Source organism: Arachis stenosperma, chromosome 2, assembly GCF_014773155.1.
Source record: "Arachis stenosperma cultivar V10309 chromosome 2, arast.V10309.gnm1.PFL2, whole genome shotgun sequence".
Classification (NCBI taxonomy): Eukaryota; Viridiplantae; Streptophyta; class Magnoliopsida; order Fabales; family Fabaceae; genus Arachis; species Arachis stenosperma.
The window spans coordinates 104,814,759-104,886,847 of NC_080378.1; the positions used below are offsets into that span (position 1 = coordinate 104,814,759).

Below are 72,089 nucleotides of genomic sequence, written 5' to 3' on the forward strand. Positions count from 1 at the left end.
TTAAACACAAGGTAGTCCCCATTCAATTGAAGGACTAATTCACCTCTGTTGACATCTATCACAGCTCCTGCTGTGGCTAGGAAAGGTCTTCCAAGGATGATGCAATCATCCTCTTCCTTCCTAGTGTCTAAGATTATGAAATCAGCAGGGATGTAAAGGCCTTCAACCTTTACTAGCACGTCCTCTACTATTCCATAGGCTTGTCTCAATGACTTGTCTGCCAGTTGTAATGAGAACAAGGCAGGTTGTACCTCAATGATCCCCAGCTTCTCTATTACAGAGAGTGGCATTAGATTTATCCCTGACCCCAGATCACACAGAGCTTTTTCAAAGATCATGGTGCCTATGGTACAAGGTATTAAGAACTTGCCAGGTTCTTGTTTCTTTTGAGGTAGAATTTTCTGAATCCAATTATCCAGTTCATTAATGAGCAAGGGAGGTTCACTTTCCCAAGTCTCATTACCAAACAATTTGGCATTCAGCTTCATGATAGCTCCTAAATATTGAGCAACTTGCTCTCCAGTTACATCTTCATCCTCTTCAGAGGAAGAATAGTCTTCAGAGCTCATGAATGGCAGAAGGAGATTTAATGGAATCTCTATGGTCTCTATATGAGCCTCAGATTCCTTTGGATCCTTAATAGGAAACTCCTTCTTACTTGAGGGACGTCCCAGGAGGTCTTCCTCACTAGGATTTTCGTCCTCCTCCTCCCTTGTGCATTCGGCCATATTGACTATGTCAATGGCCTTGCACTCTCCTTTTGGATTTTCTTCTGTATTGCTTGGGAGAATACTGGGAGGGGTTTCAATGACTTTCTTACTCAGCTGGCCCACTTGTGCCTCCAGATTTCTAATGGAGGATCTTGTTTCACTCATGAAACTGAAAGTGGCCTTTGACAGATCAGAGACTACATTGGCTAAATTAGAAGTGTTTTGTTCAGAATTCTCTGTCTGTTGCTGAGAAGATGATGGGTATGGCTTGCTATTGCCCAGCCTATTACGTCCACCATTGTTAAAGCCTTGTTGAGGCTTTTGTTGATCCTTCCATGAGAAATTTGGATGATTTCTCCATGATGAATTATAGGTGTTTCCATAAGGTTCACCCATGTAATTAACCTCTGCCATGGCAGGGTTCTCAGGATCATAAGCTTCTTCAGAAGCTGCCTCTCTAGTACTGTTGGATGCATGTTGCTATCCATTCAGATTTTGAGAGATCATGTTGACCTGTTGAGTCAACACTTTGTTCTAAGCCAATATGGCATTCAGAGTATCAATTTCAAGAACTCCTTTCTTCTGAGGTATCCCATTGTTCACGAAATTCCTCTCAGAAGTGTACATGAATTGGTTGTTTGCAACCATGTCAATGAGTTCTTGAGCCTCTTCAGGCGTTTTCTTCAGGTGAATGGATCCACCTGCAGAATGGTCCAATGACATTTCGAAAATTCAGAGAGACCATAATAGAATATATCTAAAATGGTCCATTCTGAAAACATGTTAGATGGACATCTTTTGGTCAGCTGCTTGTATCTTTCCCAAGCTTCATAGAGGGATTCACCATCTTTTTGTTTGAAGGTTTGAACATCCACTCTCAGCTTGCTCAGCTTTTGAGGAGGAAAGAATTTATCCAAGAAGGCAGTGACCAGCTTATCCCATGAGTCCAGGCTATCCTTGGGTTGTGAATCCAACCATATTCTAGCTCTGTCTCTTACAGCAAAAGGGAAAAGCATGAGTCTGTAGACTTCAGGATCAACTCCATTTGTCTTTACAGTCTCACAGATCTGCAAGAACTCAGTTAAAAACTGATAAGGATCTTCAGATGGAAGTCCATAAAACTTGCAGTTTTGTTGCATTAAGGCAACTAGTTGAGGCTTAAGCTCAAAGTTGTTGGCTCCAATGGCAGGAATGGAGATGCTTCTTCCATCAAATTTGGACGTTGGCTTTGTGAAGTCACCAAGCATTCTCCTTGCATTATTATTATTTTCGGCTGCCATCTCCTTCTCTTGTTCGAAAATTTCTGAAAGGTTGCTTCTGGATTGTTGTAATTTAGCTTCTCTTAATTTTCTCTTCAGAGTCCTTTCAGGTTCTGGATCAATTTCAACAAGAGTGCCTTTATCCCTGTTCTTGCTCATATGAAAGAGAAGAAAACAAGAAAAGAAAGAGGAATCCTCTATGTCACAGTATAGAGATTCCTTTATGTTAGTAGAAAAAGAAGGGGTAGAAGAATGAAGAATGGTTCGGATTTTGGATGAAGAGAGGTGGAGAGAAGTGTTAGTAATTAAATAATTAAATAGAAGAAGAAAAGAGAAAGAGAATTTCGAAAATAATTTTAAAAAGGGGTTAGTGATTTTCGAAAATTAGAGATAAATGTAATTAAAATTTAAAACATGAAACAATTAATTAATTAAAAAGAACTTTTGAAAAAGGGGTGAGATATTTTCGAAAATTAGAGAGGGAAAAGTAGTTAGGTGGTTTTGAAAAAGATAAGAAACAAACAAAAAGTTAGTTAGTTGATTGAAAAAGATTTGAAATCAAATTTGAAAAAGATAAAAAGATAATAAGTTAGATAAGATTTTTTTTGAAATCAAATTTTGAAAAAGATAAAATTTTTGAAAAAGATCAAAATAAAAGATAAAAAGTTTTAATTCAAAAATTTTGAAATTAGTTACTTCACTAACAAGAAACTACAAGATAAGATTCTAGAACTTAAAGATTGAACCTTTCTTAACAAGAAAGTAACAAACTTCAAATTTTTGAACCAATCACATTAATTATTAGTGAATTTTCGAAAATATGATGTAAAGATAAGGAAAAGATTTTGAAAATAATTTGAAAAATGTTTTTGAAATTTTTGAAAAATAGAAAAAATGAAAAAGATATGATTTTTGAAAAAGATTTTAAAAAGATAAGATTTTTAAAATTGAAATTTTGACTTGACTCGTAAGAAACAACTAATTTTTTAAAAATTTTTGACCAAGTCAACCCAAAATTTCGAAAATTTGGAGGGAAATAAGGAAAAGATGTTTTTTTTTTATTTTTGAATTTTTAATTATGAGAGAGAAAAACAACAAAAATACTCAATGCATGAAATTTTTAGATCAAAACAATGAATGCATGCAAGAATGCTATGAATGTCAAGATGAACACCAAGAACACTTTGAAGATCATGATGAACATCAAGAACATAATTTTGAAAAATTTTTGATGCAAAGAAAATATGCAAGACACCAAACTTAGAAATCTTTAATGTATGGAAAATATGAATGCCAAGATGCACATGAAAAACAACAAACAATACAAAACAAGAAATCATCAAGATCAAACAAGAAGACTTGTCAAGAACAACTTGAAGATCATGAAGAACACTATGAATGCATGAATTTTCAAAAAATGCAAGAAAAAATTTTTAAAGCATGCGATTGACACCAAACTTAAAAATTGACTCAAGATTCAAACAAGAACACAAAATATTTTTGGTTTTTATGATTTTATGATTTTTTTGTATTTTTATAAAAATTTTTTCGAAAATAAAGTTTAGAAAAATGAAAAATAAAAAGAAAAATTTTGAAAAAGATTTTTGAAAAGAAAATTACCTAATCTGAGCAACAAGATGAACCGTCAGTTGTCCATACTCGAACAATCCCCGGCAATGGCGCCAAAAACTTGGTGGACGAAATTGTGATCCATATTCTTTAAGTTGCACTCCTTGTAAAATTATGGAATTTAAAATTGGCACGAGTGAACACAACTCCGTTCAACTAACCAGCAAGTGTACTGGGTCGTCCAAGTAATAAACCTTACGTGAGTAAGGGTCGATCCCACAGAAATTGTTGGTATGAAGCAAGCTATGGTCACCTTGTAAATCTCAGTTAGGCAGATTAAATTGGGTTATGGTTTCGAAAATTAATAAAAAGAAGAAATAATAAAAGGGATAGAATACTTATGCAGATTCATTGGTGGGAATTTCAGATAAGCGAATGGAGAGACTGTATGGCTCAAGGACGCCTACTTTCCTACTGCTTCAACTCAATCCTTCTTACTCCTTTCCATGGCAAGCTGTGTATAGGGGTTCACCGTTCGACGATGGCTACTTTGAATCCTCTCGGGAAAATGGTCCTCTGCGGCTGTCACTCGCATGGCTAATCGTCTGGAGGCATCACCTGGCCGAAGGCTACATCCCATCCTCGCAGTGAAAACTACGCTCACGCGCTCTGTCACAGCACGGCTAATCACTGGTTGGTTCCCGCTCCTACTGGAATAGAATCCTTTGATTCTTTTGCGTCTGTCACTAACGCCCAGCACTTGCGAGTCTGAAGCACGTCACAGTCATTCATTACCGGAATCCTACTCGGAATACCACAGACAAGGTGAGACTTTCCGGATTCCCAGGATCCTTGATGAGCGGATAATTTATACGCTTTTTGGCATTGTTTTTAGGTAGTTTTTAGTAAGTTTAAGCTACTTTTAGGGATGTTTTCATTAGTTTTTATGTTAAATTCACATTTCTGGACTTTTCTATGAGTTTGTGTGTTTTTCTGTGATTTCAGGTAATTTCTGGTTGAAATTGAGGGACTTGAGCAAAACTCTGAAAAAGGCTGACAAAAGGACTGCTGATGCTGTTGGAATCTGACCTCCCTGCACTCAAAATGGATTTTCTGGAGCTACAGAACTCCAATTGGCACGCTCTCAACGGAGTTGGAAAATAGACATCCAGGGCTTTCCAGCAATATATAATAGTCCATACTTTATTCGGAAATTGACGACGTAACTTGGCGTTGAACGCCAAGTACATGCTGCTATCTGGAGTTAAACGCCAGAAAAACGTCATGATCCGGAGTTGAACGCCCAAAACACGTCATAACTCGGAGTTCAACTCCAAGAGAAGCCTCAGCTCGTGGATAGATCAAGCTCAGCCCAAGCATACACCAAGTGGGCCCCGGAAGTGGATTTATGCATCAATTACTTACTCATGTAAACCCTAGTAGCTAGTCTAGTATATATAGGACCTCTTACTATTGTATTAGACATCTTTGGTCTCAGTTTTGTTTTATTCTTCATCCTAAGAGGCTATTGATCACGTTTAAGGGGGCTAGCCATTCGGCCATGCCTGAACCTTTCACTTATGTATTTTCAACGGTGGAGTTTCTGCACACCATAGATTAAGGGTGTGGAGCTCTGCTGTACCTCAAGTATTAATGCAATTCTATTTTCTTTTATTCAAATCTCTCTTATTCTTATTCCAAGATATTCATTCGTACCCAAGAACATGATGAATGTGATGATTATATGACCCTCATTATCATTCTCACTTATGAACGCACGTGATTGACAACCACTTCCGTTCTACATGCAACCGAGCTTGAATGTGTATCTCTTAGATTCCCCAACAGAATCTTCGTGGTATAAGCTAGATAGATGGCGGCATTTATGAGGATCCGGAAAGTCTCACCTTGTCTGTGGTATTCCGAGTAGGATCCTGGGAATCCGGAAAGTCTCACCTTGTCTGTGGTATTCCGAGTAGGATTCCGGTAATGAATGACTGTGACGTACTTCAAACTTGCAAGTGCTGGGCGTTAGTGACAAACGCAAAAGAATCAAGGGATTCTACTCCAGTAGGCGCGGGAACCAACCAGTGATTAGCCGTGCTGTGACAGAGCGCGTGAGCGTAGTTTTCACTGCGAGGATGGGATGTAGCCTTCGGCCAGGTGATGCCTCCAGACGATTAGCCATGCGTGTGACAGCCGCAGAGGACCATTTTCCCGAGAGGATCAAAAGTAGCCATCGTCGAACGGTGAACCCCTATAAACAACTTGCCATGGAAAGGATTAAGAAGGATTGAGTTGAAGCAGGAGAATAACAGGCGTCCTTGAGCATGCAGTATCTCCATTCGCTTGTCTGAAATTCCCACCAATGAATCTGCATAAGTATTCTATCCCTTTTTATTTTCTGTTTATTATTAATTTTCGAACCCATAAACAATTTAATCTGCCTAACTGAGATTTACAAGGTGACCATAGCTTGCTTCATACCAACAATCTCTGTGGGATCGACCCTTACTCACGTAAGGTTTATTACTTGGACGACCCAGTACACTTGCTGGTTAGTTGAACGGAGTTGTGGATTCAACCAGTGCCATAATAATGACTTCATTCAAAATAGTTAGAACATGGATCACAATTTCATCCACCAAGTTTTTGGCGCCGTTGCCGGGGATTGTTCGAGTATGGACAACTGACGGTTCATCTTGTTGCTCAGATTAGGTAATTTTCTTTTCAAAAATCTTTTTCAAAAATTTTTCTTTTATTTTTCGTTTTTCCAAAAATATTTTCGAAAAAAAAAAATAAAAATACAAAAAAATTTTTCATAAAATCATAAAAATAAAAAATTTTTTTTTTGTGTTTCTTGTTTGAGTCTTGAGTCAATTTTTAAGTTTGGTGTCAATTGCATGCTTTAAAAATTTTTCTTGCATTTTTTCGAAAATCCATGCATTCATAGTGTTCTTCATGATCTTCAAGTTGTTCTTGATAAGTCTTCTTGTTTGATCTTGATGTTTTCTTGTTTTGTGTTGTTTGTTGTTTTTCATATGCATTTTTTGTTTGTTAGAGTCCATGCATTAAAGATTTCTAAGTTTGGTGTCTTGCATGTTTTCTTTGCATCAAAAATTTTTCAAAATTATGTTCTTGATGTTCATCATGATCTTCAAAGTGTTCTTGGTGTTCATCTTGACATTCATAGCATTCTTGCATGCATTCATTGTTTTGATCTAAAAATTTCATGCATTGAGTATTTTTGTTGTTTTTCTCTCTCATAATTAAAAATTCAAAAATAAAAAAAAAACATCTTTTCCTTATTTCCCTCCAAATTTTCGAAATTTTGGGTTGACTTGGTCAAAAATTTTTTAAAATTAGTTGTTTCTTACAAGTCAAGTCAAAATTTCAATTTTAAAAATCTTATCTTTTTAAAATCTTTTTTTAAAAAAAAAATCATATCTTTTTCATTTTTTTTATAATTTTCGAAAATTTCAAATTATTTTCAAAATCTTTTTTTTATCTTTACATCTTAATTTTCGAAATTTCACTAATAATTAATGTGATTGGTTCAAAAATTTGAAGTTTGTTATTTTCTTGTTAAGAAAGGTTCAATCTTTAAATTCTAGAATCTTATCTTGTAATTTCTTGTTAGTGAAGTAAATAATTTTGAAATTTTTGAATTAAATCTTTTTATCTTTTATTTTATCTTTTTCAAAAATTTTATCTTTTTCAAAATTTGATTTCAAAATATCTTATCTAACTTTTATATTCTTATCTTTTTCAATTTTGATTTCAAATCTTTTTCAATCAACTAACTAACTTCTTGTTTGTTTCTTATCTTTTTCAAAACCACCTAACTACTTTTCCCTCTCTAATTTTCGAAAATATCTCATCCCTTTTTCAAAAATTCTTTTTAATTAACTAATTGTTTCATGTTTTAATTACATTTTATCTCTAATTTTCGAAAATCACTAACCCCTTTTCAAAAATTATTTTCGAAATCTCCCTCCTCTTTTCTTCTTCTATTTAATTATTTAATTACTAACACTTCTCTCCACCTCTCTTCATCCAAAAACCCGAATCTCCTTCTTCATTCTTCTACCCCCTTCTTCTTCTACTAACATAAAGGAATCTCTATACTGTGACATAGAGGATTCCTCTTCTTTTCTTGTTTTCTTCTCTTTCATATGAGCAGGAACAAGGATAAAGGCATTCTTGTTGAAATTGATCCAGAACCTGAAAGGACTCTGAAGAGAAAATTAAGAGAAGCTAAATTACAACAATCCAGAAGCAACCTTTTAGAAATTTTCGAACAAGAGAAGGAGATGGCAGCCAAAAATAATAATAATGTAAGGAGAATGCTTGGTGACTTCACAAAGCCAACGTCCAAGTTTGATGGAAGAAGCATCTCCATTCCTGCCATTGGAGCCAATAACTTTGAGCTGAAACCTCAGCTAGTTGCATTAATGCAACAAAACTGCAAGTTTTATGGACTTCCATCTGAAGATCCTTATCAGTTTTTAACTGAGTTCTTGCAGATCTGTGAGACTGTAAAGACGAATGGAGTTGATCCTGAAGTCTACAGATTCATGCTTTTCCCTTTTGCTGTAAGAGACAGAGCTAGAATATGGTTGGATTCACAACCCAAGGATAGCCTGGACTCATGGGATAAGCTGGTCACTGCCTTCTTGGATAAGTTCTTTCCCCCTCAAAAGCTGAGCAAGCTGAGAGTGGATGTTCAAACCTTCAAACAAAAAGATGGTGAATCCCTCTATGAAGCTTGGGAAAGATACAAGCAGCTGACCAAAAGATGTCCATCTGACATATTTTCAGAATGGACCATATTAGATATATTCTATTATGGTCTCTCTGAATTTTCGAAAATGTCATTGGACCATTCTGCAGGTGGATCTATTCACCTGAAGAAAACGCCTGAAGAGGCTCAAGAACTCATGACATGGTTGCAAATAACCAGTTCATGTACACTTCTGAGAGGAATTCTGTGAACAATGGGATACCTCAAAAGAAAGGAGTTCTTGAAATTGATACTCTGAATGCCATATTGGCTCAGAACAAAGTGTTGACTCAACAGGTCAACATGATCTCTCAAAATCTGAATGGATTGCAACATGCATCCAACAGTACTAGAGAGGCAGCTTCTGAAGAAGCTTATGATCCTGAGAACCCTGCCATGGCAGAGGTTAATTACATGGGTGAACCTTATGGAAACACCTATAACTCATCATGGAGAAATCATCCAAATTTCTCATGGAAGGATCAACAAAAACCTCAACAAGGTTTTAACAATGGTGGACGAAACAGGCTGGGCAATAGCAAGCCATATCCATTATCTTCTCAGCAACAGACAGAGAATTCTGAACAAAACACTTCTAATTTAGCCAATGTAGTCTCTGATCTGTCAAAAGCCACTTTCAGTTTTATGAATGAAACAAGATCCTCCATTAGAAATTTGGAGGCACAAGTGGGCCAGCTGAGTAAGAAAGTCATTGAAACTCCTCCCAGTATTCTCCCAAGCAATACAGAAGAGAATCCAAAAGGAGAGTGCAAGGCCATTGACATAGTCAATATGGCCGAATGCACAAGGGAGGAGGAGGACGAAAATCCTAGTGGGAAAGACCTCCTGGGACGTCCCTCAAGCAAGAAGGAGTTTCCTATTGAGGATCCAAAGGAATCTGAGGCTCATACAGAGACCATAGAGATTCCATTAAATCTCCTTCTGCCATTCATGAGCTCTGAAGACTATTCTTCCTCAGAAGAGGATGAAGATGTAACTGGAGAGCAAGTTGCTCAATATTTAGGAGCTATCATGAAGCTGAATGCCAAGTTGTTTGGTAATGAGACTTGGGAAAGTGAACCTCCCTTACTCATTAATGAACTGGATACTTGGATTCAGAAAATTCTACCTCAAAAGAAACAAGATCCTGACAAGTTCTTAATACCTTGTACCATAGGCACCATGATCTTTGAAAAAGCTTTGTGTGACCTGGGGTCAGGGATAAATCTAATGCCACTCTCTGTAATGGAGAAGCTGGGGATCATTGAGATATAACCTGCCTTGTTCTCATTACAACTGGCAGACAAGTCATTGAGACAAGCCTATGGAATAGTAGAGGACGTGCTAGTAAAGGTTGAAGGCCTTTACATCCCTGCTGATTTCATAATCTTAGACACTAGGAAGGAAGAGGATGATTGCATCATCCTTGGAAGACCTTTCCTAGCCACAGCAGGAGCTGTGATAGATGTCAACAGAGGTGAACTAGTCCTTCAATTGAATGGGGAATACCTTGTGTTTAAGGTACATGGCCATCCCTCTGTGACAAAAGAGAGTAAGCATGAAGAGCTTCTCTCAGTTCAGAGTCAAGAAGAGCCCACACAGTCAAACTCTAAGTTTGGTGTTGTGAGGCCACAACCAAACTCTAAGTTTGGTGTTAAGATCCCATATCCAAACTCTAAGTTTGGTGTGGACAACTATACAACATTGACCTGATCACCTTGTGGCTCCATGAGAGCCACTGTCAAGCTATTGACATTAAAGAAGCGCTTGTTGGGAGGCAACCCAATTTTATTTATCTAATTTCTATTTTATACTATTTTATTGTTATTTTGTGTTTTATTAGGTACATGATCATGAGGAGTCACGAAAAAATCAAAAAAATTAAAAACAGAGTCAAAAAACAGAAGAAAAAAATTTTTCACCCTGGAGGACGCACAGGCTGGCGTTCAATGCCAGTAAGATGCATCTGGCTGGCGTTCAACGCCAGAACAGAGCACCATTCTGGCGCTGAATGCCAGAAACAAGCAACATTCTGGCGCTGAACGCCAAGAATGTGCCCAGAGAGGAAAAACTGGCGCTGAACGCCAGTAACAAGCATGAAACTGGCGTTCAACGCCAGAAACATGCTTTACATGGGCGTTGAACGCCCAGAATGTGCACCAATGGGCGTTTAAACGCCAGAATGATGCACGAAGGCATTTTACATGCCTAATTTGGTGCAGGGATGGAATTCCTTGACACCTCAGGATCTGTGGACCCCACAGGATCACCTCAGGATCTGTGGACCCCACAGGATCCCCACCTAACATATTCCCACCTTACCTTTTAATCCTAATCACACTCTCCTAATCCAAAATCACTCTTTCCCATGTCACACTTCCCAAAACCTTTCACCAATCACCTCAACTCCTCTTCCCAACTACCCCATTCACCACTCACATCCATCCACTCTTCCCCATAAACCCCACCTACCTTCAAAATTCAAACCAATTTCCCTCCCATTCCCACCCAAATGGCCGAACATACCTTCCCCCCTTTCCCTATAAATACCCTTCCATTCTACTTCATTTTCACACAACACAACCCCTCCTTCTTCACCTAAAGCCGAAACTACCTCTCTCCCTCTCTACCACATTTTCTTCTTCTTCTTCTTCTCTTCTTTTTTTATTGCTCGAGGGCGAGCAATATTTTAAGTTTAGTGTGGTAAAAGCATAAGCTTTTTTTGTTTTTTCATTACCAATGGCACCTAAGGCCGGAGTATCCTCTAGAAAAGGAAAAGGGAAGACAAAAGCTTCCACCTCCGAGTCATGGGAGATGGAAAGATTCATCTCCAAGAGCCATCAAGACCACTTCTATGATGTTGTAGCAAAGAAGAAGGTAATCCCTGAGGTCCCTTTCAAGCTCAAGAAGAATGAGTATCCGGAGATCCGACATGAAGTTCAAAGAAGAGGTTGGGAAGTCTTAACCAACCCCATGCAACAAGTCGGAATCTTAATGGTTCAAGAGTTCTATGCCAATGCATGGATCACTAGGAACCATGACCAAGGTATGAACCCAAGTCCAAAGAATTATCTCACAATGGTTAGGGGAAATACTTGGATTTTAGTCCGGAAAATGTGAGGTTGGCATTTCACTTGCCTATGATGCAAGGTGATGAACGCCCCTACACTAGAAGGGTCAACTTTGATCAAAGGTTGGACCAAGTCCTTATGGACATTTGTGTGGAAGGAGCTCAATGGAAGAAAGACTCCAAAGGCAAGCCAGTCCAACTAAGAAGACTGGACCTCAAGCCTATAGCTAGAGGATGGTTGGAGTTCATTCAACGCTCCATCATCCCTACTAGCAACCGATCTGAAGTTACTGTGGATCGGGCCATCATGATTCATAGCATCATGATTGGAGAGGAAGTAGAAGTTCATGAGGTCATCTCCAATGAAATCTACAAAATAGCCGACAAGCCCTCACCTATGGCACGGCTAGCTTTTCCTCACCTTATTTGCCATCTATGTTACTCAGCTGGAGTTATCATAGAAGGAGATCTCCATTGAAGAAGACAAGCCCATCACCAAGAAAAGGATGGAGCAAGCAAGAGAAGCCCCACGGTCCTCAAGAAGTGCATCATCAAGAAATCCCTGAGATGCCTCAAGGGATGCACTTTCCTCCAAACAACTATTGGGAGCAACTCAACACCTCCTTAGAAGATTTAAGCCACAATGTGGAACAATTAAGGGTGGAACATCATGAGCACTCTATCATTCTCCAAGAAATAAGAGAAGATCAAAGAGTAATGAGGGAGGAGCAACAAAGGTAAGGAAGGGACATAGAAGAGCTAAAGAACATCATTGGTCCTTCAAGAAGAAGACACCACTAGAGGTGGATTCATTCCTTGTTCCTTATTCCTTTCTGTTTTCGGTTTTTAGTATTATGTTTATCTATGTTTTGTGTCTTTATTTCATGATCATTAGTATGTAACCATGCCTTAAAGCTATGAATAAAATCCATTAATCCTTCACTTCTCTTAAAAGAAAAATGTTTTAATTCAAAAGAACAAGAAGTACAAAAATTTCGAAAATAGCTCTTGAATTTAGTTTAATTATATTGATGTGGTGACAATACTTTTTGTTTTCTGAATGAATGCTTGAACAGTGCATATGTCTTTTGATCTTGTTGTTTATGAATGTTAAAATTGTTGGCTCTTGAAAGAATGATGAACAAAGAGAAATGTTATGATAATCTGAAAAATCATGAAATTGATTCTTGAAGTAAGAAAAGCAGCGAAAAAGAAGAAGCATTCGAAAAAAAGAGTATATAGAAAAAGAAGGAGCAGTAGAAAAAGCCAATAGCCCTTAAAACCAAAAGGCAAGGGTTAAAAAGGATCCAAGGCTTTGAGCATCAATGGATAGGAGGGCCCAAGGAAATAAAATCCAGGCCTAAGCGGCTAAATCAAGCTGTCCCTAACCATGTGCTTGTGTCATGAAGGTCCAAGTAAAAAGCTTGAGACTAAGTGGTTAAAGTCGTGATCCAAGGCAAAAGAGTGTGCTTAAGAGCTCTGGACACCACTAATTGGGACTTTAGCAAAGCTAAGTCACAATCTGAAAAGGTTCACCCAGTTATGTGTCTGTGGCATTTATGTATCCGGTGGTAATACTGGAAAACAAAGTGCTTAGGGCCACGGCCAAGACTCATAAGTAGCTGTGTTCAAGAATCAACATGCTTAACTAGGAAAGTCAATAACACTATCCGAAATTCTAAGTTCCTAGAGAAGCCAATCATTCTAAACTTCAAAGGAAAGTGAGATGCCAAAACTGTTCAGAAGCAAAAAGCTACAAGTCCGCTCATCTAATTATAATTAATATTCATTGATATTCTGGAATTTATAGTATATTCTCTTCTTTTTATCCTATTTGATTTTCAGTTGCTTGGGGACAAGCAACAATTTAAGTTTGGTGTTGTGATGAGCGGATAATTTATACGCTTTTTGGCATTGTTTTTAGGTAGTTTAGTAAGTTTAAGCTACTTTTAGGGATGTTTTCATTAGTTTTTATGTTAAATTCACATTTCTAGACTTTACTACGAGTTTGTGTGTTTTTCTGTGATTTCAGGTAATTTCTGGCTGAAATTGAGGGACTTGAGCAAAACTCTGAAAAAGGCTGACAAAAGGACTGCTGATGCTGTTCGAATCTGACCTCCCTGCACTCAAAATGGATTTTCTGGAGCTACAGAACTCTAATTGGCGCGCTCTCAACGGCGTTGGAAAGTAGACATCCAGGGCTTTCCAGCAATATATAATAGTCCATACTTTATTCGGAAATTGACGACGTAACTTGGCGTTGAACGCCAAGTACATGCTGCTGTCTGGAGTTAAACGCCAGAAAAACGTCATGATCCGGAGTTGAACGCCCAAAACACGTCATAACTCGGAGTTCAACTCCAAGAGAAGCCTCAGCTCGTGGATAGATCAAGCTCAGCCCAAGCATACACCAAGTGGGCCCCGGAAGTGGATTTATGCATCAATTACTTACTCATGTAAACCCTAGTAGCTAGTCTAGTATATATAGGACCTCTTACTATTGTATTAGACATCTTTGGTCTCAGTTTTGTTTTATTCTTCATCCTAAGAGGCTATTGATCACGTTTAAGGGGGCTGGCCATTCGGCCATGCCTGAACCTTTCACTTATGTATTTTCAACGGTGGAGTTTCTGCACACCATAGATTAGGGTGTGGAGCTCTGCTGTACCTCAAGTATTAATGCAATTCTATTTTCTTTTATTCAAATCTCTTTATTCTTATTCCAAGATATTCATACCCAAGAACATGATGAAGTGATGATATATGACCCTCATTATCATTCTCACTTATGAACGCACGTGATTGACAACCACTTCCGTTCTACATGCAACCGAGCTTGAATGTGTATCTCTTAGATTCCCCAACAATCTTCGTGGTATAAGCTAGATAGATGGCGGCATTTATGAGGATCCGGAAAGTCTCACCTTGTCTGTGATATTCCGAGTAGGATCCTGGGAATCCGGAAAGTCTCACCTTGTCTTGGTATTCCGAGTAGGATTCCGGTAATGAATGACTGTGACGTACTTCAAACTTGCAAGTGCTGGGCGTTAGTGACAAACGCAAAAGAATCAAGGGATTCTACTCCAGTAGGCGCGGGAACCAACCAGTGATTAGCCATGCTGTGACAGAGCGCGTGAGCGTAGTTTTCACTGCGAGGATGGGATGTAGCCTTCGGCCAGGTGATGCCTCCAGACGATTAGCCATGCGTGTGACAGCCGCAGAGGACCATTTTCCCGAGAGGATCAAAAGTAGCCATCGTCGAACGGTGAACCCCTATAAACAGCTTGCCATGGAAAGGATTAAGAAGGATTGAGTTGAAGCAGGAGAATAACAGGCGTCCTTGAGCATGCAGTATCTCCATTCGCTTGTCTGAAATTCCCACCAATGAATCTGCATAAGTATTCTATCCCTTTTTATTTTCTGTTTATTATTAATTTTCGAACCCATAAACAATTTAATCTGCCTAACTGAGATTTACAAGGTGACCATAGCTTGCTTCATACCAACAATCTCTGTGGGATCGACCCTTACTCACGTAAGGTTTATTACTTGGACGACCCAGTACACTTGCTGGTTAGTTGAACGGAGTTGTGGATTCAACCAGTGCCATAATAATGACTTCATTCAAAATAGTTAGAACATGGATCACAATTTCGTCCACCAATCCTACTCGGAATACCACAGACAAGGTGAGACTTTCCGGATCCTCATAAATGCCGCCATCTATCTAGCTTATACCACGAAGATTCTGTTGGGGAATCTAAGAGATACACATTCAAGCTCTGTTGCATGTAGAACGGAAGTGGTTGTCAATCACGTGCGTTCATAAGTGAGAATGATAATGAGCGTCACATAATCATCACATTCATCATGTTCTTGGGTACGAATGAATATCTTGGAATAAGAATAAGATAGAATTGAATAAAAGAAAATAGAATTGCATTAATACTTGAGGTACAGCAGAGCTCCACACCCTTAATCTATGGTGTGCAGAAACTCCACCGTTGAAAATACATAAGTAAAAGGTTCAGGCATGGCCGAGAGGCCAGCCCCCAAAACGTGATCACTAGATTCAAAATACAATCCAGGATGAAAATATGATAGTAAAAAGTTCTATTTATAATAAACTAGCTCCTAGGGTTTACATGAGTAAGTAATTGATGCATAAATCCACTTCCGGGGCCCACTTGGTGTATGCTTGGGCTGAGCTTGATCAATCCATGAGCTGAGGCTTCTCTTGGAGTTGAACTCCGAGTTATGACGTGTTTTGGGCGTTCAACTCCGGATCATGACGTTTTTCTGGCGTTTAACTACAGACAGCAGCATGAACTTGGCGTTCAACGCCAAGTTACGTCGTCAATTTCCGAATAAAGTGTGGACTATTATATATTGCTGGAAAGCTCTGGATGTCTACTTTCCAACGCCGTTGAGAGCGCGCCAATTGGAGTTCTGTAGCTCCAGAAAATCCATTTCGAGTGCAGGGAGGTCAGATTCCAACAGCATCAGCAGTCCTTTTGTCAGCCTTTTTCAGAGTTTTGCTCAAATCCCTCAATTTCAGCCAGAAATTACCTGAAATCATAGAAAAACACACAAACTCATAGTAAAGTCCAGAAATGTGAATTTAACATAAAAACTAATGAAAACATCCCTAAAAGTAGCTTGAATTTACTAAAAACTACCTAAAAACAATGCCAAAAAGCGTATAAATTATCCGCTCATCAGGTATAAACTTTACTATTTTGGATTTTCAGCCCGTCTTCCTTTTTGATTGTTCTAAACTTATACACATTGACGTTGTATGCCCCAAAATGTCTTGCCTGAAGCATGGGACCACATGCCAGCTACTTTATTTCTTTCGAATGAAGCGTATTGTCCATTAGAACCTGGCACCATATAACATCCATCGTTTATATAAAAATTGGATTTCATAAAGTACAGATTCTAGGCTAAAATGACATTGGTCAATTTAAATTTCTTTCAACCTCATCCTTCAACCGCTGAGGAAATTCTGCATGCACAACACTGTCTATCTTAGATTGCAACCTTGTTTAAGTCCGTAATCTTCACTTTATTTCTGCCCTAAATGTACTTTATGACAACAGAAAATTATTCCAACTAGTCAATGGGTGAAAAGAGTTATACTCGTATTTTAAAAATATATGTGCATACTTACTCAAGAAATAGAACGACAACCTCACAATTGATTAGCACATGAAAATGTGCCTGATATTTTTCCATTGGAGTGAGTCCATAATGTGAAACAGCCCCTAAAGCCTTTCCAATTTCTGGAAACATAATTTCTCCTAAATTATGTGTAACATCAACGGGTTGATTATCAACTCGTCCTAGTCGGTTGATTCTACTCTCAATATTATCCAAATATTTAGAACAGAAAATCAAAATTTCCTCAAATAAATAGCCTTCCACAGTTGAGCCTTCTGCTTGTGCCTTATTACGCACGTATTACTTCAATCGACCTAGATACCTTTTATATAAATACGACATAATGCTCAGTATATACAATGAATTGAATTGAATGTATTAAAGAGGTTTATTAGCAAGCTAACCTTTCTATTGGATACATTTACTGATAATATACTGAGCCACCAAGTTTTACTTAAGACTTGGCCACATACCTGCTGAAACAATCCATGGAATGCAAAAAAAAAAAAACTATGATTTCTTGAAAAATACCAGAGGAGTTGAACCATGTGATTCTTGTTTTTATGCTAAAAATAAAAGATTACCTTTGAATTGAGCATATCAAAATCTAAAAACTTTTTTGATATTATTCATATGGAAATTTAGGGATCATTTAAAGTTTCATCTATTAAAGGACACAAGTTTTTTTTAACAATAATTGATGACAAAAAATAGATTTACATGGTTACATTTTATGAAAGCAAAGAGTGAGTGGGTGACCTGATAAAATTTTTTTATAACTATGTCAAAACACAGTTTGCATTTCAATTAAGAAAATTAGAAGTGATAATGGCCCTGAGTTTAATCTCAAATCTTTCTATGATAGTACAGAGATAGAGCACCAAACCACATGTGTTAAGACACCTTAACAAAATGATATAGTTGAGAGAAAACATCAGCACATCTTGAATGTCACAAAAGCATTAATGTTTCACTCACAGTTGCCTAAACCATTGTGAAATTGTGTAGCAGCACAAGTAATTCACTTGGTTAATAAATTGCCTAGCATGTTGCTGCACAATTCCTCACCATATCAAGTTTTAAAAGATAAACTTACTGATATAAGGTACTTAAGATTTTTTTTGTTGTCTCACATATGCTTCTACCTTTACCGCACATAAAAAGAAGTTAGATAAAAGGGCTAAGAAATGTGCATATATTGGTCACATAGAGTAAAAGGTTTTTTGTTGTATGATTTCCAAACCAAATAATTTTTTTAATCTAAAAATGTAACTTTCTTTGAGCATATCATGCCTTTTGCAAATGATTCTAATTGTGAAAAACTCATTGTTGATCAATCACTCACCTCCACATCACATCATACTGATTCCATGCCTAGCATTTTTATTACATCTCATCCTTCGTCGTTAAATCATGCTGCCCAACCATACACTGCATTTGAGGTTAGTTATGATGTCATTCCTTAACTACACATGAATACACACACATCAAGTGACAATCATGATATTGATGAGTTCACAATTGAAATTGAACCAATTTCAAGCACAGATCCTGCACCTGCATCCATAGACCATTCTTCACAAGCACATGGCATCACTCAATCACACACTTAAGCATCTACATCAAACTTTAGAAGATAATCTAGAACAAGAAAACAACCAAATTACCTCGAGAATTTCCATTGCATGCTACTTACTTCGAATGCTTTGTCTACTTCCAATTCTGATTTTAAATCAAAATATCCTCTTTCACATGTTGTGTCATATGAGCCTTTGTCACCAACACACAAATATTTTGTCTTAAATATGTCAACTCAGATTGAATCCAAAACCTATGGTGAAGCTATCAAGAACCCTTGTTGGCAAAGTGCAATTAATGATGAACTTTTGACTTAAAAAAAAACAATACTTAATCTCTTACTACCTTACCTCATGGGAAGAAAATGGTGGGCTGCAAGTGGATGTTTAAGCTAAAACTTCACCTTGATGGCTCTATTGATCGCTATAAAGTGAGTCTTGTTGCTCAAGGCTTTACATAAACATACAGTTGGCCTTGATCATCTTAAGACATTTAGTCCCGTGGTAAAAAATGTCTACATTGAGGATTGTATTGGCAGTTGCAGCTGTGAAGAATTGGTACGTCCACCAACTAAATGTCAAGACTACCATTCTACATGGGGAACTCTCTAAAACAAGGTATATGAGAATGCCACCTGGTCTTGATGTTCCTGATTCGAAGTTAGTTTGTAAGTTAGATAGATCACTCTATGGGTTGAAGCAAGCTAAGCAAGTCGCCAATAGAATAAAAAACTTTTGTTTTAATTGCTTGTGGCTACACTCAATCCAAATGTGACTATAGTTTGTTTACCAAGTTCTCTAATTCAGTTTTTACACGCATTCTAGTGTACGTTGATGACCTTATCTTAGCTGGGACAAACTTGAAGGAAATTTTGTTTATCAAACAGCATTTGCACAACTTGTTGAAGATTAAGGACATAGGAAAATTGAAGTATTTTTTGGGTTTGGAAGTTGCTCGCAGCAAGAAGGGCATTGCAGTTTGCCAAAGATTTACTTGAAGAATTTAGAATGTTAGGAGCCAAACTAGCCTCAACACCCATGGATACACAATCCAATTGTCCAAAACTATAGAGACAACTCTTGAATCTAGTTTAGATTATAGGAAGTGATAGGAAAGCTTCTTTATTTGACAAACACAAGGCCATAAATTAGTTTCGCAGTTGGAAAACTAATTCAGTTTCTTGATTGTGCAACGGATAACCACTTTGAAGCAGGAGCGAGAGTGCTTAGGTACTTAAAATCTGCACCAGGCTTGGGATTATTTTTCTCAGCTAACACAGATTATGATTGGGCAGCATGCCCTGACTTTAGAAGGTCCACCTCCTGCTATTTCTTCTTCTTAGGCACTTCTTTGGTGACTTAAAAAAGTAAAAAAATAGCATACTGTGGCTCGATCATCCTGTGAAGCGGAATATAGAGCGTTAGCAATGGCCACATGTGAAGCTCAGTGGATTACTTTCATGTTGAAGGAGCTGAAAGTTGCACAAACCAAGCCAGTGACGATTTATTATGATAGCCAATTTGCACTTCACATTGTGTCCAAACCAGTTTTTCATGAGAGAACTAAACATATTGAAGTTTCTTACTATGTGGTTGGAGACAAATGGCAAAAAAGTATGACCAAACTTTTACTATTTCCACCAAGAATCAGATAGCCAATCTTCTCACTAAATCTTTAGCTCCTAATCCATTTGCTATGTGTCATTCCAAGCTGGGAATGTTAGATTTATACACTCCCAGCTTGAGGGGGGCTGTTACTGACAGCTGGCAGTGAATATTAGTAATTAGTTAGCTACTACATAAACTTATAAGAACAATGTAATACTTGCTTGTACATTGAAACCTTATCATTCTTTTCTACAATCTCTCTTCCTCTTCCTCTGCTTCTGGATCTCTCTTCATCTCCTGAGAACTCACAATTTTCACACTCCAAATGACAATTCTTGCCACAACTAATAAACACTTGTTGGATTGACTAATCAATGAATCAAACCAGAAGAAAAAATAAAAGAAGGAAAAAATAGGGTAAGGCCGCTCATACTCATCAGTCTGAAACACAAGACACCTAAAAGCTATGAAGCACAGATACAGATACGGACATGGATATTAGACACAATACAGTATAGAATATAGTGACACACCAATTTTAAAGAATTGTCGAACACAGGAACACGCATATATAAATAATATATTCATTAATATCAAATCAATAACTACTTTTAAAAATAATCATATGACATGTATTTCTTCCTAAAATGTATAAGTATTCAAAAGATAAAATCCTAAATTCTTATGTCTTAATAGAATTAGTAAGAGTTTTGTACATCACATGTACACAAAAAAAATTTTTTATCTAAAAGTCATTCTATTTCTCTATTAGATATGGTTGATATCTTCATCATTAGAAAAAAGTTATTCTTTCCAACTCCGATTCATTAAGAGAAATGTAGGCAACTTCAAAGACACCATTTTCTTCATCAATTGGTGAAAAATCATCTCGACAATATTTCACATCATACTTTCTCCTTTATTGTATTCTGAAATTTTTCTTGAAAGAAGATGAAGATTAGTATGGACAGATACTAAATTTTCTACACGTTTAAGCTTCAACTTGTTTCTTTTTATGTAATGGATAAAGGAATAAGTGCTCCAATTTCTTTCACAACAACAAGATGAAGATAGTTATCCTAGTAACCTAAGAGCAATTGGTTGAAGAAGTTTTACTTTGCCACCATGAATTAGCCATAAAGATTTGTATCGACTATGTAGCATCTATCATTCAAGGAGTCATAATCATCAAAGACACCTCTACCATCAGAAAAGTTTGCAAATTCAGTGTTTACCTTTCTCATCTCTTCTTCAGCAAGAAAATACCTCTTCAAGAATTTAACTCTCTCATTAGTGATCTCAATATCTTGATGGAGAGAAACTTGTGTAGGGTCTTCTCTCAACCATTAATGTCTATAATACCTATATAATTAGTGGTTAAGAAAAAATTCGTAATAATTCAATTATCTTTACTTATAAATAAAAGTTATAAATTATGAATATAAAGAGTTAGGTTATCTTGAATTCAATGAATGTGCTAAATAATGAAGGGGTGTACTACTTTTTGTTCATCTTTGAACTAATATTGAGTGCACAACATTGTAGAAGAATGATGACTCTTATTCATCTTTTCTTTCATAGAGATATATAACACTTTTTACCTTCTTGATCATTGAATCTCACATCTCATGAACCAAATGAAGAGTAGGTGCATCCTTGTCTGTACTTCTTAAAATATCATAAATAGAATTTGTGAAAGCAAGAATATAATTAATATTACCTTCTTTGTATGAAGATCACTTCTCACTTATATCCATTTCTTTGTGTCCTTACTTTAACAACCTAAATCTTTTGAGCATCACAACAATGAAGGCAAATCGAATAGGAGAAACATTAAGCAACTTTAATGAATTAAATTCATTGAAAATAGATAACCTCATATGAAGATTAACAATAAAGTTTTTAAAAAAGAAACATCTTCAACAATTTGAGTATTCCATGAGCATTCTTCATAAACAAAGTTATTCTTTTTTGTATTCTTAGCTGTACAAATATATTTTAAAGCAAGGTTGATAGTATGAACAACATAAGGAGTCCAATAAATAGATTAAAATTTAGCTTTAATTAATAAATCAGCAGCTTTACAAACCGGCACATTGGCAGTCACAATCTGCAATATATTTGAGAGACTGACTTCTCTTATCACATCTCTTATTTGCTTTGGGACATAATCCTTGTCCTTGATCTCATATGAACAATTTATAGCTTTTAAAAACATAGGCTCACTTTCAGTCACAGGCATAAAATTAAGAAGAGGTATCCTTTGGGGATCACTCCATCCATCACTTACAATGTTCACTCCATTTTCACTCTATGAATTCTTGGTAGGTTCTAACATTTTTTTCATATGTTGCTTTTCTTTCTCTAAAGTTATCCTCAATTTATTGTACTCAAGAGTAATATAACCATCAATATAATTATTGACAATAAAAAAATACTTTGACAAAATAAGAATTTTTTGCTAAATAAAAAGGTAATTCAGATAAAAAAAATATTCTAACAATATGTAAATCTAGAGTCTCCTTTGCATTCACATTAAGAGTACTCACTAAAGGCCCAGTAGCCCTTCTTTTTTTTATTCAAGTTCACTTGCATTAGATAAGAGTGAAAGGAGAATTGACTTAGGTTTTTTTTTACTTTCATACAACAATGTACTTTCACCATCAAACTTTTTAAGTTATTCAAACTTTGTTGATGTAACTTTTGTACAAAATCTAATTCTTTTTCTTAAAATTTTCAATAAGTGTTCTCTTACACTAGTGTAAGAACCATTAAACAAGATCTTACAAAATTTACATTGAAACTCAAGATTTTCACCACCTTCAATTTTATCTTTTTTTTAATCATAAATTTCTAGAAAGGCTTATCTACACTTTCTTCAGAATTGTTTTAAACATTCTCTGAGCTCATCTCTTACAATCTTACAATAGTTTAAGAATAAAAGTTACTTTTGCACCATCTAATTTCTCTTGTACAAAACAACAACCACTAAACAATGTAATCACTAATCAAATGTGAAATATTGAAATTGATGATCACACAATAGTAGAGTTCTAACTCAACAATTGATACATAAATGATAAATCAATAAGGAGACAAAGGAAGCACAGAGCAAAACAAAATCAAAGAACAAAACAGAATCAAAGAAAATCACAGAACAAAAGCAGAATCAAAGAGAAGATTAGAAAGACAGAACCAAAATTTAAATGATGAAAAAATAAAAATTCTCTATTACTTGAAATGGAGGAGACAGACAACAACCGTAGAGGCGATGAACACGACGGGGAGCACGGGTGAGCAGGGACCAGCGATGAACACCCACGGCAACGAGCACAGGTGAGCAGGGAACGGCAACGAATACTCATGGTAACGAGCATGGGTAAGCTAGGAGCAGCGACGAACACCCACGGTAGCGAGGAGCAGATGCTGAGATTGAGAGTGAGTGGATATGGAGAGAGTGTGACGAGGATGACGAATACCCATACGGTGGTGAGACAAGAGGTGGCGGCAGACCGGCAATGATGAAGAGAGGTTGAGTGGGCCATGTTTGGCAATTTTTTTTTGTTTTTTTGGACAGGACATATGTTAACACGGGATACATGCGTGTCGAACGAGTATCTATGTGGCTGCGTTTGTTTACACAGACAGGACACTGAGACAGGGATATAGAGATACAAAATCGTGTTTGACAGAAGATACATGGACAGAGACAATATGTCCAAAGACACTGAATTAGTGTATTTTGTGTCCATCCTAACAGGAAGGACACGAAGACACTAACAAGAGACACAACTTATTTTTCATTTTTTCTTTCATTATTCTTGTTAATTTTTTATAATTATATTTTTTATTATTATATTTTTCATCTCAAATTTTGTGAATGAAAAAAAAAAGAATAAATTGTATTTTCATAATTTGTTCTAATTTATCACTAAACAGAATATAAGAACACAAAATTTTGTGTCTCTATCCATCAGTGTCTTGTCCTGTTCTCAATGTCTTGTCTTGTTCTATTCTCATAAACAAACGCAGTCACATGTATGTCATGTTCGAAATGTGTCCGTTATGCCAACAAGACAACTCAGCAAAATATCTATGCTTCATAGCCTAAGAGTCTTATTGACTCCAATAATTAATAACGGTCGTTATCTTATAGCCCAGCTGCCCAGTCATTATTGTACATATGAATTATAACTCAATTTTATTTTATTTTAATTCTGAATTTGTAATCGACCATATTAATAACTATCATTGCTAATTTAATGACCAAACGATCATGACATTAATGTCATTTACCTAATGTATATATAATGTTTGGTGGAAACTTAGGTGCAGTCGACTTCACGTGAAGTTGATACTTGAGAGTCGTTAGATGATTTGATTAATTTGATTAAATTTTCATCTAACGACTCTCAGATATCAACTTTACGTGGAGTCTGACTTCACTTGAATTTTCACCATAATGTTTTCTACCTCTCTAAGTTCTAAATTTTAAATTATTTTACTGCTCTAATATACTTCTTATATTGGTTTGAGCGACAGAATATCTTTTATAGATATTTCATCCAAAAAGTTAAAGTATATTTCGTTCTCAGACAAAAATAGTAGAGCATAATCTCTTCAAGAATTAAGATATATATCGAACAAGGTTACCACATAAAACAACTTCATTTGGGACTATTAATAGCTAATAAACTTGATTATCATACACTATTATGGACATATCCTAAACAAAATAATGGTTAAACAGAAATCACACAAATATTTAAGTTATTTTATTTGTTATATTGCCTTATTGTAAATAACCGAGAAACACTAAATTCTATACCAAAAGCAACATCCACACTCCCAGTCAGTCTTGGGTTGGGGGTTGAAAGGACTCATATTTTTAAATCTCAAACTGAAAAATAGCATAGAAGTTGCAAAAGAATAAAAAAGCATAGAACGAAAGCGAAAGAATATACTAAGATCATGATTTGCAGAATCGCCTGAAATTAAAATAACACTCAATGAAATAAAATAACATAGGACGAAAACATTATTGTTAAACTAGAGACAATGAGATATTGACTCTTGTTATTATAAAATCACTTTTCTCAAAAGTTTAAACTTATAAAATGAAATAATATTTTAATTCGATGTTATAAAACTATTTTACCTAAAAGCTTAACTTGATAGGAGGAAACAATATAAATTATTATATATCTACACATATTTCATATTTCTAAGATCATAGTCTTCATATTGCAGGTCTAAAGTTGCTATCTGTGATTTCATCTCTATGAAGATGATATAATACATTTCCACTTGATGAAGTAGCAACTTATTATTGACAATATCATAATCCACGTAGCTATGCTTTACATTCTAGACAGGGTCAAGTCCATTGCGTCCGCCAGGAAGTCTGCGACCAGTCAATGTAAGAATTTAATATTGCATCCACATTTTTTTTTTCTTTTATTTCTTTTTGCGCAGACTTATAAATATATGGGTAAGGTATGTTTTTTGTTTTTAGTATTTGTAATTTTTTTAAAAATATTTTTAATATTTATTTTTTTATAATTTTGTTTTTAATATTTTTTATTTGTGCCAAAATTATTTCTAAACGTTAATTTTATTTATACTATTAGGGACAAAATAAAAAATATCCAAGGTTAATTTTGACATATATAAAAAATTTTAGAGACAATTAAATAGATCAAAAACGTTAAGAATAAAATTAAATTAAATTAAACATTAAAAATATTTTTAAAAAATTGCAAATGTTAAAAGTAAAAAACATATTTGACCAAAGTTAATAAGATTTTTAACTTAAAAATTGTATACATTTAATTAGAAGTCTTACGATAGAGAAAACCTAAACAGTGAATTACATAAAATGACATGTATAACTCGCAAGCACCCTTGCTGTTTAACTTTCTTAAGGTGTAATAATTCTATTGATTTTTCTAATTTCACCGAATTTTCAATTAGATTTTTATACATTTTTTTTAATTAGATCCATACACCATATTAAATTTTGTAACTAAGTTTCTACCGTGACAAATACGTTAAAATTAGTGGAATATTCCATTAAACAAAATAGTCCATTTTATTTAACAGAATATTCTATTAATTCCAACGTTTTTTGTCACAGTAAGAATTTAGTTATAAAATTTAATATGGTATAGAGACTTAATTAAAAAGAAAAAATGTACAGAAACCTAATTAATAATTTAGTAAAATTATAGAGACTAATAAAGTAATTAAACATTTCTCTTATGTGAGACTTCCATGTAATGGAAAAGGAAAATAATCATTAAAACTTAGTAATGTATATAATTAATGAATTAGAGGCTGAAGCTAACCTGCATCTTCTTTGGTGAAACAGAGAGGTGGTGTGATTCTGAAGACATTTCCATAGTAACCACCCTTTCCAATTAGCACTCCTAATTCTGCAGTAATAACAGCAAACAAGCGCAGGTTAGCATACTAAGAGGGATATGAACATTGGAGGCTACTCAAACTCAACAAAAGAGGTCCTGCTAACATCTCAAGCATTCACTTTTTTTCATATTTAGAAATTTAAATGCTCAAAAGGCTAGAATTGTTTAGATATGAGACCTTTAGAGGATTCTTCCATGAATTTACCTTTCATTTGGTCCATTACATGTAGTGTTTCGGCTTTTGCAGGAGTTTTAAGTTCTCGATCGGCGACAAGTTCAACTCCTAGCATGAGACCTCTTCCTCTCACATCACCAATCACTACACATGAAAAATGAAACCAATTATGTTTAGGGAAAAGGAAAAGACAATTCCTGAATAAATTGCAATAACAATAATGGGAAAGGAAATAGGGAAAAAGATTACATTCATATTTATCTTTGAGTGCAGTTAGCCTCTCCTTCAAGTAAGATCCAACAAGAAGAGCATTTTGTTGAAGCTTCTCTTTCTCTATTACTTTCAGAACTGCCAACCCTGCAGCGGTACATACAGGGTTCCCACCAAAGGTGTTGAAGTAACATCGGCGCGTCAAGACCTCGGCGATCTCTGGAGTAGTTACAACAGCACCAAGGGGAATGCCATTTCCAATGCCCTGCCAAAGGAGCCAACATTGTCACCAACAAATTAGAGATGTTCATATCAAATCATTTATAATGATAAAGTATATTTTCATTCTCAATTCATCAATACAAAGTACCTTGGCCATTGTGACTATGTCAGGAACAACACCATGAGACTCAAATCCCCAGAAATGGCTGCCGATGCGAGCAAAGCCGGCCTGAACTTCATCGGCAATACAAAGCCCTCCAGCTTTCTTAACCATACTGTAAGCAGCAGGCAAGTAACCAGGAGCCAATTCCACAATACCCCCAACTCCCTATCAGAAACAGGACAAGATTGAAGATGAGTCACTTTTAGCCTTTTACATACAGATCAAGTTTCTCTCATGTGAAGAAGTTGGTAGAGCGAGAAAGTGAGAGCTTAATCATCCTTGAATCAAAATAGTGGAACTCACAAATGATATAAATTACAATTACGAATTCAATGATGATTAACCCCTTTATCAAATTACAATTTTTCTCACTTTAGAAGATCTTTTTCCTTTCCATTATGTATAAAATGAATTCTCATAAATATTCAATAAAAGTTTTATGTTATACAAAGTGAATTGAAGATTCAAGCTGGCGAATTAAATCCTTTAAAATAAGCTAATACAGATGCAGCATTTTTCTTGTAAGTTAATTTATATCCTAAGTTGTTCAATTTACATGCTATAAACAAGAAGAAATCATGGCATTGCAGTTTCTTTTACCCAATTAATTTTGTCTTCTTTTAATGAGTATTAATTTTAACATACATAATATACCTGTATTGCTTCAGATATGAACGCTGCAACATTTCCAGAAGTTCCAAAGTTAATGACATCTTGGACATCTCTTGCATATTTTTCTCCGTCAGAACCAAAGATACCTCTGTATGGATCTGGATTCACTACATGATGAACACCACTCTGTCGGAAGCACCAGCACAAGAATCTATTAGGCTCATGCTATTTTAGTATTTTCAAATTAAACTACTTAGAATTGAAAATGCAACCGACAAGGAATGCAATGCTTTCTGGTTAACAAGAAATAAATTGAAAACTTACTAAGGTACTAAATGGAAAGATACAAAATTTATGGCCATTATGGCCATGATGTCAACTATGTTGTTTAATCCAAATTGAGACAGACAAAATCACACATCATGCCATCATGGAGTTCTGAACTTGTGATGTGTGATATTATCTGCTAAAGGGGCTCCACAATTTCAATTCTAGAAGCACACGGCACTTAACTAGCACTGTTAATGGAACGTGTTATAGTTTCCAACTTGCTATAGTAGAACTCTTTTTTTTTTTTTTTTTAAAAGAAATTAAAATTTGTTTAGTTCCTTTAACTGGTTATAGCTACATGTGATTTGTCCCACTGAAGCCAATATCCGTTGATGTTGCCATCACGCACATGGAAAGCTAGGTAGACAACCTAGTCAATTCACCAACCAAGTGAACTTAAGGCCATGACTTGATTATTTTGGATTTAATTTGATTTTTATAAAAGAGATTATCAGTATATTAAAATTAAATTATAAACAATTTTTATTTATCATCAACATGATCATTTTTTTTGTCTCTATTAAAGTAGTATTTTTTTTCTTTTTGTTTAGACCCACATAATTTTTTTGGTAAAAAATATTGAAGAAATAAATAAATTAATCTATAATATTATTGCTATTGCATACACAAATCACTAAGGAGACGTGTAATAAACTACAAGTTATTATTCTTTAGGTTAAAATTACAATTTTTTTAAATGCTAAACTGAAATCAAACGAATGTTTTTGGGAGGACTACAAAAACCATATATGGAATTATTTGGATATCTCTAAAACAACAAAAAAAATATTTAATCCAAAATTAAATTAAATTAACATAAAATTATAATACCTGAACTACATTAAATTTCCAGATGCTTTGTGCAGTGGCACCCATGGTCCCAGCTGCATTCCCATGATAGGCATTCCTTAAAGATATTATGTCATGGCACCCAGTGTACAACCTTGCTATCATTATCGCTAATTCGTTTGCTTCAGTTCCAGAATTTGTGAAAAACACCACCTACGTATATCGGTATATGTCAAGTTTTTAAGACAAATCAAATTCGTGCATGCCGGTATTTTAAAATTATGCATATAAAACTGCAACTTAGAGCATATAACAATACACTAACTTTAACATAAACAAAAATAAAAATGAAAATTCGGCGGTTGTACACTTGTACTACATAGTTTTTTTTTTTTTTTTGGGGTACGATTGTACTAACGTAGACATAAGACATAAACAGTTATGGTACAGAATATACTTAAACTTCAATTTTATCATTATTATAATATATAAGAGAAATAGTAGAGGCCGAATTATCAGAATTTATATTGTTGGTCATTATTTAACTATCAAGTTAATTCTCATACTTTATCTTATATTTTTAAATATTAATAATTAACTAATAACAAAAAAAATAAATTTTAATTACCCTCTCACATTTCTCCTAATATAACATAGGAGATAATAATACAAGTGAAACATGTTACGCTTGAAAATGACATGCACATTTTATCTTTGGTCTGAATCCATGTGCTAGCATGGATACCACCCAAGTGATCGATTAGACGAATGGCATCCCATGAACCATCAACTTACATATAATTCATTAATGGTTAAAGAAAGCAATTTTCTATCTTGTTATCAGATATAACCAACAATAAAAATATTATTTATATATTAAAAATAATTATTAAAATTGATTATTATATATTTTTATATAAATAAATATATTATCTAACTTATATTTTAATATATATTATATATTAATAACTAATTTTAATATACATATAATATGATTAAATCAACAAAATCTATTATGTTATCTACATAAAAAATATTAATTTTTTTGTTAGGTTAATTTTTTTAATAAAAATCAAACTTTAATTTTTTTATAAAAAATTTAATATTATATCATGAAATTATTTTTTTATTTTAATTAAAAATATATAAATAATTATATAACAAACAATTTTCTCTTTTTATTTATTTTTTAAAAAAGAAAAATAGCTCAACTTCCACCTTTCATATCTGTCCCCTTTCTATAAAAAATTAGACATAGGATAATAACGCCACGTATTACACGTCACCTCAAATATATATTTTTCTTCTATATAGTATGGTTTTGATTGCACCAGTAACGAAAACTTAACGCATACCATACCATACGCATGCATAGGCCAAAAATAAAAATTTAAAAACAAACATAAAGAGCACTCATTATTATACTAACAAATAAAAGAAACGACACGAAAAAAGCGTGGAGTGGATCGCAAAGTAGTTTATAGAAGATTGATTTCTATATATGATGATCGGTATAAAACTTCCCAATAATATTTCATGCAGAGTCATGAATAATTTTAAAAAATATAAAAATAAAAAATATGTATACTGATTCAATTGATCGTAATTGATGTGCTGAAATATCATACCTTAAGGTTACCGGGGAGTTTGGAAGCGAGGGCTTGGGCGAAATCGGCGATGGCGTGGTTAAGGTAGAGGACAGTAGAGTGTTGCAACCGTTTGGTTTGGTTGATGATGGCGTCGACCACATCCGGGTGGCAGTGCCCGCAGCACACCGTAGCAATTCCCCCGAATGCATCCAAGTACCTCTTTCCCTTCTCGTCGAACAAGTATTGCTTCTTCCCTTCCACCACATTCAGCTGCAACCCACCACACACAATCATTATTTCTCTAAATAATTAATTTATATTTTTTAAATAAATAATTAATAATTAAAAATCGTCAAACTTAAAAAGAATATTTAAATTTATTTATAGTAATATAATAATTTTTTTTATAAAAGATTAAATATATCAATTAGAGAAAATGATAGGGTGTATCGCGGACTCACGGGATTCTTGTAAAAATGAAACAGTGAAGGGCTCAGATACTCCCTCCGCTTCGCCAGTATTTCGTCACCAGAAGGACCGGAGTACGGCGGAGGAGCGTAGTCAAACGGTGGAAGCTCCAATTCGGCGGAGGCTCTGGATGCAACGTCGTTTTTGACCGCTGCCTGAGGGAAGCTACTCTGCCAACGAAGCAGCTGCGGCGATCGCCGTTGCAACAGCTTCCTCGCAAGAATCATCGCCATTTTCGTTCCCGTGGACGGAGAATTTCCGGCGATTTGCTCCGATAATGCAGGACCCAACCCAACCCTTTGCTGTGAAAAGAGAGAGAAAAAATCTGTTTGAGTGAGAGAGTGAGAATGAGAAGACGAATGAGGTAGCTACAGAGGAGTTATTATATAGGAGGGAAATGGTGACGGTGATGACGTGGCATATTTGGTGGGAGTGTTGTTGAAAAACCAAAAAGACCCTTGGAGATGACATAAAATTACGGTTTTGGGAATACAGTGCACTGATCACTGAAATTGCAAAATGTCTCCACCGGATGAACTTAATTAATTCAACTGATGCACTTTCTAGAAGTTTTTAATTATGGAAAATAAAAAATGATTAAAGAAATTAGAAATGGTTTAGTGGTCAATGAGAATGAAAGAGAATTAGGTATGAAAATTATATTATAAATTTCACTGCAGCTAATATTATAATTACCAAAATGGATAATATGTATAAAAATGTTAATTTTTCTAATTATTAAGAACTTGTTTGGAACTAAGAATCAGACTTTAATGAAGAATTAAATTCTTTTCCATATTTTGTAATAAACAAAATTTAATCATTTTAATTTTAATAAAAATTTTAATTCTCACATTTACTCTATTTATAAATCAGATCACTTTTCATTTGGTTTTAAAAATTGAAAAACCAAAGTCACCAAAAAAAATTGAAAAACCAAAATATCTTTACAAAAGTATTTAAATTTTTTTAGTTAAAGATAAATTAGTAAAATCAAAATCAATAAAAATTTAATTCTATCAAAATTATGTATCATTCTAAATTATGAATTTGAATTAAAAATAGAATTAATTTTTTTTAATAGAATTAGAATTCTTTTTTCTTAAAACGTCTTTAAATAAATATATTTGATCTTATTTATTGAATAAATTATTATGTATTAAATTTTTAACACGTGATAAATTAAAAATATTTTTTTATTAAAAAATATTACTATATTCTTAAAATTGTTAATTTAACTCAGATACCAAATTTTTAATTTGTTTTGTTGAGTTTGAGAAACTAATTAATAAGATATTATAAATGGTGACTAAAAATTATTATTGAATTAAAAATCAATTATGTGTATGATTAGTTTGTTTAATGTGTAAAAAATTAGTTTAATCAACACTAACTCAAGAAGAAAGAAAACAACAAATTGCATCTGGTCCACTTTCACACAAGATCAAGAAAATAGTAATTAATCACAATAATTTTTCCTTCAGAAATAAAAGAATGCTTCATTTCTATCTGAAACAAAGAAATGCTCCGGGTCTCGAATTGAAAAAATGAGCTCATATCCATAAATAAGTCCAAATCGATAGTCTACATCCAAGTCCATTCACTTGGTTGGTAACTAAAGAGAATGAGTTTTATTTGCATCTGAACAGATTTATCTCACTACTAAAATTAAATTCTTTCTTCTCTCTTTCCCATCACCCACGTGAAAGTTCAGAAGAAAAAAAAAAGAAAGAAAGTTTTGAACTAGGACAAAATAAAAAAACAAAAAAGAGTTACCAAATCCAAGCAAAAAAAAAAGTCAAAGAAGTTAGGGTTAAAGGCAAAATCACATTCAAAGGACAAATCACAAAAAGATGTTTTCATATTTGTGCTTCATTATTGAAACTCGATGAGAGATCTTCTTTTGCATACACAGATTCGAAAAGTTGAAGGCATTGAAGATGATGAAATTCTGCTGTGAATCAACGCTCAAGAATTAAATTTGGAGTCAAAGTAAGAATGCACAGTTTAGATTCAAGAAGCAATTTGAAAAATGATGAAAGAGAAGATAGAAGATATGGATGCATGTATGATTCAGTCACTGCTTCTACTCTATCTCTCCTTTGTGACGCCACTACTATTTCTGATTTTCAGGAGAAGAAGTCAAACAAGTGTTAAAATAAGTTACAAGCTTTGGAAGCTTCACTCCTCTATTAAAGAGGTGAACGGCCAAGGATTGGAGTAAGGAGTGAGAGCACACTGTTTGAGTTCCTATAGCTTACAAAGTTATTATACTCTTCTCCTTCATGGTTCTCATGGATATCTTATTTTCTCAATCCAGTCTTTCTTTATTTTCAATGAAAAAAGATAATATTGTGAGGATTATATGAAAAAGCCATTGAGTGAAAAAAGACTGATATACTAAGCAAAGAGTATGAAATATTTTCTATGAAGAAAGAAAAATCAATTGATGACATGTTTGAGAGGTTCTCTATCATCATTAATAACTTGGATGCTATGAAAATTACTCATTTCGAACAAGTGCTAGTGAAGAAAATCTTGAGAAGCCTGACTAAAGAGTAGGAAACCATTGCTACTATTATCTTTGATAAGCTAAATGACCTATACTGAGTTGAGAAAAAAGTTACTAGCTTATGAAATCACTCACTTAAAAATGATACAAAAAAAGGAGTGACTCTTAAATCTTGTGCTGAATCATTGGATAATGAATTCAGTGACTGTTTATCAGATGATGAGATTGTGTATTTTGCTAGAAAATTTAGAAGGCTGATGAGACAAAAAAGAAGGAGCAGAAGAGGTAGCTCAAAGGAACCAAGAAGGACATTAGCAAAGTCATTTGCCACAACTATAGAGAAATTGGACACTACAAATATGATTGTCCCAAACTCAAGAGAGAAGACAAGTCTTGAAAGGACAAGAAGAAGGGACTTATACATTATGATTTTTTGGGTAGATTTGAAAAACGACACTGAAGAGGATGAAGAGTCGGACAACAATTCGTAAGCATGCTTAATGGTCAATCACAATCACAATAATGAGGTAATCTTTTTTAAACCCTCTAATGAAGAATTCCATCTTATGATTGATGAACTTAATGAGAAAATTAGAATTTTTTGAATCAATGCCATGAACTTGAATTTGAAAATGACATTTTAAAGGCTGAAAATGCTTATCTCAAAGAAAAATTAAAAGAAGTCAAAAGTAATATTAATATTATTCAAGAGAACAAAAGACTTGAATCTGAAATCAAAAGACTTGATGAAAAGCATTTTGTTGTTGCCTGCTTAAATTTCATTGAAGAAAATAAAAGGTTGTATAAAGTGATTAAAGATATAAATTAAGACACAATTAAATTTGTTCAAAATTCTAAAAATTTAGAAAAATTATTAACTAGTTAAAAATTTCTCTTTGAAAAACTTGGGTTGGAGTATCATGAAAAAAACTGAATTTGTTTTTGAAAAATTTTGCTTTGAAAATGAAGCCTCAACATCCAAAAACAAAAACTTTTAAAATCCAAATCACTTTGAAAAATCAACAAGCAAAAATTTTTGTCATACATACAATCGATTTGGTTATTTTCCTATTCAATGTTTCTTTGAAAGAAAAATTGGTGATAAAATTTACAAAGTGATTGAAAAATACAATGCTCTTGGACAACCAAAAAGGTTTAACGTTAAAGGATCTAAAATGATTTGAATACCTAAAGTCACTTAAAAGTATTGTGTAATTTTGTCTGGCATCCAAGAAGAAGAATGACATGTGATACTTGGATAGTGGATGTTCTAGGCAAATGGTCGAAAAGTCCACATTCTTCATCAAACTTGACAAATACGATGGAGGTTTTGTGACTTTCAGTGATGACGGAAAGGAAAAGATAGTGGCCATAGGCAAGGTGGGTAAGAGTTTCTGTACTTTCATTAATGATGTATTCTTAGTTGATGGATTGAAATATAATCTTCTAAGTGTTAGCCAATTATGAGATTTAGCCTATTTGGTTATTTTCAAAAATTTGGAATGCTTAGTTGTTTGTGAAAATTTTGGTGAAACTTTGTTTATAGCTAAAAGATGTAATAATATGTATGAACTCACCTTGGAGGAACTAAAAGAACAAAATGTAGCTTGTTTTACTTCTATTGAATCTGAAAAATGGTCATGGCATAAGAAATTGGGACATATTAGCATGTTTTAAATTTCTAAGCTTGTGAAAAAGAATTTGGTAAGAGATCTTCCAAAAATCAAATTTTGACAAAGACATCACTTGTGATGCTTGTCAATTGAGTAAACAAACTAAAAGCTCTTTTAAACCCAACGATGGCATCTCTACCAAAGGATCATTAGAAATGCTACATATTGATCTTTTTGGTCCCACTAGAACTCAAAACCTAGGTGGTAAACACTATGATTTGGTGGTAGTTAATGATTATACAAGATTTGGATGAGTTATTTTCCTGGCTCATAAAGGTGACGCCTTTTTAAAATTTTCAATTTTATACAAAAAGATTCAAAATGGAAAATATTTAAAAATTGTTTTCATAAGAAGTGACTATAGAAAAGAATTTGAAAACCAATACTTTAAATCATTTTGTGATGAATTTGGAATTTCTCAAAATTTCTTATGTCGTAGAACACCTCAACAAAATAGATTTGTTGAAAGGAGAAATAGAAGCTTTCAAAAAATGGCTAGGACAATACTCTGTGAAAATGAAGTTCCAAAATTTTTTTGGGCTGAAGCAGTAACACTGCTTGTTATATTTTAAACCGAAAAATCATTCAACAAGTTTTAAAGAAAACATCATATGAACTTCGGAAAGGATCGGAATACCGCCCAACTTTAAATATTTTCATATTTTTGGATGTAAATGTTTTGTTTTAAATACTAAAGACAATCTTAAAAAGTTTGATCCAAAATCTTATGAAGGTGTTTTTGTTGGTTATTCAACCACTAGCAAAATATATAGGGTTTAACTCAAAGAATATAGAAGTATTGAAGAATCCATACATGTTACCTTTTCTGATTCTAATACAATTTCAAGTGTTATTGAGGAGAATGATACAAGAATTGAAACTGAGTTAAGCTCTAAAAGGATCCAAGGTGAAGACAAATCAGAACCATCATTGAAAAATATTGTTTTGTTTTTGCAAACCAAAATGCAGAAGACAATTATATTTTGTCTCCTAATAAAATAGAGAATTCTGAAAATCTCAATAGTGCAGAATCTAGTCATACCCAATCTGAGATCACTTCACCAAAACCCAGAGAATAAAAGTTCTTGAAGAATTATCCACATGAGTTCATTATTGGAGATCCATCTCAAAGAGTTACCACAAGATTCTCAAGTAGAAGAAAAACTGAACTTAATGAGTTTGCTCTTATCTCTCAAGTGAAACCTCAAAACGTGAGGGAAGTATTCAATGATCCTTCATGGGTCAAGGCAAGAGGAAGAATTAGTCTAATTTGAAAAAAATGAGGTTTGAATTTTGGTGCCTAATTCGAATGGTAAGAAGGTAACATGTACTAAATGGATCTTTTGAAATGAATTGGGTGAGAATGGTAGTGTTGTTAGAAATAAAGTTAGATGAGTAGTTCAAGGGTCTGACGAAGAGAAGGGCATTGACTTTGATGAGTCATTTGTTTCGGTTGTAAGAATGGAAGCGATAAGATTATTGCTTGCATATGCAACCCACAAAGGGTTTAAGCTTTTCCAAATGAATGTTAAATGTGCCTTTTTGAATGGATTTATTGATAGAGAAGTATACACAACATAATCCCCAGTTTTGAAAATAAAAACCTCCCAAACTATGTTTTTAAACTCTCTAAAGCACTTTATGGTTTGAGACAAGTTCTAAGAGTTTGGTACGAAAGACTTAGCTCATTCTTGTTGAAAAATAGTTTTCAAAGAAAAACTACGGATACAACTCTTTTCATTAAAGAATCTAATGATCATTTCATACTTGTTCAAGTTTATGTGGATGATATTATGTTTGGATCGGCTAATGAAGTCTTATGTGTTGAGTTTAGAAAATTAATGACTAGTGAATTTGATATGAGTATGATAGGAGAACTCACATTTTTTCTAGGACTCCAAATCAAACAAACTACTAGTGAAATTTTTGTGCATCAAGGTATGCCAAGGAGTTAGTAAAGAAATTTGGTTTAGAAAAGTCCAAATCAATGAGTACACCTATGCATCCAAATTCTAAACTTGAAAAGGATGAAATGGAGAAAGATGTGGATGAAACAAAGTATAGAGGAATGATAGGATCTCTCATGTATCTAACTTTCTCTAGACCGGATATTGTTCAAAGTGTTGGAATTTGTTCTAGATTCCAATCTCATCCAAAAGAATCACATATTTTTGCTGTAAAAAGGATCATTAGATACATTAATGGCACTGCTGATTTTGGTCTTTGGTATCCCAAATCTGATGAGTTTTGTGTAGTTGGCTATTGTGTTAAAGATTTTGTCAGAGACCGTGTTGATAAAAAAAGCACTTTAGGAATTTGTTGCTTTCTTAGACAGTTCTTGAATGTGTGGTCAAACAAGAAGCAAGTTACTCTTGCATTATCCACTGTTGAGGCTGAAGTATAGCCGCTTCTTCTTGTTGTTCACAATTTTTATGGCTGAAAACATAATTTGCAGATTACAAATTGTAAGTCAATAGTATCCCTTAACTTTGTGATAATATGAGTGAAATTAACATTTTCAAAAACCTTGTTTTATACTCAAAAATCAGGCACATTGAAGTGAGATTTCACTTCATTAGAAAGCATATGCAAAAGGAAACAATTGACATATAATTTGTGAAATTTAAGGATCAATTGGCTGATATTTTTACAAAATATCTATGAAGATAGATTTTGTAAATTAAAAACTACATTAGGATTAATTGGCTGATATTTTTAAAAAACCTCTGTGTGAAGATAGATTTTTGTCTCTCAGATCAACATGAGATAAAACTAGACAGATGATAACTCCCTTTAGGTTCCTTGAATTTCAGACTAATTATTGGTACTTCTAATTGATATGGGGTCAAAACTAAATTTTTGGTGGTCCATTGTGTTTCCTTAAAACCACCATTGGGATCAAGAAGAAGAAATTCTATTTTATAAAGTGGACCTCATTGTTTGCTTTGATCATTCACATCAAAAAGGTATTTGCTTTTAAGGATTTTTCTTCAAATCAAATCACTTTCTAATTTTCAAAATCTTGTAACTGTCTTGTTTTTTCAAATTGCTTGCATTTGTTTTAAAATTCAAATTTTTTAAAACTCCTTTCATTTATCTTTTATGTTTTTAAAAAGGGGGAAGCACTAAGTATTTAAAGCAGTTATTACTCAAAAACTTCTCACCTTCTCCACCACACCTATGTTCTCTTCACCACATTCATTATTTCATTAACCATGAGAAAGAAAATTGTCACGAGAAGAGAAATATGGACTATTCGATCTCCATAAAACCATCCACAAAAGGGACAAGCCCACACCTACATTCATAGTTTTCTCACATTCCTCTCCTATATCTGAACCTTTGGCAAGGACCAAAACCACCTCTCGCAGACCCTCTTCGGTACCACAAGATGCAGAAACTTCTAGGGCAAATATGGCAAAAGAAAAAAAATATATGACGGATGAAGAACCACCAACTACTCCTCTTTCTCGTTTATCCTCTCATCCGCAAGGACGTTCAGCTCCTTCCAGTCGCCCCTCCAAAAGTAACAGAAGACCTTTCCTTAATTTAGTGAAAGAACCTACTAATCTTGATCCAGTAGGTTTTAAATCTCAATTTGGTAATCGCCTTCACTCTCATTATGATCCTCTCCACTTTTTTCAATTATGAATTTTGAGTTCCATAAAGATATTGTTTTCAAAAGACCTCTATGCTCATCTTATGTTGCTGACCTAAAAGCATTAGATGAAAAAGAAATTAATTTCATTGAAAACTTTGTTTACTTAGATTGGAAAAAATTCTTTAAAATTAGAAAGCCTATCTATCCTGATTTGGTTAGAGAATGTTATGCAAACATGTACCATAGTGAAGAATCTGTTTACTCATATGTTAAAGGCCACCAAATTTAAATAAAGAAACTATTGGTGAAACCCTTGATTATTATGATGCTGACGTCAATATCTACATTTTCGAAAAATAGGATAATAATCTGAACATTTCACACAAATATGTATTGGCTAACATATGTGAAAATATATCCTTCATGGATGGTGTTACCTCCAATCATAGAGTCTTATGTCCAACCAAAGTCCAATTTCACCGCCTCATCACTCACATACTTATGCTCCAAAGTGGTTCATTTCAAAAAATCACTCTCTGTGATACCTTGGTCCTCTATGCAATACTCAACAAATCTGAAATCTCATTTGCTTACTTGATGATGCAACATATGTATGACTGTATCAAAAGTGATAAAAGGATTTTTCTTTCGTATGACATATTTTTAACTTGCATCTTTTAGTATTTTGGTGTTGATCTGAGCAATGAGACACAAGAAAATAAAATATCATATTTTAAGAGTGGTGCTGCAGTAAAATAATCTAAAGAAAAGGGCACAAAGGCAGCAGAGAACATGGTTTTAAAAGAAGAAGATGATGAAAGTATTCCTCCTCCATCTGCTATAGGGACATCATCCTCTCACAAGTACTTAATTAATGGCATTGTCAAGGACATCTTACATGATTTTGTGAATCTCACTATGCAAATGATCAACTCGAGCCAACAAGTTAGGAAACTAGCAATTTAAAATGAGAACTCTTTTAGAAAATCTAAAAGTAGAGTTGAAGAGCTACTCAAATAAATAGATTCCTTGGAAGAAGATTAAGCAATGTCCGAGCAAAAAGGAGATCTTCTTGGAACTAAGGATGAGAGATCTGATGTCTAGCCCCTGTTTGATGCTGTTGCTGTTTAAAAATTTGCTTTTCTGATTTTTGGTCTTCGGATTTTCTTGTTTGGATATTGTTTAATGTTAGATGACTGTAATAGTCGTAGGCACTTAACTTTGACACTAACACAATTACTTATTTTTCACTTATGCCTTGCATATTAAACTATTTTTTGTGTAGGTTTACCCTCCTTGATAACAAAAGAGGAGTAAGTGTTGTGTGAAAATGAATTTAAATTATCATGATACTTGAAGCAGGCTGCAGTTTCTGTTTTTAAAATTACTATTTGCAACTCTGATTGTGTATACTGCTCTAATTATACATATTACTCTGATGGTGAATATTGATTATACTTATTGATCATAGCTCTATTTGGTATCTGAGTTTTTGACTAAGTAGCTCTGATTAATGGTTGTTTTAAGGCTGTTTGATGATATTTTTTGAACAAATAAATAGCTTTGTAAATATTGACTAGTGATCAAACAGGTTTCTTAAGATATAAAACTGTTTAGATAATTCTTGGATGTTTGAGATTATTTTTATGTGAAGTTTGTTCATCTCGGTTGAAAAATGCAAACATTTAGGGGGGACCTAGTGATTAAAAGAAAGGGGAAGTTTTCATACCAAAAGAAACATCAAAAGAAAATTCTTAAAACTCTTCTTATTTCTTTTTTAATTCATTTCATAATATTTGTCATTAAGGGAGAAATTGTTGAGTTTGAAAAACTAACAACATATTATAGATGATGACTAAACATTATTATTGGATTAAAAATCAATTATGTATATGATTAGTTTATTTAGTGTGCAGAAAATTAATTTAATCAACATTGACCCAAGAAACAAGAAAATAAGTCCAAATTGCGTCTGGCCTACTTATATACAAGATCAAGGAAATAGTTTTTAATCAGAACAACAATTTTCCTTCAAAAATAAAAGAATGCTTCATTCCTATCTAAAACAAAGAAATGTTTCAGGCCTCAAATTGAAAAAGTGAGTCCATATCCATAAACAAGTCCGAATTGGTGGTCCACATCCAAGCCCATTCACTTGGTTGTTAACTAAAGAGAATGAGTTCATTTTGCATCTGAACTAATTTACTTCACCACCGAAATTAAACTCTCTCTTCTGTCTCTTCTCTCTTTTCTATCACCCATGTGAAAACTCAGAAAAAAAGAAAGAAAGAGGGAAGCTTTGAGTTAGGACAAAATCAAAGAACAAAAGGGAGTTATCAAATTCAAGCAAGAAGAGAAAGTCAAAGAGGCTAAGACTAAAGACAAGACCACATTCAAATGACAAATCACAAAAAGGAGTTTTCATATTTGTGCTTAATTGAAGCTCGATGAAAAAATCTTCTCCTTGCATACACATATACGGAAAGTTGAAGGCGTTGAAGATGATGAAACTCTAATGTGTATCAACGCTCAAGAATTAAACTTGGAGCTAAAGCAAGAATGCATGGTTCAAATTCAAGAAGCAATTTAAAAAAGGATGAAAGAGAATATAGAAGGTATGGATGCATGTATGATTCAGTCACTGCTAGGACTGTAATCAGTTTGGTTTGGTTCGATTTTGGATCGAAAACCAACCGAACCGACCTGTTCGATTCTATAGTGATGCCAACTGTTCGGTTTGCTATTTTTTGGACAACCGAACCGAACCGAATCAAATCAATAGTAGTTTGGTACGGTCAGTTTTTTCAATTTTTTAAAATCTAATAATCAGAATTTAAATCACCATAAAATAAAGTTTAAAACCGTTAATAAACTAGAATAACAAGAGTATATCACATCCAAATTCAATACAACTTCAACTTGTCCTAACAGTTAAACATAAAAACAAAGATAATTTAAAATGTCTAGCAAACAACAAAAACAAACACACTTTAAAACATACTAAAAATTGAAACAGCCACTTTAAACCAAATAATAAAAACCAAAAGAGCCACCATGCTTAATCTGAATCCACACCAGATTCATCATTATCATCTTCTCTGAGCGGTTGGTACAATTTCTACAAAAACAAAACAAAAAAATCAATATAGATTATAAACATAAACATAATATAGATTATAAATTATAAACATAAAATCATAAACTTGTTGACTACATATATATAAACATAACAATGAACAACAAAATACAGCATTCAACTTGTTCAAAAATATTGTTTCTAACATTTATGCAACAGCAACAAATTATGAAACATACTAAATAACAAAGTATATATTAAACCATAATAAAATTGAGGATCTTTGAAAATAAAGATAGATATAAAATCTTAAAATGAAGAAGTCTTGACCCAAAGAGGCAGTAAAAAAGTGAAAAACTAATCAACTTTAGAGCATTTTGGTAAAGACCTACACACAATTGAAAAGATTAATCCAAAAGTACTAGCTCCTCACTTCGTAACTAATCTCATTGAGTCAGTTCAAACAAGCATTAGGTGAAACTAACAGAATAGACTTACTAGGTATTGTAATAAATATTTTGCAAGCAACTAAAGGCAATCACTAATCACTTAATAATAATACTCTTGGCAGCCACCAGTCTTAAATTTATGTTGAAATTAAATAAAATTCAAGTGCTTGTTGCTATCCTAAATGACATGAAAATAATCCATTACGGCAGTATAAACGAAACTATTATAAGTCACCCACCAATGTTTCTTGATTACTATTTTTCTTGTCTTTTTTTCCCTCTCCCAAAGGATAACAAAAGAGAGGTCAAGTTCTGATAAGGAAGAGGAAGTTCATGACGGTAAACAAGTCATAGATAGAGTCATATAAAGATCAAACTTAGACACAATAGGTAAATTTTTTTTCAGGCTCACATGATAGAGCGCCATAGAGGCTCCCCCTAGCTAGTCATCATCAGTACCAAACAAGAACTCAAAATCATAATAATTCATCTAATAATAATATATAACTAAAGCTTACTAGATGGAAAAAATAAATGAAGCAAAAATAGATATATATCTGGATGGTGATGAAGGAAAAAAAATAAGTTGTAAATATACTTTATTTCTAACAAATTAATCCAGCAATAGCAACATATTTTATTAAACAAAATAAACAAGTTGTGACTATACTTTCTTTTCAATAGACCAACAACAACAACATCTAATAACTTGCACCAAATTGTGAATATACCAAATTACTCACCTCTCAAGAAGACATCGTGAGTTGTAGGAGAGGGATCGGATTAATGCTGTTGCTTGGCAACGAAGAAGAACTGCTCGGCGACGGAGACTGCTGTTCGACGACGGAGACAAACAGCTCAGTCTAGGGTTTGTTGCGACGGCGTGGACTGGATAACGGCGTGAAGACTGCGGCTAAACGACGGCGCTCTCCAACTCTCTGCAACGCTTACGACATCCTTCACGACGACGATGGATGACATGCAACTGGATGACGGCGGCAGTTCTCTAGTTCTCTCAGGCTCTCATTCTCTCAGGCATGGCAGAGGAAGATGGAAGTTATTTTACAGACTTGTGGCTTTGTGGGGGTGGAGTTGTGGCTGCTGATGGTGAGTAGTGCTGAGTGAGTTAGAGTTAGGGATTTGGGAGTTTTGTTTTTAGGTTAAAGGGCAAATTTATAAAAACAAGCATTACTGCACCTGTTCTTCGGTTCAGTTCGGTTTCTGCCGAGCTAATAAAAAACTGAACCGAACCGATCAGTTTAATTCTAAAAAATTCGGTTTTTCATTCGGTTGTTATAAATTTTGGTTCGATTTTGTGGTAAATTTCAGTCCGGTTCGGTAACTTATACCCCTAGTCACTACTTCTACTCAATCTCTCTTCTGTGACGCCGCTGCTACTTCTGATTTTTGGAAGAAGAAGTAAAAAAAGTGTTGAAGCAAGCTTCAAGCTTTGGAAGCTTCACTCCTCTATTAAAGGGGTGAACGACAAATGATTGGAGTAAAGAGTGAGAACACAATATTTGGATTTCCTATAGCTTACAAAGCTATTACACTCTTCTCCTTCATAATTCTCATTGAATATCTTATTTTCTCAGTCTATTCTTTCTTTATTTTCAATGGAAAAAGACAATACTGTGAGGATTGTATGAAAAAGTCATTGAATGGAAAAATGCAAGAGAATTAGACTTAGATAAAAGCCAATGTTTATTTCAAAAATCTTTTGTAAGTTTTTCGGTTGTGTCATGATCCTGAGAAAATTCTCTTGTAAGTTGGGTGAGCACTTTGTTGTTAAAAGATAGGATGAGTTCCTAGTCAAATATGGTTTGGGTTAGAAACTGAATTTGTCCCATATAGGATTGGGTAAAATCATAGGAAAATTGGAGTTTGTAATATTGTTCAAAGATAGTGAAATTACATCATTATTGTGATGGAGTTTGGATGTAGACTACATTGTACTGAGTAGCTGAACTAGGATATATCTCTGTGTCACTTCTCTTTCTCTTCTTTGTTTTTGATTATGCATTTTAGGAGACAAAAGAAAACTATCTCCTGATTATTCTATCCAATTAAACTTCACAGTAATACACCTAACACGTAATTGTGTTTTGACTCCTCCCTCGATAAGAGATCAAATAAAATAATCTCTTATCTTTCATCTGAGGCAGCACTCTAAAATCCAGAAGATCCATTCAACTCCAAAATTAATTAAACAAAGTAAAAAGAGGTCAAGATTCAACTTTTCTTTCTCTTAGTAGCCACTTATATCTAGCATAAAATAATTTTATATGTTTATCTAATTACATAATATCATATCAATAAAAATAACTATTTTTTACATTAATTGCGTAAATTTCATAAAAAATACGATTATATAAAACGCTTTACATCATCAAAAGTAAACTCTTATTTATATTACGTAAAAGAGTTTTAGCGTGATGATGGCAAATTGGCAAAGGAGATGGGTCAATTATTAATATGGCAATGTCAACAAATTTCTCTTCTAAGATTAATTTTAAAACTATATATTTATCCTTTTAGCATGAACAACGATGTTACACTATTTGTTGCCAACCTATTTTTTTTTTTTTTTTTTTTACGTGGATATGGGTCCTATAGTAATCAAGATATGCATGGTGTTTCACTTATGCTGCAAAAGAAAAAAAAAATATTCACTCATAGAGTCATAGTCATACCCATGATGATGATTCATTTCCACTATAAACAATTGACATTAGTTGTTTGTGGTCATGGTTTAGCTAGTAGTTAGATTGAATAAAAATGATGAATATTAAATTATAATGTATCATCATGATAACTCCGATGCATAGACGACCCTAACTCGTTTTGGAAGATGTAAATAAAGAAAAATAAATCATAAAGGTTCTGAAAACAAAATAGGTTCTCAACATTTCATGCTTATTATATTCTAATGGAACCTTTGTGTGTTTGTTTGCCGAGTAGGATTCCACAACCAAATCCTCATCATCATATGCATTTGATTATTTGAATCTGTTAGAGTTGTTAGAGTTGTTGATGAGATTATCTAAAATTTCATAACTGTGTCAATTAAACACATTAGTATGATTTAAAAGTGGAAAATAAGAATATTAAAATTTTAAAACAATAGATATTAATTTAAATAAAGTATAAGATATAATAACATAAATGTATATTTTTTTTTTCCATTATTGAAAATCTATAACCCATTATAAAAGCATTTTTGAGAAGGGCAAAACAACCAAGAGTGACACCTCAAACCAAATAATTGGAAGCAAAAGACAAGATATGGCAATACCTTTGACATGTGGAATGTTCGAGATGAAAGGGATGAACGCTTGTACAGTTGTGCTTATCTATCTGATAGGTTACGTGATTCTCTTTAAGCTAAGATAACACTTGATATATACATTTATATTTAGTTATATTATCATACTAACATTATAATATTAGTCACCACCATATGTATCATATATATTATTCTACTATCCCTAATACCTACCAATAATTTGCAAACTACTAAATTATCCAAATGAGTGGTCTAAAAAATAGAAAACAAAATGTTAAAAGACACTTATTGAAAACATAAAAGTAGAAATATTTTATAGAAAAGGAAAATCATTTTCTCTATAACAAAATTCTACTTTGGTAAAAAAAAGGGAAACAAAAATGTCTACCACCATTCGATCAAGATGGTATATTGAAATTTAAGATACGTGGGAGACAATAAAAAAATCAATTAAAGTAGTTTAGAATTATTTTATTTTGTATTTTTAATTATTATTTATTTTTTTATTTTTTATTATTTAGAAATTAAGGTAAAAAATTTAGAATTTAAAGTTTAATATAAAAATATCTTTGTTGACCAAATATTCGCCAACAATAATAATTTTTGTTCGTTATGTAGTATTGTTCTTAACTAAGATTATACATAATGAATGTGTGTAATTATGAATGTTATAATTAAATACGATAATTTTAGGTTATTTTTCCCACCATTACCGATTGAAATTAGACCCTTTCGATATCTCTCATTAAATCATTTAACAGCACATACATTGTGAATCGTTGTTGTTGGTCAAAAATTCATATCATAAACTAGAGAAACCAGATATATTTCATTTAAGGTTGAGATTAGGAACAAGTTACATACAGTTATATAAACAAACATGAAGGTGTTAATACTGTCTGAATGTAAGATTGAGGCGCCCTGGAGAGAGCATAGTATCTTGAAGCAATTTCTTTGGTGCTGAGTTTGGTATGATTGATGAAACTCCATGGAAAATACGCCTAGATACACCACCAAATATCACCACATCTCCTGAATCTAGAACTGCCTTCTCCACCTTATCCACATCCCTGTGATCACCATAAATAAATTCCGCCGAATCGCCAATGGAGAAGGACACAACAGGCAACCCCTTTTGGATACTCTCTGGCGTTTCGTCGTGATCCTGCGCAATTTGTTCCAATCCAATCATTTTAAAGAAAAAGAAAGGAGTTTGTCAAATCATTCTTAGTTACCAAATAAGTTAAAAACTCAAATGCAGTCAACTTTACGTGAAGTTGTTAGCTAAGAGCCGTTAAATAATTTGACTAAATTTTTATCTAAAAGCTCTCAGTTATCAACTTAACATTAAGTTGACTACACCTGAATTTCTACCACCAAATACCGGCAAACAACAAAATTGAGCCGGATGAATAAAATGAAGTTGAGTATATATATTTTCTCATGTATAAATCAACTTAGCAACTATGGTTCAAAATATAAGTATCAATCACCAAGTTGATCTTAATGTAGGATGGTGATAAGAGAATAATTTCAGTTACATCTAAAATTTCTTTTACCAAAGCCATAAAAATAGCAATCTTATTTAACCTACATTTATGCAGAGAAATTGTAAAGCAAATTATCCAATCTAAGTTTGTAGAATACAATGAAAAGTAGCTGACCTTATGAAGACCAAGCCTTCCATAGTTATTATAAAAATTGACAATGCATATATCAGGAGACATTGAAGGGAGTATCCTCTCAGCATAGCTTACTCTGCATTCCTTTCTTATTAGATATTGTGCTTCTTGTATTGCTTCTACGACCAACTTTCTGAATCTCTCAGGAATACTGGGTGGATTACTACCATCAACTAGCCTCTTATTTCCATACTTTCCGGTTTGAGGATCCCAGTCTAGACCAAGGCACATCATATGCAATCGAAGTTTCGCTCCATTTGCATAACTCGGCCGATAGAATCCTCCAGGACCAAGACCAAGCTCACGGCAGATTTTCACTATTTTCACCTAGAATTATCAGAGCAATATGGCCTTAATGAACTATCATTTTTTCAATAAAACGCAGACCAACTATGATGCGACATTCAGGATTAATGAGGCATACTAGAATGGATACTGTTAGAATATAGAACAATGCTACACATCCAAATCTTTTTATGAACTAAGTCCTGGTTAAACAATAAGACTTGGAATAATGCTAGTCATAACTGATTTTTGTTATGTTAAACCAACTTAGTTAGATTTGGTTAAAAAGATTTGGATATGTAGCATTATTCTAGAATATATTTAGTATATTATATATTATATATTAATATAGTATCTAAGTATATCTCGTATTAATTTTATATTTATTTAATTTGATATTAAGTTCAGCTTGTCATTATAATTAGACTGTATTCTTGGCTTATAAGTAGACACCATCAAATTTACTGGAGTTATTATCATGAATTCTAAGTTTCTAACGGATACGATGCATAAATTAAAGGCTTAAAGCCAGTTAGACAAATTTCAACAATGCTTAAGAGAACAGAGTTCTTGAATCCTGGTTAATTTCAACAAATTTCAACAATTCATAGTGAAAGAAGTTAAGATCTCTATATCTAGTACCTGTTCATCATGTGTTAAGAACTTCTTCAATAGAACCATGCCAGGCCGCAGTATGATCCTCTCTTTTTCCCCTTCAATGCAGATTTCCTTGTTCTTTTCTTGCGGGGCATATCGTTTTCCATTGAAGCAGATATCAAATTGATTAACACGGAAGCTGGAAACAGGTTTTGGTTTTGCAGTATCTGAATTGCGTTTAGTTGAAAAAGGAAGTGAAAAATTCTTGAGGTTAAGCGGTACACGAATAGTTCCAACCATAATGGATTCTACTGTATTACCAGTTAATGGCGTAGTAACCTGAATTAAAATAACAGGAAATTAAGAACGAAGTAACGAGTTAATTAACATGCATGGAAATGAAAAGGATGATGAATAAGAAGAGAAAGTGGGAGGTTTTAATTACTCGGTGTTTGTTGGTGGCCATGCGGGTGCGGTTGTTGGTGTTAGGCGCCAAGTAGAAACCGTAAACATTGGAATGAAGAGAAAGAAAGGAGGAAGAAGAAAAAGAAAAAAAAAACCAGAAACAAAAACCAAGACCAAGACGAAGAGGAAGAACAAGAGGTTCGCTTGTTTTTTGAAAAAAATAAAAATAAAAAAATAAAAATATCACCTTCATCTAGTAAAAATAAATTTACGTATTGTTAATTTAAAATTATTAAATAATAATTTAATCCAACATATTAAATGAATTTTTAATTCAAAATTTCACGTAAAAACTAAATTATCATTTTGGGAATTTGTCAAGCTAACTTAAAGTACCAAGACTAATAGATAGTCACCAAAAAAAAAAAGTACCAAGACTAATAATTAGCTCAACCGTTTAAATTAAACTTCAAATTTCCAAGTTAATTTTAAGAAGAATCTAATTTTGATGTTCGGGATAGTACTTTTAAGTTTTAAATTGAAAATGAATTTTTTAAATTTTTATTTTGCTGGAAATATATTTTTTTTACATTGTATTAATCGTTGTATATAAAAAGACTGGTTTATTTAAAATTTTTTATGTCTTTATTAAATAATAAAAAAATAATTTATATAAATTTTTATTAAAATTTAACATGAGAGTTAATTAGTCTAACAAATGTCAAGTTAACAAAAAAATTAATTTTATGTTTTTGCGTAAATAATCATAGAAAGAAATATTATTAGATAGTTATGTAAAAGTTAAATTCTTTTAAAATAATTAGTTTTAGTAAATAAAATATGTGATATTTTTAATCACTCACACTTTAAAAATATGGTGTAATGGCCTAAAAATATATGCAGGAAAACAAAAAAGGCAGAAGAAGTAATTATTCCCTTACAATAAACAAATTATAAATATGTAAACGGTTAAATTGATTTTCAAAAATTTTTTTATTGGTCAAATAAGTCCACAAATGTTTACTAAATCAAATTGCTCTTCAAAAGTTTATTTATTGGTCAATGTTTACTAAATTAATGCTTTTATACACCAGCCAATCTATATTACATTTTATTGACATTTACAAAAAATTCACTTTTTATATAATAATATAAGAGTGCGTTTGGTTTGATTTGTGTTTTTATTTTTATTATTTTTTATTTTTTAGATTTTATAAAAAAAGAATAAAAGTAGGAGATAAAAATTAAAAATAAATTTTGTTATTTTTATTGTTATTTTTTTTATAAAATTAAAAAAAAAACTAAAAAGAATACAAACTAAACATATCTTGTTTTTTTTTTAAGGGTAAGGCACATTAGACTCAAAAAAAAAAAAAAAATTACAAAACTAAGTTTCTGGGACAAAAGAACCCTTTTTACATCATCTTTCATTAAACTAACTAAATCTAATGGAAGAGTATCCAAAAAGTAAAACATCTTCCTGAACGTGATGCTGTTGCGCGCTTGTCAGTGTGCACATTGATTGGCTTCTCTTCCAATATGTATAAAAGCAACTTTTCAAGGTCTTCGAAAGATTTCGTAAATCTCCATGAACACTTTGTTGTGGTATAATTTTTCTGTCTTGTATTCTTTAAAATCTCATAGACCTCCTTGGCATTAATTTCCACCTCCATTCTTCTCATTCCCTGGTCTACCGCCATGTGAAGTCTATGGAGGACGCCCCACAACTCAGCTTGCACTGGTTGGCATCTTTTCTGATTTGTCCGAAAACTTTCAATCTACTCTTCATTATGGGTTCGAAGAAGACCTCCGCACCAAACCTTCATTGTTCTTTCTTGTGACGTGCCATCAGTATTCAATTTAACCCATCATCTTTTGAGTGGGATTTAATGTGAGTTTTTTCTATTTTGAGCTGTTTCAATAGATAAAAATTTACCTTTTTGATGAGCTCTCTTATACTCCTTTACTTCTTCCCTTATGAGTGAAATAGGATTCACTGAGCGGAGAAAATTTGGATTGTGAACCTCTTCATTTCACCACTTCCAAAGCCAGTAGCAGGTTAGCACAAATTCGTTCATCCAATTGTGCTTAGAGCTTTTGCCCATGTCATTGCTAAAGTTCGTCTGTACCCATAACTCCAGAGGCATTGTGAAAAAGAGAGTAATAGCATTTGGGTGTACAATTTTAACCCAGATCCTAGATGCGTTAGGACAGTCTCGCAGCATGTGGAGAATCGATTCTTTCACTTGGGGACAATTATGACAGTAGGGAGAAATTTCAATCATTCTGGCTTTTCTATTCGCTGTCATCAACCTTCCATGATTCATGAGCCACAAAAAGGTATGCACTCTTTCTGGGCCTTCCCATTTTCATATTGCTTTCCAAATTTTGCTGTTTTCACCTTGCTGACTAGTTAGGCTCTTGTATGCAGTTGCAATAGAAAAAGCTCCATTTGCAGAAAATTTTCACCCTATAGTGTCTTTTCCTTTTTGGGGCTGTAGCGGCTCTATCTTTCTTATTTCTTCTATTAGATTCTATGGGAGAAAAGGTTCTAAAATATTGAGCTGCCATTGATTATCTATGTTTACGAAATCTCCAATTATGTACTGATTCTACTCTTTTGGAATGTCTTGTAAATTTTTTCTCTAAGAGATTCCTCTCCTGATAGCCAAATGTCATCCCAGAATTTAATTGTTTTGCCACCACCTACAATCCACTTACAATGCTACTTCATTCTAGTCTAGACTCTTTGCAGTTTCCTCCAAAAAGAAGAGCTTTTATTACTACTGTTTATATTCTCCAACCCATCTAACACTTCCTGCTTATCATGAGTAACCACTTGCGTCCATAGAGTTCCCTGTTCCGTGAACAGTCTTCATAAACTTTTCATAATAAAGGCTTCATTCATCTCATGTAGCTTTCTAAAACCTAGCTCTCTTTGTTGTTTTGGTTGGCACAGCGTCTCCCACCTAATGTGATGAATTTTTTTTGAGATTGGTTATCCCCCCAAACGAAACTTTGAATAGCTTTCTCTATCTCCCTACAAATTTCTTTTGAGAGTCTGGTGTGTTGCATGTCATAGTATGCTAAGGGGTTCAGCACCGCCTTTGCAAGTGTTATTCTCCCCGCTAAAGATAGACACTGTCTTTTCCATCCCTTTAACTTGTTATGCACTCGTTGTAGTACATGTTTAAACTTCTCCTTCCCTCTTCGTTGATTAGTAATCATTGCTCAAAGATACTTGTCCAAGCTTTGATTTTGCTGGAACTGACAGATTCCCTTTATAGTCTCTCTCTCTTCTTTCTTCACATTATTAGAAAAAGTTATGGTTGTTTTGGAAACGCTGACTTTCAACCTAGACACCTCACTAAATTACTTCATCACATCTGTAATAGCAGCAATTTGCTCCACAGTTGCTTCCGCAAACACTAAGAGATCGTCCACAAAGAGAAGGTGAGAGATTTTCGGTTCCCTTCTTCCAACTGTGATTGGCTTCCAGTTATTAGATTCCACATACTCTTCTATCATCAGGGATAATTTATCCATCACAATTACAAAAAGATAAGGTGATAGATGGCCACCTTGCCTCAAACCCCTAATGGGGCTGAAAACCTCTGTTTCTCCTCCGTTCCATAACAAATTGTATGAAACGGATGACACGCATGTCATGATAATCTCTCTTAGCTTGCTTGTCACCCCCGAACTCCTCTAAACATTGGTTAAGAAAAGACCACCTCACTCCATCATAGGCTTTCTCAAAGTCAAATTTGATCACCATGAAGTCTTTCTTACCTTTCATTCTTTTCATGATATGAGTTATTTCTTTGGCTATCAATATATTATCATGAATATTTCGGCCTGGAACAAAACTGGATTGCTGCGAAGCAATTCTACTCACCAGCCTAGGTTTGATTCTCTCAACTATTGTTTTAGATAGCCCTTCATAACTGACGTTATAGAGGAAAATGGGTATAAGCTGGGTTATAAACTCTGGCGTGGGAATCTTTGGGATGAGTGTAATCAGTGTGTTATTCATGTCCCTAATGCAAGCCGGATTTTTTCAACAAACATCCACCATGGAGAGAACATTAGATTTAATACAGTTCCAATTATCCTTGTAAAACCTAGCGGGGAAGCCATCCTCCCCCGGCACTTTAAGAGAACCAATTCTAAAAAAAACTCCTTTAATTTTCTCTGGGGTTAGAAGTGCATCCATATCCTTCCTATTCTCTTCATCTAGTGGGGGGTACTTATTGATAACAAGTTGGACTGGCTTATTATTTTTCTCTTCCTTATATAGTACCTTAAAGAAATTAATAGCATGTTAGGCAATGGTCTCCTCTTCTTCAATCCACTCCCCATTCTCGTTACGCAACTTTAAGATTTTGTTCTTTCTCCTTCTTATAATGGTCTTAGTATGGTAGTACTTCGTATTGCGATCGCCTTCAACCACCCATCTCTCTCTTGACTTCTGTAGCCACATTAGCTCCTCTTTCTCCAAAATATTTTCAAGCTCTGCCGTGAGCTCTTTTTCCAACCTTTCAAGAAAAGGGTTGTGGCCCTTAGCTTGCGCCCTGTGAATTCCCCCTATACGATTGAGTAGCTTCTGCTTTTTCTTCCTAATATGATAAAAAATATCTCTATTCCATTCCTTCAATCCTCTTAAGAGGTTTCTTAAGGCAGTACCAAGAAGCTCTTGTTTCTTTCAGGTGCTCTCCACATACCCTTTGAATTCTGGATGGAGGTTCCACATAACCTCAAAACGGAAAGGTCTTTCTTTTCGTTGTTATGCTTGTGGTTTGAAAGTAATTAAGAGGGGTGGTGATCAGAGTTTGTTCTTGTAAGAACATCAACTCGAGTCTCCGCAAATCTAGTTCTCCAAGTTGTATTTCCCAAGGCCCTATCAAGCCGTTTGAAAACTCGCTCTATCCCCTGCCATTGAGGTCCTCTCCACGTATATTTGGTTCCCACATAGCCAAGTTCTATGAGGCCACAATCATTAATCCACTCCTTAAATCTAATGCACGCCCTAGAATCAGTACTCCCCTTCCTTTCTTCTCTGAGGGGCACGCTATATCATTGAAATCTTCTACAACTAGCCACTCCTTCTGCACACCTCTTGCAAGGCAGACTACATCCTCGCTGAACTCTTTCCTTAAACTCTCATGGGGGCTAGCATAAACGGCGGTAAGAAGCCAAGTCTCCTTGTTAATGCTGGTAATATCTAAGTGTACAAATTGGGTTTTTAGAACTCTGACATTAACATTTATATTCGGGTCCTTCCAAAGGATCCAGATACCACCACTGAAGCCAACAGCTTCTTCTATATGAAGAAATTTAAACCCAATCCTCCTAACAGCTTCCAAAGCTTTGTCACCACTACATCTAGTTTCTTAAAGTATTATGAAATCAGGTTTATATAACCTACTAAATTCTTTAAGGAAGCGAGTGAAATCCTTACTCACTGCTCCTCTATAATTCCACGAAAAAACGATCATAGAGAAAGATAGGTAGAGAAGCACACCTGGACAACTACTGTTTTAGCACCATCTTATCCCTCTCAAGGGACATATCTTCACCACTATCTGTGTTTATTGAGTTATTTTCAACTCGCATGTTGCTCTCATACATTTCCTGCATGGCCATAGCTATTTCCTCTTCTGTCGATATTTTTTTCTGCTCCTCTTCTTCAAACTTAAGAGCTGCTTCCACCATTATCTATGAAGCTATAGAGTGTGGGTCTAGTGGTTCTGGGTCCATGGAGTTGTGTTGATCCTCCTCCATAACAGCTGTTTCGGGGATGACCATGTCTTCCCTAATATCTTGTGTATTTTCAATTTGAGTATCTAGGCTTGGGGATAAAAGATTTCGTGATGTGTCCATATTGTTTTGATCACCTAAGGTGATAGATTGTGTAGCTGAATTATGGGCTGGTTTGGTTTGCTGGGTGTTTTCCTTATGAGTTCCTTTTGGGTTTCTGTGGTGTTCTTTGTTGAGTTGGCTTGTGTTGGGGTCTTTGTGTTGGCAGGATTTTTTGGGCTTCTGGGTTTTTCTGTCTGGTTTCTTTTTTTTTTTGTTGGGCTAAAATATTTGCTCGGTCTGAAATGTTAATTGATGAGCTCATGTTGTGTACCTTGTAAGTTTTCTCTCTACAAGAGAGCACCTTTCCTCTCTACAGGAGAGTACCACTACAGGGTTACTCCAATTTGGGAGATGCTTCAGCAGGGAGCAAAACATAAACAATTACATTAAATACCATACAAATCTTAACCTTCTATCACCTCCACCTCACCACCCAATACCTTTGATCACACCTTCACTTTTTCCTTTCAAACTAGTTTTTCACGCTAGCCAATAAACCAACAACCACATACATCCACCAGTGACACTGCACCAAAAGAAAATACACAAGATGACACAAAATATGCCAAACTTTGGAAGGGAGCCGATAGAAGGAAAAATAATCACTCTCAAACCAAACAGCCAAAAAGAACATAAAGTAAACATCATCAATTTAGTAGGACAAATTATATCAAGCAAAGAAGTCCCATTTAGAAGCAATAAAATTGTCATTATGGGAATCTGGGAAAACCCAGAAGGAGTTTCCATCTCTGAAGTGGGACGCAACAAAGTTCTAACGAGCTTCAAGGATATGTGGAGATGTCTGCAGACTTTGAAAGGGGAGCCATGGAGTATAAAAGGTCATCTCCTAAATCTCTAACTATGGTCACATCATGAATCAATATCGGAGGGCAGTCACCAATATATGGAGTTTTGGATTCAGATACATGGGCTACCCTTGGAGAACATGAACAGTGAAATAGACAGAATCATTGGAGACATGATGGGGATTGTTATTGATGTGAAAGATCGGATGAGGAACCATGTACTCATGAGAACTTTTCTAAGGGTAAGGGTAGCCATGGATATTCTCAAGCTTTTACCCACAGGTTTCTATATGGCAAGGGAAAACCTCTCTAATATCTGGGTCCATTTTAAATATGAGCACCTTCAAGATTGTTACTGCATGAACTGTGGGGTTATAGGACACAACAAAGAGATGGCCATGGCGGCGTGGAATCTAGACGTACCAAGATATACCCATGGGCTAGGGATAGACCAAGCCAAATCTCTGAATAGGAGAGAGGGAAGAAGATGGAAGCAGAGCAAATCACAAGAAGGGGATGAAGAGACGAAGGCGCGTGAAATCCAAGACAACTATGAGAGAGTGGAGGAACTACAGGAATCTGCAGCCAGCAGAGTAGGTAGAAATCTAGAAGAGGGAAGGAAGGAAAAAGGAAAGAAAGTAGCATCAAAAAATCAGGAGCAGTTAGGACAAATGGATCTCAGAGCTACGGAGCAGGTAGAAAAAATCCCTCTTAATCAGCTGAGGATGGCAGAAAATCAAAGGAATTACAATAGAAGAGCCAAGAAGATACTAGAGAAAATTATGACAGACTTAAATGAGATCAAGGCCAGAAGAGGAAGGAATACTAATGGGCCAGGTCCAATAAAAGAGGGAATAGAAGTTGGGTACTGGACCACGAAACAACAGGGAGAAGAGAAAAGCATTAACCAATAAGTAGGAAGCCCAAATAATTTAGACCATACGAGCCTAATGGAAATGGACCAACAAGACACACAAAAAAGGTAGGAAAGAAGAAGGATGTAGAAGGCAGTATAACAATACGGAGGATGAATTGGGCCCAAAAATAATAAGGAAGATTCTGAAGGCCAATTTTGGTGCTAAAAACACAACAAATGTAGCAGGAGGAACAGAACAACAAAACAAAGGCAAGGCTTTAAAATATAATGAGGACACCAGGGAAATTTGGGCGCTCAGAAGAATGGAGGAAGAGAAAGATGGCATGACAAAAAAGAAGAATTTAATTATAAAGAGAGCAGCTGGAGGAGGCACATATTTTGTGGAGCTAGCTGAGGAAGAGGATGAAGATAAGAGTGGGAGAAAGGAGACACAAGCTCTGCATGCTGAGTGGGAAAAGAGGCTCACAATGGAGATCATAAGCAAATTGAATATTAAGAGAAAGAGGGCTGAACAGGACACTTTGATGATTAAAGCTACAGGGAAAGAAGAAAAAGAAAAAGAATTGTTTCAAGACAGCACCAAGACCAAAAAGACCAGGAAAAAAGAGGTAACAGAGAGAAACATAGTTGTAGGAGAAATACAAACTGTTCTCAGTAGTATAGAGGCTGAGGAGGCGGGCCTATACATGCCCCAACCCCAGCCATGAGTATAGTAAGTTGGAACTGTCGTGGTGTGGCGGCAACCGCGACAGTTACCGAATTAAAAGATCTTTGCAAAAAGATCAAGCCGGCCATTATTTTCCTCATGGAAACAAGAGCTAAGGAATGCAAAATCAAAAAGTTAAAGAGAGAACTCCGTTTTGATAAATCCTTTTGTGTAGAACTCCGGGGCTTGTCCGGAGGTCTGAGTCTTTTATGGAATAAAAATATGAATCTTGATATTTACTCTTGGTGTCATAATGTTATTAAAACTTATATTACAGATAGGAAAAAAAATAAATGGGATTGCTATTTTATGTATGGAGACCTCAATTTTAGGCAGAGAAGGAAGCAATGGAGGGATTTAGTGGCTCAAAATCAGAATCAAAATGAACTACAATTGTTTATTGGGGATTTTAATGAAATTTTAAATTAGAAAGAAAAAGTGGGTTTACACCCAAAGCCAAGAGAGCAAGTGGAAGAATTTAGGAATTTTGTGAACAGCAATAGATTGATGGACATTGATCTTAAGGGAGGAAAATTCACATGTTTAGCAATCCTAGGAATGGCTTCGTTACAAGAGAAAGACTAGACAGGGTCTTTGTCAACTGGGAGTGGAGGAGATTATATCAGAATGCAACCCTCACAGCCCTCCCAGCGATAGGATCTGATCATTACCCTCTGGTTTTAAGGCTGGAACCGAGAGAGAAATTCGAACGACACTTCAAGTATGAAGCATATGGGAAGATCACAAAGATTGTGAGAAGATCATCAAGTAAGGATGGGAAAAGAATGAAAATAAAAGGAGTAAATAGGAAAAACTACAAGGAAAATTCAAGAGTTGCAAGAAGAAATTGGAGCAATGGAGCAAAAGAACTTTCACTAAAGCAGATAAGAAAATTAACCAACTTAAGGAAGAAATCACAAAACTGCAGAATCAAGAGTTTTCAGAACAGTAGCAGAAAAGGATCAAGGATCTAAAGGTTGAAATATCACAACTATGAAAAAAAGAAGAAAAGTACTGGGGCCAAAGAGCAAGATTAAAATGGCTAAAGTTTGGGGACAAAATACCTCCTTCTTCCATGCAACGACAATTCAAATAAGAGAGTTGAATAGGATCGAAAGATTGAAGGACGCAGAGGAAAATTGGATTATAGGGAGCAAGGACATCATGGAATTAGTGGAGAGACACTTCACTGATCTGTTTGCCACAACTACAAGGAGCAAAGTAGAGGAATGCACCCGAATTATCCCGAAAAAGGTCACAATTAAAATGAACAGGGAGCTTCTAAAGGAAGTGTCAAATAAGGAGATAAGGGATGCAGCCTTCAGTATGAGAAGCCTGAAAGCGCCTGGCCCAGATGATCTTAACGATTTATTCTTTCAAAAGCACTGGGATATCATCAGTAGAGAGGTCTGTGATGTTATTAAGGAAATTTTTGCTAGCAGGAGAATGCCAGAGGACATGGGAGAGACTATGGTGGTCCTGATTCCCAACGTTAAACAACTAGAATGCCTTAGCCAATTAAGACCCATCTACTGCTGTAATTACATTTACAAGATCGTGACAAAAATCATTGTCCTCAGGTTAAAAAAGCTTCTTGATAAATTAATCTCCCCTACCCAAAGCTCTTTTGTGGGAGGAAGACCTATACAAGACAACATTGTTATTATTCAGGAGGCCTTCCATAATTTAAACAAAAAAGGCAGGTTTGGCTCCCAAAACTTAGCTGTAAAATTGGACATGAACAAGGATTATGATAGGTTAGAGTGGGACTTTTTGGAAAATATTTTACATTCTTTTGGTTTTGAGCAGAGCTGGATACAGTTAGTAATGGAGTGTTTCAAAAGCGCAAGTTATATATTTAAAATAAATGGTAAGTTGTCTAAGAAGATAAAACCTCAAAGAGGTCTGAGGCAAGGTGATCCTTTATCATCATACCTTTTCATTATGGTAGCAGAGGTTCTCACAGCACTTATGGAGGAAGCATGATGCGTGAGCATCTTGCCTATCTTTTCCTAGTGAATTTACATGGATTTTGTTGAGTTTAATCAAGAATTAATTATATTTTAGCCACTATGGATGCTATTTTGAGTTTTGTGCAATACTGTTTATTTTAGTTAGCATTTGGCTGGATTTAATGGAGTTTCTGCAGTACAAGAATCAAAGGAGATGGCTGCAAAGAGTGACGCGCACTCGTGCCTAACGCGTGCGCGTGATTTGGAGGTATCCATGGCGACGCGTGCGCGTGACTAACGCGTACGCGTGAATTGAAGATTTGCTTAGCGACGCGTGCGCGTGACTCGCAGAAAAGACCATCGACGCGTACGCGTGACATGCGCCACGTGCAGAAAAACACAGAAAAATGTTGGGGGCACTTTCTGGGCTATTTTGACCCAGTTTCCAGCCCAGAAAATACATATTAGAAGCTGCAGAATCGACAAATCAAGTGGTCCCCACCCATCAGCTAAAGACTTGTTAATTAATTCGAATTTAAATTCAAATCTTAATTTTAGGAAAATATATTATTTTTAATTAGATTTTAAATTTATTAGGATTAGTTATAAGTAGGAATTTAGATGCCATCAGATGGTAACACTGCACATTTTACCACAATCCTAGTTTTTACTCTGAACCATGAGTAACTAATCCTCCATTGTTAAGGTTAGGAACTCTGTCTATTTGTATGGATTGATTTGTTTGATTTTTTAATTTAATCGATGTTTTGATTTATATTTCAATAATTATTTTCGTTCTTTATTTTATGAATTTGGGTGGAACGGAAGTATGACCCATGTTCTAATTGAGTTCTTGTAAAACTTGGAAAAGCTCTTTACTTGAACAACAGCTTGAAAACATATTATCCTAAATTTCTAATTGTTTGTATTTAACGGGATACGTGACATATAATCTCCTTATTTTTGGATAATTAGGATTTTTGTGGCATATAAACTGGAATTTGAACTTCACCTTCTAATTGGAATTAATTGACCAAGGAATTGGCAGTTGATGAATTTTAGAGGAGGAAGGTCTAAGAAATTAGGGTCTAGTCACATATAGTTTGCCATGAATTAAATCTTGCATGATTAAAATAGTTAGTAAGAAAAATCAATCTGGAAAATAGATAACTCTGAAGCCTTAACTGTTTTTTCCATATTTTATTTCCAACTCATTGCTGCTTGCTTTCGGAAATTCTTAATTTAATGTTTAATGCTCTTTGAATACCAAAACACTCTTTTCTGTTTGTCTAACTAAACCAATGAATCAATCATTGTTGCTTGATCCATCAATCCTCGTGGGATCGACACTTACTCACGTAAGGTATTACTTAGTACAACCCGGTGCACTTGTCGGTTAGTTTGTGGATTGTAAAATACCGCACCAAAGCACAAAGGGAAGGACGTATTTTAGGCGTTAAACTTGCTCCAACAGCACCAGTTATCACCTACCTTCTGTTTGCTAACGATTGCATTCTTTTTGCGGAAGCCAAAGAAGAGGAACTTTATCAAAGCATCTTAATTCTGAACAGATACACGGATGCATCGGGACAAAAGATAAATTTAGAGAAATCGAGCATAGTGTTTGGACAGCAGGTACCGATTCAGACAAGGGTCAATATAGAAGAGATTATGGGCATGCAAACCTGGGAAAATCCTGGGAAATACCTTGGGTTACCGGCACATTGGGGAAGATCGAAAAACAAAGCGTTGGCATGGCTAGAAGAAAGGATAGACAACAAAATTGAAGGATGGAAAAAGCGACTACTCAATCAGGCAGGGAAGGAGACTTTGATTAAAGCAGTAATTCAAGTCATACCCAGCTACGCTATGAGCATTGTCTTGCTGCCCAAAAACTTTTGCCAAAGAATAGGAACAAAAGTTGCAAAATTTTGGTGGGAAAACTCTGAGAGAGAGAAGGGGATACACTGGAAAAGCTGGAGCAAGATTTGCAAAAGTAAGAGGGATGGCGGGTTAGGTTTTAGGGACTTACAGTGTCAGAATTTAGCCTATATGGCCAAGCAAGCATGGAGAGTGATTGAAAATCCAAATGCAATATGGGTAAAAATTCTAAAAGCAATATATTTTGAGGATTGTGATTTTTGGGAAGCAGGCATCGGGAGTAGGGGATCATGGGCATGGAAAAGTCTTATCCAAGGCAGGGACTTCTTGAGAAGGAATGGAAAATGAAGTATTGGAAAGGGCTCAAAAGTAAAGATATGGGAAGACAACTAGGTTATGGGCATGGGTAAAATCCTTTTGAGCAGAAATTACTCAGTGGAAAGAGTAAACAAGCTCATCATTGAGGGAGAATGATGGAAACAAGGAAGAATAACAGAATTATTCTCGGAGAACATAAGCAACAAAATTCTGCAAACACCCATAAGTCTACTGAGGAGCAAGGACAAACTAATATGGCCTTTCAGATGGGATGGGGGTTACACTGTTAAGACAGGATATTATGTGGCAAAGAAGGAAAAATAGGACAGCGAGGGAGTGGGACCTTCAATAAGCACAGATATGACGAATCTTTGGAAAGAGATATGGGGAATGAATGTTCCATCAAAGATAAGAATATTTTTATGGAAAGCAGCACATGATATAATACCAGTATATAACAACTTATTTAAAAAGAAAATAACTAATACTCCTATCTGTCGAATTTGCAGGGAAGGAATAGAGACAACGGAACATGCAATTCTTCTATGCCCGTGGACTAGAGCAACGTGGTTTGGAGCACAAAGTCAATGTCTACCAACACCAGAGACAGTTAAGTCTTTTGCAGAATGGCTGCTTGAAATGTGCAGGAAAATTAGAGGACGAGAAAAGAAAGAGGCAGAGGATCTAATTGGGAGAATTGGAATGCTGAATTGGGAGATTTGGAAAACGAGAAACGAGACTATATTCTAAAACACTACCCCTAACCCCAATGCTACCATCATCAGAGCTAAAATCCTAGAATCAGAAATCAGGGAAGCAATGCAAAAAAGGAGAAGCTCAGGCAAAACTAGAACAGGAGTATGAGCAGAATGAGCATTACCTGGAGACCTCCACCAGAGGACTGGCTGAAGGCTAACGTAGATGCTGCGTATAGTAGATCAACCGTAGAGGGAGCAACTGCAATTGTGATTCGAGACAATTCCAGGAGATTGTTAACAAGAGAATCGATGAGAATCAAAGCTCATTCCAGCCTGGCTGCAGAAGCAGAAGCAATGAGAAAGGAACTAATTTTAGCTACAAATCTTAATATGGAGCAAATTTTAATAGAATCGGATAATTTACCTCTTGTGCAAGCAGTGAAATCAAAAACTTATATAGGAGAGGTGGAATCGATTCTTCGAGATATTTTTCTTCTGGCTGAGAGTCTGTCCAATTGTGGCTTCACAAGGGTCCCTAGAGAGGGAAATAAAGTCGCAGATGGAGTGGCAAAATGTTCCTTGGCAGGCCAATTGGGGGAAAACTGGAGACGGGAGCCCCCACGAGAAATAGCAGAACAATTGAGGAGGGAAGCTTCAAACCAGAACGGATGCTCCAATCGAAGCCATTCAATGGGCAAGACTCAAAACACATTGCATTTCAGAATTCCGAGGCAAGGAAATTTGAATTTCGGGAAATCAATGTGGTGGAGAGACCTGATGCCAAATTTCAGAACTCTAAACCCTCTCTCAGTTGTCAATGGTGCTAATGCGACTTCGCCGAAAAGGAGAAACATCTTCGTGAATAACGCTAACACACCTGGGCAAGACAGTGAACTAGGGAAGGAGAAATTTGGCGTGGCAGAAGAGCCAACCGGAGCTTTACTGGCAACGAAGATTCATGGCAAAGACGCGATGGTAAACGGCTTCACCCGCGGACAAACGCATCAGACGGCGACGATGGAAATCGGCTATTACAGCAAGCGAGAAGGACTAGGCCACAGCAGAACTGGCGGTTTGAGGCAGCGGGGCGGTGAGAAACAGTGCCAGCGCAGCCTCTGGGATCGACGGCGGGCAGACAACGGTAATGGCTGCGCAGCTGACGGAAACCAAGTCTCGGAGAGCGAGAGAGATGAAGAGGGGGCATGGGTGCTACACCAGTAGCGTAGGGTCTGTTTGCTTCTGACCCGACCCGTTCTCCTGTTCTTGTTGGCATTGGGCCAAAGGCCAAAAAAAATGTTGGGTACCTTGTGTATATTGGTGGGGTTGCTTGTAGAAACTATACTAGGCTCTTGAATCTTCTGGTTTGTCTTTTCTAATGGAATATCCTTAATTGACAAATGATTGGTTGCGTCCTCATTTGTCTACTCTGCAGACAACACTGCAAACCTCGTACCACCCATGTTCCTGCTATTTTACTTTTCTCCACCATCATTTGTTTCTTTCGTCCCATTACCCCCTGCAGCGTCCCCTATCTTTGTCCTCCTGCCACGTGGCTGGCGATTCACAACCATCCATGGTCCAAATTGCTCCTGTAACATATCAGTTCCATAATGTCCCCTCATTTTGTGCAATTACTTCTTTACCCTTTTGGGCTCTCCTTCATTGTTCTACATCCTCAACTTCTCTTCCCTGACTATCTTCTTTTCCTATTGCCGCCGGCTTATCCTGCTCTTCTCCGGTCACTACATTTATTGGACATTTTGTTTTTTCATGGCCTACCATACCGCAAGTAAAACATATATCATAAACCCCTCATATTCCACCAAATACCTCACACCATTGATGGAATATTGAGATATGAGTGGTGTTGTCAAGTCGAGCTCCACACACAGCCTAGCAAATTTACCTCTGCACTTATCGGCTGTGTTGGAATCCACCTTGAGAGTTCTTCCTACAGTATTACCTATCCTCTCTAGCATCTCTTTGTCATAGTACTCAATGGCCAAACCTGGTAACCTTACCCACGCTGCCACTGTATCAATTGTTACCTCCATTGGATTGAAATCCGGCTTCCAAAATCTGATTGATAAATGATGGTCAAAGATCCTCCATGGTCCCTCTGTCAATGCATAGTCAAGGTCCTCTTGTAAGAAGAACTTTACAATGAAGAACTCGTTGTCAATGTTAATCACCTCAATACTTCTCTACTTCCCCACATACTCTCTAACTTACGGGTGAGGACTGGTAATAATATTTTCCTACCCATCAACTTCACAATCAGCGTATCCCACCACGGATGTCTGAGGTTTTTCATTGCCACTTCATTCAAAACAAAGTTGAAGATCCCATTAACTTTCTCCACCTTTATCTCTTGAATGTTCCTGTTTTGTGGTTCTTCTCTTTTATCTCTTCCATCCTCCTCCATCATATCCTCCTGATTTCCTGCTAAGTTTCTAGCTCCGCCGTTAATTTTCGTTGTTACTGGAGTTCTGCCTCCTTTCACCATCTCACTGAAGGACCTTCTAGCTTCACCTCCAGCTTGTCCTTCTATCCCTTTTTCAACCATTTATTCTTCCTCCCTTGCTTTGAGAAGAGACTCTCCTAAAAAGCTTTGGTCTTCACCTACCTTCCTTACTTTTCTGGCTGCTCTCGCATTATCTTCTTCAGGAGCTCTGGGTGGTTCATGTGAGAGAGTGTGTCCTCCTCGGACAAAACCACCCCTCATAGCGGTGGTTCAGAATCAGCAAAAAACAGTAGAAGAAAAAGAAAAAAGATTCTAACAATTTTTTTTCTTAGTCAATTATGAGGCTGAACCAAACATATCTTTAAGTTCTTTATTTTTTGATCAAGTATGAGAACATAAGGTTGATATCCTATGTTTTTGGTCGGTCGGTATGGTAAGTTTGTTATATTGGCCATTGTTAGGCCCGGTCTTGAAGGATTTATGCCCCATAGAAATGGGCCGAATAATTTGGAAGCTTGCCTAAAACCAAATGGAAAATAAAATTACTACTATTTCATAAAGTTCAAAATTACTGAATAACAACTACAGCATGTTAATACCAAAAAAAAAAAAAAAAACAGCTACAGCATGTTCAATGCCACAAAGAAAAACTAAGCAAGTTGCAACTGAGACTTAATACAGATGAAAGATTTGTAAGCCTTCATGACCCAAAAAAAAAAAATCATAGGCCTTTGATCAAACTGCATTAGGATTCAAATTCCAGGAGTGGAATATATAAAATTTAGTCGTAAGTGTGGTGAGTGTGGTGTAGACCAAAAAAAAAAAAAAAACACCACAGCAGGTTTGAGTTATCGTAGAAACCAATGAAGATATCCTTGAATATGAAGACTTTGCAAGAGTTGAAATGATAGATCTCTGACCAATAATAATAATAATAATATACTCTATTTATTTATATGTAAATATTTTTTGTATATTTTCTATTTCTAATATTATTAAAAGTAATTGATAAAAAGTATAAAAGCAAACCATAAAAAAGATATATATAAAAGTATAAAGAGTAATTTAAATATTATTTTTTTTTTTTCAAATCTACTATAATTAGGGGTGACAATGAGGCAGGTAGGAGATAGATGTTTGTCCTATCCAACTTTAGTTCTGCCCTACAGTTAATAATCTGTATAGAATTTATCCTACTCGTATCCGTGAGTAGTAATAAAAAGTTAAACCCTAACTCAATTTGCTCCTACTCGTCCTTATAATTATTAAATCTAACAAATAAAATTAAATTTTAAAATTTATATAACTATGATTACATACATAACACAAATTAAAATAAAAATTTAAATATGATACAATATTATTAATTATTTTACTAATTATTTTAGATATATTAAATATATATTATATATTAAAATTATATATATTATATGCATACCAGGACAGAAAAGGACAAAAATCCGGCTCCATCTCGCTCAAAATCCCGCTCCACAGAAAACTCACCCTACATCAAAGTAGATAATTATCTCATTCGAACGAATAGAAATGAAGTAGACACTCATAGATTCGGATAATGCTGTCACTCCTAATAACTATAATCCTTAATTATTAGTCCTTATCCGAGGATATTATTCCTTTCCATGGTTACTCCATGAGTAACATGACCTTTTTTTATTTTATAATTATCATCATCATCTTCTTCTTTGAAAATACAGAAGTGAGATAGATGAAAGATATAATTTATTCCATCTCAAGTGGTTACCATTTAATGTTTATCTAATTCTAGGATAATCAGACATAAATCCTCGAATATATATCTGTCTACTATAGTCAACGCCTAATTTCTAATCTAGTCCAAGTTTACTTTTTGGTGAATATAAGGCTAACCATGAAATCATCTATATATATACGTCACCTCTAAAGATCAAACACAAGATATAATGCTTAAGCTAGCAATCCAAATGATGACTAATGCTTTCATTAAGCCTTATGATTTCAATAATGTTCACCTAATTAAACTATCTTGGTTATGCAAACATGGAATAAGTTCAAAACATTAAATTATAAGTGATTGAGATCGATCACTATAAGTTTATTTAGTCAAATGTTGCTTTCGCATATACAACTAACCTCATTGATTGAATGGAGAATAAATTGATATTATATTTTAAAAACTAAAAGCAGTGATATGATGGTAAAATTAAAATTTCTAATAGAATCATTATGAAAGACAAAATTCAGAAGAATAAAATGCCTGATTGATAAATTATGTCAGAATAATTAAATGTTATTTGAACATAATTACATATTACTAAAACACTGTCATGCAAATTATATTTTAAATTTTATTACTTATACTGAACTTTACAATAAAAGATGTTCATGAATCAATTGAAGTAAAAATTGATTAATCCAGTTTCACTCAAACCAAGATATATACTATTAACTTTTTGCCCTAACAAAAATTGTAGGAAATAATAATAGATAGGAACATAAATCTAGACGACAAAAATCATAGGTACCCAAGTTGAGTTATCAACAAAATTTATTTGTAACTACGTAAGGGCAAACATATAATTCCAACAATTGTGAGTTGTGAAGAATTCCAATCTGAAATATATAAACATGTGGTAAGGTAGTAAAAAATGTTAATGTAACATCATATGACACAAATTGATTGTTCAATTGAAAATGATATCCACCAGATTATGCAATTCAGAACAAATTCCAAAAAACATGTAACTAATCCATTGTGTACTTCTTGCCAAACTTGGCATAATATAATCAGAGAAATAATATTACTTTCTTATAAAAAAAATTAAATTTTGTTTGAGTTATGATATTAATAGATTTTAAAAAAAAAAAACATACAAATAAATCTCATAGTTCATATACTATTTACTTCAGCACTTTTAAGATCTGACATACATGATCTTTTTTTAACACTCGAATTCTAAAACTTTTATGATTTTGATTTAAAATTTTTTTATTAAACTCTTATGTTTATTTAGATGTTAAAATAATTTTATTATATTGCCTTCATAAGAGTTTGTTATAGAGTAGTATTTAGAAAAAAAAAAAAAAGAAAAAGTCTATACATTTAATTATGTGCATCATATAATACAAGATACATTCTATTTATAAGTGTTAAATAATAAAAAAATAACTACTTGATTTAATCAAATATAAATAATTATTTAAATATATAATAAACATAGAAAATTAATTTTTAATTAATCAATATTAACCAATTTTTGTTGTAAAATTATTTTTTTTTAATTTTATTTTTTGGAGGATTGTTTTGTGTTTATTTTTTTAGAGGATTTAAAATTTATAGTTTAAAATTTTGAATTTAAAATTAAAAATGTAATATAATTTTAAAAATTGATAATATTAATGATAAAATTAATTATCTAATTGAACTCTGAAACGTGTCATTCTAATTATATTTAAATAATGTTAATCTAACAAGCATATATTATAAGAGGGACCACCTAATGTAATGATATGTGAAGCCTCGTTTAAAGAGTCATCTCCAATTTTCATGGGGAAATGAACCCGATTTACATGATTCTTTGGTCAAGAACCGCATCATTCATTTTACAAAGCCATTACAATCAGCTTAGTCACCTTTTCTTGGATTTTATTAGGAAAACCAAACAAAATCAAAGGCTTTTTATTTATTTATTCAATTTATTTTGAGAAGTTCACCAATAGTTTTATTTTACCCACTAAAGTCACACCAAGTCCCTTCATTCTGGAAGCAATATTGGAGTATAATAGCCTTCAAGGGTTGCTATCTTTTTTTACGTTCCTCAATGAGGCTCCTATTTTGTGGGGGATATATATTATCACACTCATTATATGCTGTCATGTGTGGTCCATATAACCATTAATAATAATGTTAACTATAATATAAATAAATTATACTAATCTTCTGCATAATATTATGGGAAATTATAGGAAAAGGTAGGAATAGATAGGGGTGTATGGGTCGGGTGAAACCGGATTTGAGGTGATTTAGATTTGACTGAAATATATACCGGATTTATTTATCAGACCTGAATTCGGCTTTAAACCCGATAAAATTTATACACTTTTGGATCACGATTATATCGGGTGAAAACCGGGCTGTTAACATTATATTATCTTGATATTTTTTTATAGGCTAGCATGTGAAAATATCCAAATTTTCAAGGCTCCAACTATTATTTTATATGGTAAAATTCACTTAGAAAAATATAAAAAGAAACAATTCTTCTCTAAAATTAAAGTATAACCATAATCAATACTAATATTGTATAATAACACCAAATATTTAAATTAATAAAAATAACACAATATTCTGCATTAGTCTAAAATCTTATGCATTTTAAACATAAAACATTAACTTATAGTTTTATAATAACTAATAACACAAAATATTAAGGTTTACAATACTTAAATTCCACATAAGAATAGCCATCATCCATCACTAATAACACAAAATATTAATTGTGTATGATGACCGGGTCACCGGGCCGAGTTCGGGTGACGCGAGACATGGCCCGGATCCGACCTGAAATAATGACTGGGTCTATTTTTAAGACCCTTATCCAACTCTAAACTCGATGAAATCACACCAAATTAGCTCCTAAAATGTTCGGGACCGAATCGAATCTGTGGGTCGAATCGGGCTATGCACACCCCTAATAGTAAGACAGGTATTACAGATTAGGGTGGATATTTTTTGTTATTCAGAGATAGTAGTGAGATAGAGTCTATATTTATGCTATGTATATATTAAAAGTAGTCATTAAAATTAGTTATCAGTATAAAATATATGTTATAATATAAATATACATTAAAAATAAATTAAACTACACATATATTTATACACAAATATATTAATATATAATTTTAGTAATTAATTTTGATTTTGATTTAAGAATAGTATTTTTGATTAAATAAGCTAAGGTGGGACAGAGTTGAACAATGCCAAAACATACTCCTTCGTAAAAACATGCTAAAGAAGTATTTTTTTAATTTTATTAAAAATGAAAAATGGTTTTGATGTGATACAATGTGTACAAATATATGTATTATATGATATATATATTATTGTTTCTGTGGTGAAGCATAAGTTTGGTTGTTTCTATATGTAGAGTATTGGTGGCTAGATCCAACATGTGAGGAAAAGAGACAAATCCGATTTGTATGATATGGTGGTCATAGAATTTTTATGCCATCAAGATTTTCTTACTTGCAATGGCCCCTAAATAAGTGTTTGCAGGCACTTTGTTTCTGTTTGAAAGTAGAAAGAAAACATATAGCCCGTGAACCCTAATGTCACTCCCAACTCTCATATATCATGTCCTTTTTGGATTCTGGTGACTTATAAACACACAACACCAGCTATCATTGCCACATTTAGACCCCACATACACCTCCCAACACCTAATTTCCAATAATTACAATTTACAAATATTAAAATATTATACACATATACCTATAAATTAGAAATTAATAAAATATTAAAGTTTTACTTATATTTACACCTGCCATTTGATCCTCACTTACATAAATATAGTAAGCCAAGCTTAGTATTGTCCATTATATTGCCGAGTTTCTTTTATGCAAATATCTTAAATTTGATCAATTATGAGGTAAAGAAAATAGTTTATAATAAAAAAGAGTATAAACCATTGTAGTTTTTTATCAAATTCATTTTGATCTTATATAGAAAATTGTGGCGGTTTTTATTAAAAACTCGGATAAAAACTTTGGACAATTTGAAACCAACACAATTTTAAAAAAAAAAAAAAACCCAGTAAATTAAAGAAAATAGTGTGCTTGATACCAGCGGTGGCTAGAAATTTGACGCAAAACCATTTTCCAACTTTCCCATAAATCATTTTAATGGCGGTACAAAACCGCCGCAATTCTTTAAAACCGCCACCAACTGGCATATCGATTGTAGTGCATGGTATTAGAATTTGTTTGGAATTGTTAGTTTGGTCAACCATATAGGGTATCAGTCATATATGTTTCACGGTTTTTATGTTAAATCTTTAATATAATTGGATGTATTAAAAATTTTACATCAATTGAAGATAAATATGTTATAAATTTAACTAGTGAGATATTTTTTGTTCAATCAATATCAGTTAATTTTTTAAATTATTTTTTAATTTTAAATTTCAAACAGATACATAAATTCTAAATCTTAAATGATAAATCTTAAATATTAAATTTTAAACTTTAAAGTTTAAACCCAATTTTTAAATTCTAAACCTTCAAAAAAAATAAGGATTTTAAAAAATTCATAGTCTTTTGAAGTGCTAAAATCTACGCTCCTTAATTATATTAATTATCTTTGAGATTGTGTCAGGATAATTAAACGTAATCATATTGATGATAACAGGTAACAATGATAATAAGGAATATTTATCTGACCAGTATCCATAAAGATTAGGCTTAAATGTAATGATAATAATGGCTAGAGAAAAAATTTGGCTTCTCCCTGACGGATATCAGATATTTGGTTTTGTAGGGCTGACTCTATCTTAGAAACCGGATTTTCAGGTGCTAGCTAGATACCTACAAGCATAATGGTCATTATGCATTCAATCTTCATTCACTATAAGCATTCATTCAATTTTATAAGTAGCCTTGATTTTAGTTTGCAACTTCGAGTAATGTAGGGAAAAAGTAAAAGTTTCTTGGATGTTCTCAATCAAGGTTTTGATATATAAATACTTCACTTAAAAAGTGATGATTATATGTTAAAGTGAAAATCATCATCAAATTGACTAAAGTGATTTAGTTTGTCATTATGACAAACTTCAGCATCATTTGAGAGTCTGTGTCCACAATAACATGATTAAAATTGTTTAGAGCTGCAATTTAGAATCCTTTGACAATACCCCAAAGTTCAACATGCATTATAGAGCAACTACCAAGATTGCACCAGAAGTCTTTAATGAATTTGCCACAAGGTGGTCTCTAAATACTGCACCACAAGTTGCGCTGTTATTATGAGCAAAATAAAACCCGTCAACATTAAGTTTTAGGTTTAATTATTCTACTAGTTTTTATAGTTTCGTAAAATTTTTAATAAGTTTCTTATATGTTTTTTTTTTTAGTCGAGTCCTTGTATATTTATTTATGTCTCCATTATAAAATTATATTTGTCTCCATATAAAATTTAAAATTATCTTATAATTTAATCTCACACAATAATAATTTGTTTCATTAATCTTATCTCAAAGTACAATATATATTAAATTAATTTAATAAAAAATAGAATATTATAATACTATTTAATTAAACAATTTATTTAGTTAAAATTTATATTCTTGAATTCTTGTTTACTAAACATTAATATTTAATAGTGGATTGAAGAATTCTGCACTACATTTATATTTTGATAATTAATTCTCGAGTATAAACTAGATTAAAAATTATTTAAAAGTAAGTTAAAATAATAAAGCATTTAGTAATTTTATCTATTTAAAATATAGTTATTTTTACTGAAATAATATTATGTAATTAAATATACATATAAAATTGTTTTATGTTAAAATTACATCAAAATTGAATTATTATTGAATATCAATTTTGTTTTTTCTTTTATGAAACAATTGAATAATTATTAGGCAATTTGTAAAGTATATAATGGAATATGAAGAGTTTGGTGCATAATTTTTTTTTCTAAAATACTCTTCATCATATATAATTGATAAAAAAAACGTATTTCGCTATTTTAAAGATTCAAATAGAAAACCTCCTAGTTAAAAGATTATTTGTTTACTATCTTAGTTAATCTTATTGTTAATATTATTATATATAATTAATTTATAAAAAAGTGAATTAAAATATCGTTAGTACCTATCTATATATACCAATATTAATAATAAATATATGAAAGGTTAATTTTTGTATAAAAAGAATCTATTTATTGTAAAATGGTCAAATTTTAAAGATAAAACAGTATTATTTTTCTAATGATATTTATAAAAAATTGCATTAAAATTTAACATTTAAAAATTTTTTAAGAACAAATATTTAACGTATATTTTTTATCGTATTTTAAAATATTTTAAGAATATTTTTGTTGTTAATAAAAATAGATGTTATTTTTATTCACATTTTGATTATTTGTGTGCAAATTAGTGGTTTACCTTTTTTATATATTATATATTTGTCCTCATTATAATTTAAAATTTCTGAATCCGTCACTGAATATAAATTATATT

At 34.0% G+C, this 72,089-nt stretch overlaps 3 protein-coding genes across 3 annotated transcripts; 1 reads left to right on the plus strand and 2 right to left on the minus strand.

Moving 5' to 3' along the window:
* Nucleotides 1–24,733: 24,733 nt before the first annotated feature.
* On the minus strand, nucleotides 24,734–31,071 carry LOC130961519 (alanine--glyoxylate aminotransferase 2 homolog 3, mitochondrial-like). Its single transcript, XM_057887451.1, has 9 exons — nucleotides 30,716–31,071; nucleotides 30,294–30,524; nucleotides 28,708–28,878; nucleotides 27,589–27,732; nucleotides 26,920–27,099; nucleotides 26,589–26,814; nucleotides 26,370–26,483; nucleotides 26,087–26,173; nucleotides 24,734–25,143 (listed from the first exon to the last, which is right to left on the minus strand). The coding sequence occupies exons 1-9, from the start codon at nucleotides 30,953–30,955 to the stop codon at nucleotides 25,100–25,102; spliced, it is 1,437 nt and encodes a 478-aa protein (XP_057743434.1). The 5' UTR covers nucleotides 30,956–31,071; the 3' UTR covers nucleotides 24,734–25,099.
* Nucleotides 31,072–36,906: 5,835 nt separating this feature from the next.
* Nucleotides 36,907–37,311, plus strand: LOC130963360 (secreted RxLR effector protein 161-like). The gene has a single exon (XM_057889484.1). The coding sequence runs from the start codon at nucleotides 36,907–36,909 to the stop codon at nucleotides 37,309–37,311; it is 405 nt and encodes a 134-aa protein (XP_057745467.1).
* An 8,823-nt stretch (nucleotides 37,312–46,134) lies between these two features.
* On the minus strand, nucleotides 46,135–48,456 carry LOC130962053 (alpha-ketoglutarate-dependent dioxygenase abh1-like). Its single transcript, XM_057888139.1, has 4 exons — nucleotides 48,329–48,456; nucleotides 47,929–48,222; nucleotides 46,984–47,328; nucleotides 46,135–46,484 (listed from the first exon to the last, which is right to left on the minus strand). The coding sequence occupies exons 1-4, from the start codon at nucleotides 48,347–48,349 to the stop codon at nucleotides 46,209–46,211; spliced, it is 936 nt and encodes a 311-aa protein (XP_057744122.1). The 5' UTR covers nucleotides 48,350–48,456; the 3' UTR covers nucleotides 46,135–46,208.
* Between the last annotated feature and the right edge of the window lie 23,633 nt (nucleotides 48,457–72,089).

Bases quoted from the DNA above. Each gene is read 5' to 3' on its own strand.
- LOC130961519 (XM_057887451.1), bottom strand. From the start codon at position 30,955: ATGGCGATGATTCTTGCGAGGAAGCTGTTGCAACGGCGATCGCCGCAG. The intron at 27,100-27,588 runs GTATATTATGTA...TGTTTCTGATAG, and splicing joins TCATATCTGAAGCAATACAG to GGAGTTGGGGGTATTGTGGA. The intron at 26,484-26,588 runs GTAATCTTTTTC...TTTCATGTGTAG, and splicing joins ACTCAAAGATAAATATGAAT to TGATTGGTGATGTGAGAGGA.
- LOC130963360 (XM_057889484.1), top strand. From the start codon at position 36,907: ATGCATCCAAATTCTAAACTTGAAAAGGATGAAATGGAGAAAGATGTG.
- LOC130962053 (XM_057888139.1), bottom strand. From the start codon at position 48,349: ATGGCCACCAACAAACACCGA. The intron at 48,223-48,328 runs GTAATTAAAACC...ATTTTAATTCAG, and splicing joins TGGCCACCAACAAACACCGA to GTTACTACGCCATTAACTGG. The intron at 46,485-46,983 runs GTCAGCTACTTT...CAAATTGCGCAG, and splicing joins GAAGGCTTGGTCTTCATAAG to GATCACGACGAAACGCCAGA.